General features: G+C 40.3%; 1 protein-coding gene across 1 annotated transcript; it reads right to left on the bottom strand.

The window, feature by feature from the left end:
• Positions 1-14,564: 14,564 nt before the first annotated feature.
• Positions 14,565-43,360, bottom strand: FCRL4 (Fc receptor like 4). Its single transcript, XM_061185873.1, has 12 exons — positions 43,300-43,360; positions 41,567-41,590; positions 37,194-37,448; positions 35,930-36,184; positions 35,214-35,492; positions 34,111-34,398; positions 21,159-21,269; positions 19,986-20,013; positions 19,149-19,231; positions 18,881-18,949; positions 14,779-14,810; positions 14,565-14,681 (listed from the first exon to the last, which is right to left on the bottom strand). The coding sequence occupies exons 1-12, from the start codon at positions 43,358-43,360 to the stop codon at positions 14,565-14,567; spliced, it is 1,602 nt and encodes a 533-aa protein (XP_061041856.1).
• Between the last annotated feature and the right edge of the window lie 11,109 nt (positions 43,361-54,469).

The following is a 54,469-nucleotide window of genomic DNA, read 5'->3' as shown; positions in this document are numbered from 1 at the left end:
CCAAAGCAATCTTGAGAAAGAAGAACAAAGCTAGAGGTATTACACTCCCTGATTTCAAATTATATTGTGGAGCTATAGTAATTAAAACAGTATGGTTTTGAAGTGGGACTTCATCATAATAAAATTTCTGCGCAGCAAAGGAAACCATCAACAAAACGGGAAGGTAATCTACAGAGTGGGAGACAATATTTTCAAATGATATATCTGATAAGAAGCCTATATCCAACATATATAAAGAATTCATACAGCTTAATAGCAAAAAAAAAAAAAAAAAAAATCCAATTTAAAAATGGGCAGAAGATCAGAATAGACATTTTTCCAAAGAAGACACACAAACGGCCAATAGGTATCTGAAAAAGTGCTGAACATCACTGATCATCAGGGAAATGTAAATCAAAACCACAATGAGATATCACCTTACACCTATCAGGATAGGTATTATCAAAAAGACAAGAAAAAACATGTTGGTGAGGATGTTGAGAAAAGGATAGAACTACCATATGATTCAGCAATTCCACTTCTGGGCATTTATTTGAAGGAAATAGAAACACTACCTCAAAAATATATGCACCCATATGTTCACTGCAGTATTATTTACAATAGCCAAGATATGAAAACAACTAAGTGTCCATCGATGGATAAATAGATAAAGGACTTGTGGTACGTACGCATGGTGGAATATTATTCAGCCACAAAAAAAGATGAAATCTTGCCATTTGTGACAACATGTGTAGACCTCAAGGGCATTATACTAAGTGATATAAGTCAGACAGGGAAAGACAAATACCATGTGACCTCTCTTAGGTGTGGAATCTGAAAGAGACAGGGGGTTTGGGGTGGTAGAAATAAGGGAATGAAAAGAAAAAAGGAAAACAATGTACAAGTCTTTTTGTAAGCAGCCTTTGGCAGGAAAGAGCTCTTTGCAGGAGGCCCCTTTTGTCTTGTCACTAAACTGAAACCAGGCACCCCTACGCTGTACTCATCTCTAGCCCTAGCACAATTTTCAAATCTTTTGATCACACAATACCTTGCTTAACCTGTTGGTTCTTTCTGTAGGTCAAAGAAGTAGAAATGAAGAATAAGTAATTAACAGATGACCAGATCTCTTCCTTAGCATCCCCTTCAGTAATCTCATGAACAAACTGTGTGAACAAGACAGTATCAAAAGAAAGATCACAAGAATTTGACAAGCCTGCACACAAACCTGCATGCAGTAGGGGATGGCCACGACTCTGACCCCCTATCTCAATGATTAACTGAGATAACTTCCCCTTTTCCCTTTAAAACTTTCATGGCTGAGCAGAATCTTGGGAGGCGGTTTTTGGGGAACACTGAGTCCACCATCTCCCCAGACGGCCGGCATTCTGATTAAAAGCAACTTTCCTTTCTACCAACATTTGCCTCTCTTGAGTATTGATTTTTGAGTGGTGAGCAGCTGGACCTGATTTGGTAATACTTTAAGAAAATTGTAAAATTTATTGATAAATGGAGAGTTATATCATATTTGTGGATAGCAACACAATAACATAATGACCTTAAATCTTACCACATTAATCAACAAATTCAAGATGAAAAAAAGAAAGAAGAGAAGTAACAGAAGTATAAGGAGGGTGGAAGGGAGTGACCTGGACACCCAATAACCCTTCTCTAGTAACATCCTGATGAGTTAAGTATAAATGAGTGAGAAAGAAATGGATTTTTTTCCCTTGAAATACACATGAGTTTAAATACCAACGAAAAATACGCTTGGAGAAAATGTTTTGTTAAAACTCCTCCTCCCCCAAAAAGTTTCATTGAAGATGGAGTTTTGTTTTTCACTCTTTTAGTCATATGTGGTTTGTCTCAGAAAGTAAAATGTGGTAGATATGCTTTTATTCTGAACTGAAAGTGATGTTTATCCTGATAGCTTACCATATATTGGATGCTTACTGTAATACAACGTCACATCAGGTACTATGTATATATTACTTTATTTAATCGTTGCATCAACAATAAAACAGTTAAACAGTGAAATAACACAGGAAATGTTCTGTCAGGTGGGTATTATTGTCCTCATTTTACAGATGAGGAAAACTGAAGCTCAAAGAAATTAAGTACCTTAATTTCAAGTACCTGGTAAGCCCAAAGACTCACAGACAGTAAGTAGACTCACAGACAGTAAGTAGTAGAGCCAGGTCTGGAACCCAGCTCTGTCTGAGAATGAGCATAACCAATTCAATAAAGAGATTCAACAGTCATTAACATTTGAATAGGAATCTAGGTAAAGCATTGCCCTAAAGCCATCTGTAGCAGCAACAGTTTCCATGGTTAAATGGTTATCTCAAGGGCAATATTAAGGACCTATTCTGGGTTCCTGATGGCAGGAAATGGAAACTTGGTATTCTGAAGTTTATAAGTAAGCACTGTACTATCTATAACAGTACAGATTAGAACCAAAGGCTTTTGGAGGACAAAGGGAGAGACATATTTAAAGTAGGACATGAGGAATTAACCACAGTAATCTCATGATCACTGGATAAGCCTTTCAGTTCAAGGGCTCTGTCAATCAATATGGAAAAGGGTTGGAACCTCTCAGGTGCTCTTGCTATAAGCAGCTGGAGGAAAAGTGTCAGATACAGTGATGAGAGAGGATTGACAGAGATGAAGATGGAGTGTTGGCAGCATAAACAAATCTGGACAAAGGGAGAATTTAAATATTACCATCAGGTCATTTTCCTGAAGGCAAATCTAACCGGCAATGTTCTGTCATGACAGAGAGGTAAAGGAGCACAGGCTCTGTTACTAGAGAGACTCGGAGCTCTGCCACTTACCAGAGGGATGACCTCGAGCAAATTATCAAATTTGATCCCAAGTTTCTTCATCTTTATAAAGGAGACAACACCACCCATCTTATTATGTTGGTGCCAGCCTATTCAAAACCCAGACCTACATGAAACCAAAATCTGCTGTTCTTTCAAACTTCTATTCACTTTCTACACTACAGCCTTTTTACCAAATTGCCTTTATTTGTGGTAATTAATGCTTATTAAAAATCAGGGTGAATGCATATATATTTAATAACTCTATTGAAGTATAATTTTCAAAGATAAAATTCATTTGTTTTATCACTGCAATCTAATTTTTTTAAAATTTCCACTACCCCAAATAGAAACTTGGCACCCATTTGTACTCTCCATTCCCACCCACAGCCCCAGGTAACAGATTACTAATTTACTTTCTTTCTCTATAGATTTGCCTATTCTGAGCATAGAAATTGATTCATACAATATGTGGTCTTTTGTGTCTGGCTTCTTTCACTTAGTATGCTTCCAAGGCTCATCCGTGTTTTAGCATTCATCAGTACTTTGTGAATGTATGCTTTGTTATTTGAATCTTCTTGGCTAGGATAACAAGGTTTGTTAAGAATCTCCTTGAATGTTTCACAGTTTCCTTGAGGGCACTACATCAACCTGAGTTTGATAAACAAGAGCAACAGCCAGAGATAATAAAGAAAGGACATGTCTGATATCCCCCGTTAAACTTTCTAGGGTTCTCAGGTGAGATACCCATGCCTGTGGGTCACGTTGCATACTTGCTACCATTTTCCTGACCATGTCCAGAAGGGATATTAGGTCAGATTAGGCTGCTTTTGACCTCTGTCTTTGAATGCTGGACATTCATTTTGTGTGCTGTGGCTTTGCTACCTTGAATAGGTAGCAAAGAACAAAAGCTCCCCAGCTTTCCAACTTTTTGCTAGTTCTCCAATCTATGTCCATTCCTCCACCTAATTCAACTTCTGAATACCCTCTATTCATTACTTCACATTGATTTTTATTTCTTATTAATTTATCTACCTGGTTACATTTAGAAAAAGTAATCGAAACAGGCACCCATCATTGGGTTTGTCAAGCAAATCTCTCCCCATCTTAAGATACATGCTGGACCTGCCAAAGTGAATCTCTACACAAAGACCCTTCTCCTTTCTGTGGTTTTTTTCCAACTTGGCCATCCCAATACACCAACTGCCTTGTGTTTTCAGACTCTGATCATTGGCCAGGGAGGAAGCTTGTTGTATGGGAAGAACATTGGTATTCGAATTGGATAGACATGAAACTGAATCTTAGCTCTGTCAGTTACCCTCTGGGGGACTTTGGGCAAACAATGCAAGATTTTGAGTCCCAGTTTTCTCATTTATAAAGCAGGTATTAATTATACTTGCCTTCTAGTTGCTCTCAGCATTAAATGTTTGCAAAGTATATGTCACAAGAACATAGTAGATGCTGCATAAATGGCAGTTATGAAGTTTATTAGCCTGACACCCTGAACTCAGCTCTTTTTTCCATTCATGTAACCGAGCAGGACCCTATGGGGCTTTCCCATGACAGACCCCTCCCCCATATCTTTGGCTTTAACTCCTCTCCGAAGTGCCCAGATAACAGTATCTCATGCATATTTCCTGAGTTTTTCAGATGCTAAAAACCACCACCAAAGGGAAGAAATTAACTACTTGGTGGTCATGAGCACATAGCACACAGACCTACTGGTGCCCAAGGACTGGTAAAGTTAAGCGCCCTGTTACTTCAACATCAACCAATCAGAGAATTGTGCACAAGCTGATCACATACCCTGTTACCACCCCCATCCCCCAACTTGGCCTTTAAAAATGCTTTGCTGAAGCTCTTTGGGGAGTTCGGGTTTTGGGGTGGGGCATGAGCCAACCGTCTCCTTGCGTGGCCCTGCAATAAACATTTCACTACTCCAAACTCTGACGTTTCAGTTTGTTTGGCCTCACTGTGTGTTGGGCACATGAACTTGTGTTAGGTAACATTCTCCAAGGCTGCCCTCAGCCCGGGGCTTTCAGATCCAATTGCCTTCTAATCCCAGCACTAGCATAATCACAAATTCCAATGACAGGTTCAAATATTTAGTTAGAAAGCATTTAGAAAAAGAGAGAAATTGTTTTGGGCCTGTTTGATTCTGGAAGGTCCATTGGAGAAGACTTCTGACTAGCCACTTATGACTTGCTGGAAGCATCACAACTACATCTGCTTTCATGAACATATGACCTGTACAGTCACACAGGACCCTACATTTATAAAGACCCTGAGCCTGGCCTAATACTCTGCTGTTGCTGTCTTGAAATTTCTAATAATTTTATCTTTAAATTGTGTTTTGTAAATGAAGTCTGATGGAACAATGAAGTCAGCACATGAGCAGAGAAGATACTTGCTATAGGTGTGTCCACTTTCCTTGCTGCCCAAATGCAAATAGCATTCAAATACCCCAGGAACACAGAATTCCTGTTGGATCCACAATATGTGTGAGTCAGCAAGACTCAAAGGGAGTACAAAGTAAACATATTACATCAATGACTAACAGCCCCGAGAAGCCATGCTTTCCATTTGAACCAGAACTTGCTTTAAACATAGTAAGAAGGCAATCGTGTTCTAAGAAACTTCAACAAGCAAGGAACCCTAATATAAGGTACTTCCCTATATTAGCTAATCAAGTAAGCTGAAAATAACGTAAAAGGAAAAGGAAAGATAAGACAATCTCTATATTTCAGTCTTTCCTTACTTGTCAGTAATCTAAAGATAGAAAGTGTTGGCGTAATGTGCTCATATTAAGAAATGAAATTTTAAAAATTGAGAGGTTTTTTTTTTGCAGAATTTCCACTGTTCTCAAAAGAACAAAATACATATGCGTGAGTGAACTATGAAATACAAATTGTCTAATTTCTGTGGTTCTACATATGAGTGAAATACTCTCACATTTGCAGTTAAAGCTGGCATTGCAAAATATAAAGGTTGAAACATAAAATTCATGCTAATGATTTAAAATTTTGTTTTTTCTTTTCTTATAATGACCTTAAATAGCAAATAAAAAGCATCATGACAAGAAGAGGCAAAGACCATGGGAAAAAGAAAAAAAAAAAAGCTTTATATTTTAGTACCTTTAGCATCACTTTTTTTCTCTTGGTTTTTGAACAAAGGGTCTTGCATTTTCACTTTTCACTGGGCCACAAAAGTTATGTAACATCCTGCATCTAGCTCTGCTCTCTTCTTGGTGGTCCTGAATAACTTCCTGGGGAGAACTTGGGCTACTTGTGCTCTTAGGGAAGGAGGCCCTATGCAAATGAGCTGACTTCTTTTCGTAATGAAAATTCTCATTTTTTTAGCCAGAAAATAATAGAAGCCAACTGGTTTGAGGCTTTCCCCTTACCCCTCCAGCTATGTAAATTTCTGAGGTGTTATTTTTCCATGCCTCTGGGAAGTCCGAAGACACAACACATTTTTTGCATAAACATAAATGATATATTTATCTTGGGGTTCCTCTTTCTGAGACTCTTGAACTGATGTTTGGGTGGGGGCTGTTTTTACATCTTATCTCAAGGTCATGCTTAGCTTTAGAGATTTTATTAAATATAATAAGCAAGAAACTGGGATGGAGCTAATGAGAACTGAAGGCTGATGGTGTGCACAGCAGAATCACCAAATATATAAGATTGAAGTATTGTAGAGATTATCTAGGTAAACATTTTAATGACTCAAGAGTGAAGGCAAGGAATTTCAAATTCTTTAAAAAAAAAAAAAAAGTCTAGGCCACAAAGTGATTGGCCAGGAGGAGAGAAAGCTGAATGTGAATCTCAAATTTTCTTCAAGTTTTTTTGGTAAATAAAATCCTGGCACATAAAATGCAACATTGAGAGGAGTTGGGTGAGACTGCACTTACGCCAAGGAGTTTTTTTTTTTTTTTTTTTTGGGTGTGCTCATGTTCCAATAAAACTTTATTGACAAAAACAGGCAGTGGGCTACATTTGGCCCACAAGCTGTAGTTTGCTATCCCCTGATTTAGAACACCAAAAATAGAGATAGATGTTAGGAGCTTATTGGAGGGAGGACAATTCAGCTGGAAGGAATGTGAGAGCAAAAACATAAGAAAAAATACAGGGAGTAGGGAAGGTTAGGCATTTAATGGTTGGCTAGTATAGGATGGGCCCAAGTCATACAAGAGCTGAACCTAAGCTGAAGTCTATAGATTTTATTGTGTAGCCGAGAGAGAATCCATTCATTTTCATGGGACCATTTTAAGTCTTGGGGACCTAGAATGCTCCCAGGATGACTGCTATCTCTGAGAAATTATGGGGGGATTCCAAATCTAGAAACGCTGATTTTGACCTCATCTCTATGTTTTTCTATTTTCTTGCTAACCTCCATTAGCATCTTATAACTCACTCCATTTTGGCATATCCCGACGCCAGAATTTATCCAGCTGGAAGAAATAGGAGTGAAACAGAAGGGGAAGTTCTACGTTGGCTGCTGCTTCACTGGACTATGAATCTCAGTGCACGTCATGGAGCTCGAGTGAGAGCAGCTGGTCACCCAGATGTGGGAAGTCAGCTGACTCCTTGGCCTAGAGAATAGGCCTCCTTTGGGGTATGCATCTCTGCCAAGGAGTTTTTGAACGATACTTCAGTCTGTCTTCATCTATGGCATCGTCATTCCCTTGGTTGCCTAAGCTAAATTCCTGGGACTTGTCCTAGATGCCTTCCTTCACCTCCAACCAATCACTGCTTTTACTGAGTTTCCTACAAAACAAGGTGTGTGCCCCTCCCCTCTACTACATCTGTGGCTCTGCCCTGCTCATCTAACCTTGATGACAGTAACAGTACCTAACCACTCTCCCTGTCACCAGGCTCTCCCACCATGAAGTTGTCTTTGACACAGCCACTAGAAAGATCTCTCTGGAGGACAAATCTGAGACACATGGTTTGACTAAAACATCTGTGGTTCCCTGTGGTTACAAGATAAAGCTCTTTATGGCACCAAGGCTACTGGGATCTCTCCCTTTCCAGACTGACACAATTTTCCAGTAAACAGAGTTTTATTTTGCAAATGTACTAAACTGCTTGTAAGTTCCTGAACACATTTTTCTGTTTTATGCCTGTGCACATTTTCTATGTCTGCTTAAGTCCTTTTCTTCATTCCCTAGCCCATCCTTTCTGTGTCTAGTTTTCCAACTCAGTTTCCTTTTCCTCTTCTTCTTTCTATTCTTTCTTCTTCCTCCTCCTGACAGCTAACATTTATTAAATGTTTACTGTGTTTAGGCACTATGCTTAAGACTCCACACATTTAATCCTCACAGCAAGTTTATGAACTAGATTCTACAGTTATTCCTATTTTTAATCTCTAAGGAGTTATTTGAGTGATTTAACTAAGGTTACATAGCTATGAACTGTGACCTGGATCTGAACTCAGATCTGGTTGGCTCCCACATGTTAATACTCTCTTAATCACTGTGTACTATCTCTTCCAGAAAAATTTCCCTTGGTTGAGTCGGGCAGTGACTGGCTGGGATGCTCACCAGATCTGTGTCTTCTGCTTCCCAGGCCACAGCTGGATTGCTTTTCCCACCCCTGAGTTAGGCAAGGAAACTGTGGTTAAGTTCTGGTCAATGGACTATGGGAGGAATGAGTGCATGCCACTCTCAGGGCTGGCCCCTAAAGTCTCTCTGGTGACCTTCCACACTCTCTCTCTTTTTGCAAAGAAATTGGAAGCCCAGAAGATGACAGTACCATGAGATGTAAGCAGCCTAGGTTCCTGAATGTCTGGGTGGAGCACAGCCTTGCCCGTCATCCTGAGAGCAAGTGATGCTTTGTTTGGAAAGCTCCTAAGACTTCTGGGATCATCAGTTAGAACTGTTTTTTGTTTTTAATTTTTTTTTTTGGCTGCGTTGGGTCTTCATTGCTGCGTGCCACAACTCTAGTTGTGGTGAGCAGGTCTACTCTTCATTGTGGTGCACGGGCTTCTCATTGCGGTGGCTTCTCTTGTTGTGGAGCACAGGCTCTAGGCTGTGGGCTTCAGTAGTTGCGGCCTGTGGGCTTTAGTAGTTGCAGCATGTGGGCTCAGTAGTTGCAGCATGTGGGCTCAGTAGTTGCGGCTCATGGGCTCTAGGGCATGAGGGCTTCAGTAATCGTGTGCATGGGCTCAGTAGTTGTGGCTCGCAGGCTCTAGAGTGCAGGCTCAGTTGTTGTGATGCATGGGCTTAGTTGCTCTGCGGCATGTGGGATCCTCCTGGACCAGGGATCAAACCCATGTCCCTTGCATTGGCGGGCGGATTCTTAACCACTCCACCACCAGGGAAGTGCTGTTAACACTGTTAATGTTACTTTCCCTAGCACATGGGCTAAGTGCTCCATCTAATGTTACTTTCATATTATATGGGAATTATCTCTTTATGTATCTATCTCTTCCAGTACACTACTTTGGAAACATCTTAAGGGGAAACACTTTTTCTGATCAATCTTTATGTTTTGTATATTAAGTACACAATAAATATTTGTTGACCTAGAAAATATATCAATGGCTTACTAAATACTAATATTGATAATTAATATGTTTTAAATGCTTATATGCAAAAGGCACATTATCAAGCACTTATATGCATTGCTTTATATAATTCTAATAATTCACAAATGTTAATTAAGTGCTTACCATGTATTGTGTATTGGGCTCTGAAAGAGGCACTGGGGATACATTAGTAAACAAAACAAAGTCCCTGTTTGCATAGAGCATAAATTATACTTTGGGTAATCAGATAATAAACAAATAAGAAAAACTCTTAGAATGTCAGATGGTAAAAGTGCTTTGGAGAAATATGAAGTAGCATAAGAAGAAGAGGAATTAATGGGGGTTAGGAGATGTGGCTATCTTAAATGGGTGATAGGGAAGACTTTGTGGGGATTATAACATTTGAGTAAGGTTGAGAGGAAACAAGTTGTGGTTATCAGGAGGAAATCATTACAGAGGGAACAGCAAGGACAAAAGCCTTGAGTAGGAATGTGCTCACAATGGCTGTACAAGGTACATAGTATCTTCATTTTGCATAGAAAGAAATTGAACCCAGAAAATTTAAGTAACTTATCAAAGAACTTATAAGTGGCACATTCAAGGCTTGAACTGAAATCTTTTGGATTTAAAAGCCCATATTCATTCTGATACACTCTCCAGCCTGTGACTTTTACTAGTTACACTAAAAGTACACACACACACACACACACCATTCTAAAAGAACTGTCATGGCAGGTCATGATGAATGGCTTTCCTAATACCAATGCTTTCTATGTGACTTTTATTCAATAGAGACTAGAAGGGTGAAGCTAGGGTTTCTGCATGTAGCCTCTCCTTCACTAAACAGATCACCTGCCAGACTTAGAAGTGGACTTTGGTGTAATGAAATTGCAGCTGTGAGCTCTTCTGGTAACTGCATGATAGAGCTGGATGTTTTGATTTTTCTGAGCTGCAGAAGGAGAGGCTTTCGTGTTGAATGGAAGTTATAGCAGCTTCTCAGTTTAGGAACTTTGCCAGTAGCAGCTGAGACCCTGTGGATCTTGCAGTGGCTGCTCTCTTGCCAGGCCAAATTGGCAGTTTTATTCTGGGAGTTGCTCTTGGAGGCTCAGCCTAGAGCCTCATTCTCCAGCTTGCCCCTTAATACCCTATATTAAATCCCTTTCAGGCGTCCAGTTTGTTTTAAGTTGTACATATATAGCTTGCTCATCTATTTTGGTACCATGATTCAAAGTCCTTTTCAGCCATAGTATTCTAATTACCATTCTGACCTTGCTTCCTATTATAGTAGACACAACTTCCTTGGACTCTGCTACACTGAACTCCATCATTATCAGGGAGCTTATTTCAGAAGTGGTATCTTCTCCTTTGCCTATTTCTATTATGCTTCACAAAGATGCTTGGACTTTTATCACTAATGTATTTTTCACTGCTATGTGTGGAAAGGGGTGTCCTCCAGGCCCTCTTGGGAGATATAGTCAGAGTGTATGTGAGTGGGTCATGTGTGATAAATCCACTTCAGCAATCTCATTTATATTAATCTTTGAATCTTTCCACTATATTATACCAATAAATAGTTGCTATCTCAACCTCATTTAACCCAGGCCACTGTTGAGAATAATTTTTGATCCTCCAAGAGAGCAACTATTTAGGACCACTCCTAGCTGCTTGTGTTCATACACTGAATCCAGAATCTCTACCAATTGAAACTATATCAATTAATTTAGCCCCAAAGAAAATTATCTTCCTCCTTCCCTAGTCTACTATCCTCAGCAAAATATCCAGGTTTTTGTTATTATAAATTCATAAATGTAAAAAATTCTCTTAATATGTTATCCTTCCTTTTCAGGGTTTTGCAGTATTATTGGCCCTCTGCAACATATTGGGATAGTCCTCTCAAAGTAAGATTAGTTATTACTGCATTCTATTAAGAAAGAAGCCCAACCCAGACCTCCGGATATTGGAAGCAACATATATCACATTGGTTGCCCTGTTCTGACTCAATAACTGAACTGCCCATAAAGCTGTTATCTTTGAGAGAGTCCCTGAGGAAGGAAGAGTTCTTCAGCTGGTCTAGGCTAGAGTACAATCAGTTCTGTCCTTGGTTTTTATGACCCAGTATACCCAAAGGGTCCAAAAGTGATGAGGCTGATTAGGATGTTTTGTGGATGCTATAGCAAGCCTAGACAGGAGAATCACAGTCAATGACCCTAGGGTTTTGGAGCAAACCTATGTCCTCTTCAAGTAACTACCATCTTTTTGCAAAAGCTCTTGGGTAACCTTGCTCAGGTAGTCACTGAACACTTGAACATGACACACCAGAGACCTGAGCTGTTCATCATTAGCTGGAAGATGTCTGATCCACTAATCAAGAACTCATACCATCACCAAGCGGAAGTGATTACAGAAGATCTGACACCTGAAGGCATGAGTAAGTTGAATAAATAATGACTGGCTCACATTCCTCTCTCCAACTTCTCTCTCAACCAACAACTATGACCTGGTGGTGAGTTCCCTATGGCCAGTTGACAGAGGAGGAAAAAGTCTATCCTGGCTTAAATATGCCAGCATCAGCTGGAGGTGACTGTTGCAACACTGTAGCCCCATCTGGGGAGTACTTGAAGGACTGTGAAGAAGAGTTTTTCCAGTGGCAGAACTTTTAGTGGCACATCTAGAGGCCCACTTTGACTGGAAGATGAGATATCCAGAGATGGATGTCTACTCTGATTCATGAACAGGGGCCATATGGTCTGGGGGTTGGAAATAAAAAAGTTAGGAGGTTAGGAAAAAGTTACATGGGTGGACCTCTCTGATTGGACCCAGAGCATGAGAGTATTTGTGTCTCATATGAATGCTCACCAAAGGCCTTGCTGCAGAAGAGGATCTCAATAATCTGAGGAACATGATAACTTGCCCTAGGTGAATGTCAGTCAGCTCTTTCCCCGGCTACTCCACTGATTGTTTTAAGGGTTCATGTAAAAAGTGGCATTGGTGGAAGATGCAGAGGTTAAGTATGGACTCAGTTGTATAAGCATCTGCTCACCATGGCCAGTCTGGCCACTCTTAAGTGCCCAGCCTGACAGATACAGAGGCCAGACAGAGTTTGATAAAGTGCCAGATCCATGGGAGGCCAGCTTGTTACATGGTAGTAGAGTGTTTACATTAGATCTCTTCCATTCTGGAGAGGGTGGTTATTCTCCTCAATGAAATAGGTAATTCATTCATTCAAAAGTATTTATTAAGCACCTACAGTGTACCAGGCACAGTTCTAGGTGCTTGGGATATATCAGTGAACAAAAAAGACAAAGGTTGTTGCCCTTAACTTACTTTCTAGAGGGCTGACATACAATAAGCATAATAAATAAGCAAATTGTATAGTATATTTTAAGGTGATAAGTGCTGTGGAGAAAAAAAGTAAAGCAGAGTAAGGGAGATTGGGAGTGCTTAACTTTTTATCATGGAAATTTGAAACATACAAAAACAGAGACCAGTATAAGCCCTCCTTCCTCCTGTAATGTACCTGCCATCCAGCTTCAGAAGCGGTGCTCACATGACCAATCTTGTTTCATCTATACCCCTATCCACTTCCTACCCACCCTCTCATTACTGGATTATTTCAAACAAAAGCATATCATTTAATCTACAAATACTTCAGTATGAAGTAAAAAATGAATTTTTTAAATAAAAACATAACCACAATACTATCATTTATATCCCAAACACATAAATTCTTCAAACACATAAATTATCCAAACATAATTTCTTTATATTAATGTACAAATTTCCTTTAGTATTTCATAAGTAATTCCTTTTTAACTTAATTTGTTTGAGTCCAGCCTCACTTATTCCTTTTGACTGACATGTCTCAAGTCTCATTTAATTTATAGGTCTTCCCTCTTTCTTTCCTTCCTTCCTTCCTTTTTTCCTTCTTTCCTTCAGTCATTTGTTTGTTGAAGAAACCAGGTCATTTGTCCTGTAGAATTTTTCCATAGTTTAGATTTTTCTGATTGCAATCCCATGGTACTATTTAACATAGTCCTTTGTCCCATTTATTTCCTGTAAACTGGTAGTTAGACCTAGAGACTTGAGTGGATTCAGTTTTGATATTTCAGGCATAAATACTTTGTAGGTGGTATTGGATACTTCCGTCAGGAGGCACATAATATTAGGCTGGTTTTTGTATGTCAACTTGATCAGTAACATGAAACATTCACACAAAATAGTCGTTTTCTATTTCTTTCAGTCTTTCTTCATCTATTGGAAGAATTATTCTAACGTCACCTATTTGATAACTCAAAGATACAGCTCCTACAAGAAAGGCAGCTCTGTATCCTTTGAGTAGGGAATAGTATTTAGAGACTACAACATGTGCAATGGGTGCTCATTGTTATTGAGTTGTTAATTATTTCTAGACATTTCCAGTGGACAGACTAGGAAATAAATAATTTTTTTAAAAGGCAGGTTTTGTCATCAATTTGTACTAACATTTCCAATTCAAATTTAGGTTTTTGGGGTTACTTAAAGTTACTTACTTAACTTTTTAATTTTATATTTGTATTTCTTGTCTCCAATGTTAAAAATCTTTGTCCCTAATAACATTAACATAATTAGCTTTTGCTTTTGGAAACTCAGTCTAGAGCCTGCTTCTTCAACTCTTCTAATGATTTTCCGAAGTAGTTAATATAAACTTTTAAAGTCCTTTATCTGTAAACCACTTGGAATGGATTCTTCTGTCTGCAACTGAATCTTGACAGTGTAAACAGTGTAAGCAGGAGGGATGGGGTTATGCATTGCTTGTAAAGTATACATGCAGTCACTCATAGTGAAACTAATTGATGCAGCTGATTCCCCAGTGGGAGAATTGTTGAAGATGCATTAAACAGAGACCTGAGTCACTTGGTCCTTTCTGTCTAGATGCAAATCCCAGTTCTCCAAAATTTGTGCTTCTGTTTTTCAGCAGCAGTCCTTCTCCCTCCTTATTCCTTTCCCCTAAATCACACCCTAGGGAACACATTAGGTTAGGCTCAGAGCAGGTACACAGGCTCTTCTTTTAATCATGGACCCTGGTCATTTCAATGACGTCTTTGAGGGGCTTTCCCATCACGGCATCAGAGTGGGTGAATCAGAAGTCCTGGGAGTGAATGCACATGGGCAAGAAGAACCGGAAAGTTGGAACTAGTTGGTCACTCTAGAGACCTCAAGGACTGCACTGAGCTGGGTCTTGGGATCAGGGACAAGTCACATGAGTAGGACATCCTTGTAATTTTCCATGATATCTTCATCTTTAGAGCTGACCTTTCCAGCTGAATCATCTTGGAGCTGTGTCTTCACCTCAGAGTAGACAATGGAGGCATTCTGGGGTGGAAAGAAGATAGAAGAAGAACTGGAAGGAGAAGGCGTATGGGGCCATAAGCAGTAGTGGGAGAGAAAACAGTCAGGAAACGAAACTCACCTGGTCCTCTAGAGATGTTCTGAAGGTATTTCCTGTGGAAGAAACGGAAACCACTGAACTATGAGTATTTGGATCCACTCAGAACTCAGTCTTATAGCTTATTTCCCAGAATCTGGGAGTCACTGGGCCTTTTGCATTGATTGTCATGTTTTCTCCTCCCTGACCCCCAACATGTCCTACAACACGTGTGACTTTGTTTTACCATTTCTTAACTCAGCCCTCTGCATGTCCTTGTCAGGCTCCCTTGATCTATAATGTTCTCCCTCAATACCACAGAAAGGAACCTCACTCCCTTCCTTTACCAGATGTTAAGAGATAATTTCTCTCTTAGTTACAATTCTTGCCTCTCTTAACTTCCATCTTACCGACCTTGAAGTCTAACCCCTGCTTGTTCTGCACGTTCCCACTAGACCTCTTCAAATGTATGCCCTGTGAGAAAAATTCTCCTACATTAGCATGTTCTGGTTATTGATTTTATTGCCAAAGTTTCTTAGAGATGGAGCCATAGTGAGAGAAAAGTTTAGCAGGTGTGATTTGTCACTTCCTGCATATTAGAAATTAAGAATCTCAGAGAAGCTAGAATCATGAGAGCTTTATATAGTAATTTTATGGAGAGATAGAGCTTGGGAAAAAAGATACATCCTGGAACTCTCTCTTTTTCATTATATTTTTACCATAGACCTTCTGGGTTTACAGATCTTTTTAATGACCTGATAGAAGCTATGTACTCCCTCCCCAGAACAATAGACATATGCACGGAAATTTGCATACAATTTCAGGGGCTTCATGCAAACACTGAGGCACTGGTGAAGAAATCTTGCTACAGATCACCAACACATAAAGTGCTTAAAATATAACTCGTCCACCAACAGAGTGCTCAGCTTCAGTGGTGTTTTGACAAATATGTCAAGGACAGAGTGTGAAGAGCAGCAACTGATCAAGGTGACTCTATAAGATGTACCCAATTAACCCAATCAAATTGGTGGCAGTTCTAATTCTATCATTCAAAAGGTCCTGATTAGTGGGGATGGCTGAGAAATCAAAGTAACAGACAAAGCAGGTGTTCAGATGATGCATGTTAGACAAATATAGCAATAGGCACTTTATGCAGCAAATATTATAGCAAAACAGAAGACTTAGTCTTTTACTGGCTTATGACCTTGTAAAAGTCCTTAACCTCATTTGTCAACCAAGTTCAGGATCATGTTACAACTGAAATTTCTACTAGGCACAAAAATACTGGAGAGGTGCTACAGGTGGAAAAGGCAGCTTACAAAATGGAAGAAAATACTTGCAAACCATATATCAGATAAGGGATTCATATGCAAAATATATAAGGAGTTCGTACGACTCAATAGCTAAAATAACAACAATAACAATAACCCAATTTTATAATGGGCAAAGGCTCTGAATAGATGTTTCTCTAAAGAAGACATACAAATGGCCAACAGTTATTGAAGAGGTGCTCAACATCAGTAATCACACAAATCAAAACCACAGTGAGATATCACCTCACACCTGTTAGGATGGCTATCATTAAAAAGACAAAAGATAACAAGTGTTGGCAAGGATGTGGAGAAAAAGAAATTCTGGTACACTGTTGGTGGGAGTGTAAATTGGTACTGCTACTATGGAAAACTGTATGGAGGTTTCTTAAAAATTTAAAAATAAAACTCTCATGTGATCCAGCAATCCCACTTCTGAGTACATATCCAAGGGAATTAAAATCAGGATCTTGAAGAGATCACAGCACTATTCATAATAACCAAGATATGGAAACAACTTAAATGTTTATTGATGGATGAATGCATAAAGGAAGTATGATACACACACAGACACACACAGAGACACACAGACACACACACACAATGGAATATTGTTCCACCTTAAAAAAGAAGGAAATCCTGTCTTTTGTGACAACACAGATGGACCTGGAGGACATTATTCTAAGAAAGTAAGCCAGTTACAGAAAGACAAATACTGTATGTTCTCAAACTCATAGAAGCAGAGAGTAGAATGGTGGTTCCAAGGGGCTGAGGGAAAGGAGACTAGAGGTATTGCTCAAAAAGTACAAAGTTTGAGTTACAAAGGATGAGTAAATTCTGGAGATCTACTATACAGCATAGTGCCTACAGCTAACTATATTCTATTGTATACTTAAAGTTTGCTAAGAAGGTAAATCTTATGTTAAGTGTTCTTACCACACATCATCATCATCATCATCATTATCATTATCATCATCCTCATCATCAAGTGTGTGGAAGGAAACTTTGGAAGATGATGCATATATCTGTGGCCTTAATAGTGGTGATGGTTTCCTTGGTGTTAATTTATCTCCAAACTCATGAGTTGTATACATTAAATGTGCATAGCTTTTTACATGACAAAAAAAATAGTGAACTACTTATAATATGCTAGAATATGGATGAATTGCAAAACATTATGTTAAGTGAAAGAATCCAGACCTAAAGACTACATTACATAAGATTCCATTTATATGAAATTATAGAAAAGCAAAACTATAGGACAGAAGGCAGATTCGTGGTTGCCAGGGGTGGAGCTGGGGGGAGATTAACTGCAAAGGAGCATGAAAGGATTTTCTGGGCTGTTGGAAATGTTCGACCTCGTGATTGTGGTGGTGGTTCTGTGAATGGATGCATTTATTAAACTAATTTGAACTGTATGTTTAAATGTAGAGAATTATATTGTATGTCGATTATACCTCAATAAAGCTGATTAAACAAATCAATGAGTGGAATAGAAAACAGAGTGCATCACACTAAGTATTGCCTCCTAAAACTTTAGTTCAGTTATGTGTGTGTTTGTGTGTGTGAGTGTGTGCACATTCACACTGCTTAACAGTACAATTTGCATTTCTTACTGCAGATAACAATAAAAAATACTTTAACACCCTTATCAAGAGCGTTGAGAGTTCTGACTCATGACTGGTGGTGGGGTCAGAAGAAAGCTGCTGGGTCAGCAAGGACCTGAAACTCCCAGGTGTCCCCAAGGACAGATGTGGTCCACGTGGGAGACAGAACAAGCAGGAGTATGGTCACTTTGGGTCCTGTTCAATAGGGCCTCCAGGTACCAAGGGAATCCAGCAGCAGGAAGCTGGATGTGATTGACTGGAGGTGAGGCCAGTGAATGAGTCACAAACAACTCCTGGAATTAGAAATGCACCAGCTGTGCCAAAGGAATTTTAGGAAGGAGGGATCCAGCAGGAAACCTCAAAAGACCACACATGGACCTTATACGGGGGAGTGCCTCCTTAACGACCTGCCATCCCAGAGAGGCAGAAGCCAACTTCCAAAATACCAGCTGGAGTAACTCCTTTCCCACTCCTTTCTCCAGGCTAATTAGGGGAAGCCAACCAAAGAAACAGAGAAGCCAACTCTGCCTGGTCCTCCCCCTCATCCCTAGCATTGCCAGCTTCCATTCTGAAATTTGCCTGAACTAGGAGAGGGGAAAGTTTTTCTTAACATCTTCAAACTAGGTGTTCTAGTTACTTAATAGAGACTATGACATAAAGTGTCCACCTACTGTCTATTGTCTAAGATAATGTTTTGTAAAGACTTTGGCTGCCAGAATTTTCATCCTGAGTGCCCGAGAAGATCTCTCACAGAAGAAAGTTTAAAGAGACAGTGGGAGACAGAAGATTTTTGTAATTAAGTCATGAGTCTTGCTTGTTCAGTACACTGGTTACACAAGGTTGTTATATGGATTAACTAAACATATACATACATATGTATATTTATATATATTATAGTGCATATATATCCTTATCACATAATAGGTGCTTTGCAATCATTCATTCATTACTTAAGGGAGATCTTTGTACATACGCCTTCATGATTACAATATCTGTTAGAAGGATGTTTAATTTTTGTTCTGATCATCAGCAAAGATACGTTATGTAGTTTTCTGTGTTTGTCTTCTCTTTTCAGAATCTAAGCATCACACTGTAGGGATTTTTATCTGCCTTGTTCACTGATTTACTCCCTTTACTTAAAGCAGTACCCATCACATAGGAGGTGCTCAGTAAATATGTGTCAAATGAATGAATATAGTTTGCAACAAGAATCTCTCCCCAGTGACTTACCTTCTCCTTCTTCCCCAGGCTGAATAATCTGGACCTCAGAATATACCAGGTCTCTTTCTCTGGGGTGCACTGAGAACAAAAAAAGCAACACTTTCTAAGCTGTCCCAGTCAGTGAGGTATGCTGCAGATGCTTCTTCCTAAGCAATTATTTATTGGGAATGTCTGGGTTTGGGATAGTTAGGGAGACCAGGGGCCTTTGCCAGGCCTCAAAACAAAGTATCTCTCCCTGGCTCAGGCTGGGAGCAGTTTCCTACCAGGAAATCCTTACCATTGCCACACAACTGCTGCAGTTCCACTGGGGCAGGGCACATGGGATGGAAGGACACTCCTGGGCCTAGGGTCAAGGGTCTCCTGTGAGGCACAGAAACACACGATCGTCCTTGGAACATTATAATATGCACAAGAGTGGGATAGACAGAGACAAAAAGGAATGGGGAGAAGTCAGCAGAACAAGGCCAGAAGAGTCTCTAACATCATAGGAATGATGATCTCATAGATAGAATGGTCACTCTCAGTTGGTTAAAAAAATCCAGCCTCATCATAAGGAGGAAGTGTCCTCAAAGCATTCTATCTGGACAATTCAAGAAGAAATTAGACATAATCCATGCTCCAAGTCCCTGACTATAAGACTGAGGCACTGACACAGACAGAAGAAGACCATATTTTCCAAACCAAATTTAAAAACACAAAATCTGGTAAGTATATGAGCACATGTGGGGCAAAAAGAAGATTCCTAGAAGCTGAGCTTCCTCTAGAAAGTCTAGAATTAATAGTCATTTTATACATAGTTATAGTAACACGTTGCCTAACTATAGGACTATTTGCACCAGAAATATTCTGTGGCAACCTAGAAAATCTATAACCTTTGGTATCATCCATTCAGATAAATGGATAAATTTCAAATAAGAAACTGATCTAAATACATGCAAAATCCATTATATAAACTATTAAAAGGATTCTAAGAAGCTGTGATTGTGGCCATTTCAAGGAATGTGAAAATGGGAGTATCTAGACACAGGGACACAGAGAAATCACTTGGCATAAACTTGCAGCCCCACAGTTCTGCACATTTTATTCTTGGGAAACCAGAAGGCTGAGGCTTCACCTGGTTGTGTCTCCCAGAGAACCATCTCCTGCAAAATAAAACGAAGGCAGATTTGTGTCAGCAGAGGGAGCTCGTTCTCAAATATTTCACACACATGCACTGCCTAAGAGAGGTCATCAGAAAGTTATTTTAAACATGGGCCCAGTCCGATATTCTCATGAAAACGATGTGAAAAAGAACTGAACAGAACATATAACTTGCTGGGGACAGGGCTATACATTTCTATGTTGAATATGCAATTATTTGAGACTTGATTAAGGTTCAAGGCTGTGTTGATATACCTCAGGAAATACTAAATATAGCCAAATTGTCTTTCTTGCAGAGTAGTGAGGGACTGTAGATGGATTTCCAGGAGCATCTGTGGTTATGCTCAGAGGAACCTCAGGCTCAAGCTCGTTAAGGAGACTCATGGTCAAAGGTCCAAATCTCCCTACATTCAGCCCAGTGCAGGGCACATAGCAGGTGCTCAGAAGGATCTGGTGAGTTGAGTTGAATTGAATTAAATTAAGAGACAGGGATGAAGGATGGGTAATTATACTAGAGCTGAAAAAGTTTCTGTGCCTGTCTTCTACACCAGGTTTCCTGGCATCTGAAACTAGCCTGACCTGGGTTAAAGCAAGAAGCCTTTGGAAGCACATGGCAGATAGTACCAGGGAAAAACTCTCTCCACCAGGTAGAGGGGGAGGCAGCGGCCTGACCTGTGGAGAGCAGAGCCATTGGAGCACAAGGTGCTGGTTTCAGGCTTTGGCTCTGGGAAGTCTCTGAGGAAGAAGAAGGATAAAGATTAGCCAGCTCCCATTCTCAGTCATTTCTTCATAGGGGCTTTCAGTTTATTTTGATTGTCCACTTATAGGGGATGTAGGATGGGCTGAAGCATCTAGCTGACCAGTCTGTTTGGACCAAAGAAACCACCCAAGGAAACCATTTAAAGTTTTTAAAACTTTACATTAAAATGTTTATTTCCTCCCTACCTTTCACTTGAGGCTTAGTAAATTAGAGTAGATACCTATTAAGGAAACTGCCATTTCAAGAAAGAGTATGAGTGTGTCTGTGAGCGCTGGGGTGGGGAGGTGGAGGACGGTGCTGTGGCTGTTACTGAGGTTGGGGTGAGCTGGGGTGTCTGAGGCAGGGACAGGGCATGGACTCCAGCAAAAGGTAAGAGAGAACACAAACCTAGTTTCCTCTGGTGCCAGCAGTAAAACAGCAGGGCCACAGCCAGGAGAACGCTGAATGTCCCCACAGTTGTTCCCGCCGCAACAAGGCCTCTTCTTTTCCCTAGGGTGCCTGGAGGGGAAAAGCCTGTATGAGCCTCCGGGGGAGGGGTCTAGGGCCTGGAGCCCTGGAACCTTTCCTCGCCTTGGCTGGGGTCCTGAGCCCTGGTAGAGGGAAGAATCTAAAAGATGAGGACTCATGGGGGCCTTTGAGGACTAGGCTGGGACCGGTGTGGCACAGGAAGCAGGTTTCTACTTGTGGGCAGCACAGCCCCGAGCCTGTATGTGACAGGAAGTGACTCACTGTGAAGGGGTAGAAGACAAGAGCCTGGGTGGATTGTGGCAAAGGGGAGAAAGGTAGACAGCTCCCTCCACCGACCCCCAGACATCATTTCAGAAATTAATATTTGGGGGAGAATCTACATCTGCCTCTCTATCTCTCTATCTATTCTGTACTTTGGCCTTTTGGAAATTTCCCCTAGACATCTGGACAGATGTTATGCAACAGCGGCTTGGCAGCACCTAACTTTGGAACAGCAGCCTGCCTGAGAAAGAAAGCAAATATCACCACTGATTAGGGCACTAGCTGAACCAGCAGTAACTCTGAGATTGCTCTCCATTAAGAAAACATATTGGGGGCTTCCCTGGTGGCGCAGTGGTTGAGAATCTGCCTGCCAGTGCAGGGGACACGGGTTCGAGCCCTGGTCTGAGAAGATCCCACATGCCGCGGAGCAACTAGGCCCGTGAGCCACAATTACTGAGCCTGCGCGTCTGGAGCCTGTGCTCCGCAACAAGAGAGGCCGCAATAGTGAAAGGCCTGCACACCGCAATGAAGAGTGGCCCCCACTTGCTGCAACTAGAGAAAGCCCTCACACAGAAACGAAGACCCAACACAGCCAAAAATAAATAAATAAATAAATAAATAAAATTAAAAAAAAAAAAAATATATATATTGGGACACCACAATGAAATGCCACCAGTTTCCTTCCTCATAGAAGCCTGAGTCTTACGTGCTTTGAAGGGGAGGTGGGAAAGAAACTGATGGAAGGAATGAACTAAATTGTTGGGGAATTCTGATTTTTCCATTGGATCCATTCTCCAAGGCAAGGGTGTCCTCTCTCACCAATCCTATTCAACATAGTTCTAGAAGTCCTAACCAGAGCAATCAGGCAAGAAAAAAATAATAGAAGGCCTCCAAATTGGAAAGGAAGAAGAAAAATTGTCTCTGTTTGCAGATGACATGATCTTATATAAAGAAAATCCTAAAGACTCCACAAAAAAATCTGTTAGAGCTAATAAAAAAAATTCACTACAGTTGCAGGATACCAAATCAACATACAAAAATCAGCTGTGGGAGGAGGGGCAAGATGGCGGAAGAGTAAGACGCGGAGATCACCTTCCTCCCCACAGATACATGAGAAATACATCTACACGTGGAACTGCTCCTACAGAACACCCACTGAACGCTGGCAGAAGACATCAGACCTCCCAAAAGGCAAGAAAATCCCCACGTACTTGGGTAGGGCAAAAGAAAAAAGAAATAACAGAGACAAAAGAATAGGGACGGGACCTGCACCAGTGGGAGGGAGCTGTGAAGGAGGAAAGTTTCCACACACTAGGAAGCCCCTTCGTGGGCAGAGACTGCGGGTAGCAGAGGGGGGAAGCTTCAGAGCCACGGAGGAGAGCGCAGCCACAGTGGTGCGGAGGGCAAAGCGGAGAGATTCCCGCACAGAGGATCGGTGCCGACCAGCACTCACCAGCCCGAGAGGCTTGTCTGCTCGGCCGCCGGGGCGGGCGGGGGCTGGGAGCTGAGGCTCGGGCTTCGGTACTGGCGAGAGGGAGTCCGGGAAAAAGACTGCAGCTGCCGAAGAGGCAAGAGACTTTTTCTTGCCTCTTTGTTTCGCGGCGCGCAAGGAGAGGGGATTCAGAGCGCCACCTAAACGAGCTCCAGAGACGGGCGCGAGCCGCGGCTATCAGCGCGGATCCCACAGCAACAGGGACGCAGAGGGAAAAACGGAGAGATTCCCGCACAGAGGCTCGGCGCCGAGCAGCACTCACCAGCCTGAGAGGCTTGTCTGCTCACCTGCCGGGGCGGGCGGGGGCTGGGAGCTGAGGCGCGGGCTTCGGTCGGATCCCAGGGAGAGGACTGGGGTTGGCGGCGTGAACACAGCCTGAAGGGGCTAGCGCACCACAACTAGCCGGGAGGGTGCCCGAGAAAAAGTCTGCAGCTGCCGAAGAGGCAAGAGACTTTTTCTTGCCTCTTTGTTTCGCGGCGTGCAAGGAGAGGGGATTCAGAGCGCCACTTAAACGAACTCCAGAGACAGACGCGAGCCGCGGCTATCAGCGCGGACCCCAGAGACGGGCATGAGACGCTAAGGCTGCTGCTGCCGCCACCAAAAAGCCTGTGGGCGAGCACAGGTCATTCTCCACACCGCCCCTCCCGGGAGCCTGTGCAGCCGGCCACGGCCAGGCTCCCGTAATCTGGGGACAACTTCCCCGGGAGAGCGCAAGGCGCGCCTCAGGCTGCTGCAACGTCACGCCGGCTTCTGCCGCCGCAGGCTCGCCCCGCCTCCTCCGTACCGCTCCCTCCCCCCGGCCTGACTGAGCCAGAGCCCCCGAATCAGCTGCTCCTTTAACCCCGTTCTGTCTGGGCGGGGAACAGACGCCCTCAGGCGACCTACATGCAGAGGCGGGTCCAAATCCAAAACTGAACCCCGGGAGCTGTACGAACAAAGAAGAGAAAGGGAAATCTCTCCCAGCAGCCTCAGAAGCAGCGGATTAAAGCTCCACAAACAACTTGATGTGCCTGCATCTGTTGAATACCTGAATAGACAACGAATTATCCCAAATTTAGGAGGTGGACTTTGGGAGCAGGATATATTAACTTTTCCCCTTTTCCATTTTTTGTGAGCGTATATGTGTATGCTTTTGGGTGAGATTTTGTCTGTATAGCTTTGCTCTCACTGTTAGTCCTAGGGTTAGGTCTGTCCTTTTTTTTTTTTTTTTTTTTTTACTTAAAAATTTTTTTTTCCCTAATAAATGTTTTTTCTTAATACTTTTTTCCTTATTTTCTATTTTTAAAAAATTAAAAAAAAATTTTTAATAAGTTTTTTCATATTTTTTATTTTAAAAAATTAAAAAAATTTTTTTTCTTAATACATTTTTTCTTAATAATTTTTTTTCTTATTTTTTATTATAATTGCTTTATTTTATTTTATTTTATCCTCTTTCTTTCTTTCTTTCCATTTTTTCTCCCTTTTATTCTGAGCCGTGTGGATGAAAGGCTCTTGGTGCTCCAGCCAGGCATCAGGGCTGTGCCTCTGAGGTGGGAGAGCCAACTTCAGGACACTGGTCCACAAGAGACCTCCCAGCTCCATGTAATACCAAATGGCGAAAATCTCTCAGAGATCTCCATCTCAACATCAAGACCCAGCTTCACTCAATGACCAGCAAGCTACAGTGCTGGACACCCTATGCCAAACAACTAGCAAGACAGGAACACAGCCCCATCCATTAACAGAGAGGCTGCCTAAAATCATAATAAGGCCACAGACACCCCAAAACACACCACCAGACGTGGACGAGCCCACCAGAAAGACAACATCCAGCCTCATCCACCAGAACACAGGCACTAGTTCCCTCCACCAGGAAACCTACACAACCCACTGAACCAACCTTAGCCACTGGGGACAGATACCAAAAACAACGGGAACTACGAACCTGCAGCCTGTGAAAAGGAGACCCCAAACACAGTAAGATAAGCAAAATGAGAAGACAGAAAAACACACAGCAGATGAAGGAGCAGGGTCAAAACACACCAGACCTAACAAATGAAGAGGAAATAGGCAGTCTACCTGAAAAAGAATTCAGAATAATGATAGTAAGGATGATCCAAAGTCTTGGAAATAGAATAGACAAAATGCAAGAAACATTTAACAAGGACGTAGAAGAACTAAAGAGGAACCAAGCAACGATGAAAAGCACAATAAATGAAATTAAAAATACTCTAGATGGGATCAATAGCAGAATAACTGAGGCAGAAGAACGGATAAGTGACCTGGAAGATAAAATGGTGGAAATAACTACTGCAGAGCAGAATAAAGAAAAAAGAATGAAAAGAACTGAGGACAGTCTCAGAGACCTCTGGGACAACATTAAACGCACCAACATTCGAATTATAGGAGTCCCAGAAGAAGAAGAGAAAAAGAAAGGGACTGAGAAAATATTTGAAGAGATTATAGTTGAAAACTTCCCTAATATGGGAAAGGAAATAGTTAATCAAGTCCTGGAAGCACAGAGAGTCCCATACAGGATAAATCCAAGGAGAAACACGCCAAGACACATATTAATCAAACTATCAAAAATTAAATATAAAGAAAACATATTAAAAGCAGCAAGGGAAAAACAACAAATAACACACAAGGGCATCCCCATAAGGTTAACAGCTGATCTTTCAGCAGAAACTCTGCAAGCCAGAAGGGAGTGGCAGGATATACTTAAAGTGATGAAGGAGAAAAACCTACAACCAAGATTACTCTACCCAGCAAGGATCTCATTCAGATTTGATGGAGAAATTAAAACCTTTACAGACAAGCAAAAGCTGAGAGAGTTCAGCACCACCAAACCAGCTTTACAACAAATGCTAAAGGAACTGCTCTAGGCAAGAAACACAAGAGAAGGAAAACACCTACAATAACAAACCCAAAACATTTAAGAAAATGGGAATAGGAACATACGTATCGATAATTACCTTAAATGTAAATGGATTAAATGCTCCCACCAAAAGACACAGACTGGCTGAATGGATACAAAAACAAGACCCATATATATGCTGTCTACAAGAGACCCACTTCAGACCTAGAGACACATACAGACTGAAAGTGAGGGGATGGAAAAAGATATTCCATGCAAATGGAAATCAAAAGAAAGCTGGAGTAGCAATTCTCATATCAGACAAAATAGACTTTAAAATAAAGACTATTACAAGAGACAAAGAAGGACACTATATAATGATCAAGGGATCGATCCAAGAGGAAGGTATAACAATTGTAAATATCTATGCACCCAAAATAGGAGCACCTCAATACATAAGGCAAATACTAACAGCCATAAAAGGGGAAATCGACAGTAACACAATCATAGTAGGGGACTTTAACACCCCACTTTCACCAATGGACAGATCATCCAAAATGAAAATAAATAAGGAAACACAAGCTTTAAATGATACATTAAACAAGATGGACTTAATTGATATTTATAGGACATTCCACCCAAAAACAACAGAATACACATTTTTCTCAAGTGCTCATGGAACATTCTCCAGGATAGATCATATCTTGGGTCACAAATCAAGCCTTGGTAAATTTAAAAAAATTGAAATCGTATCAAGTATCTTTTCCGACCACAACGCTACGAGACTAGATATCAATTACAGGAAAAGATCTGTAAAAAATACAAACACATGGAGGCTACACAATACACTACTTAATAACGAAGTGATCACTGAAGAAATCAAAGGGGAAATCAAAAAATACCTAGAAACAAATGACAATGGAGACACGATGATCCAAAACCTATGGGATGCAGCAAAAGCAGTTCTAAGAGGGAAGTTTATAGCAATACAAGCCTACCTCAAGAAACAGGAAACATCTCAAATAAACAACCTAACCTTGCACCTAAAGCAATTAGAGAAAGAAGAACAAAAAAACCCCAAAGCTAGCAGAAGGAAAGAAATCATAAAGATCAGATCAGAAATAAATGAAAAAGAAATGAAGGAAACAATAGCAAAAATCAATGAAACTAAAAGCTGGTTCTTTGAGAAGATAAACAAAATTGATAAACCATTAGCCAGACTCATCAAGAGAAAAAGGGAGAAGACTCAAATTAATAGAATTAGAAAGGAAAAAGGAGAAGTAACCACTGACACTGCAGAAGTACAAAGGATCATGAGAGATTACTACAAGCAACTCTATGCCAATAAAATGGACAACCTGGAAGAAATGGACAGATTCTTAGAAATGCACAACCTGCCAAGACTGAACCAGGAAGAAATAGAAAATATGAACAGACCAATCACAAGCACTGAAATTGAAACTGCGATTAAAAATCTTCCAACACACAAAAGCCCAGGACCAGATGGCTTCACAGGCGAATTCTATCAAACATTTAGAGAAGAGCTAACACCTATCCTTCTCAAACTCTTCCAAAATATTGCAGAGGGAGGAACACTCCCCAACTCATTCTACGAGGCCACCATCACCCTGATACCAAAACCAGACAAAGATGTCACAAAGAAAGAAAACTACAGGCCAATATCACTGATGAACATAGATGCAAAAATCCTCAACAAAATACTAGCAAACAGAATCCAACAGCACATTAAAAGGATTATACACCATGATCAAGTGGGGTTTATTCCAGGAATGCAAGGATTCTTCAATATACGCAAATCAATCAACGTGATACATCATATTAACAAATTGAAGGAGAAAAACCATATGATCATCTCAATAGATGCAGAGAAAGCTTTTGCCAAAATTCAACACCCATTTATGATAAAAGTCCTGCAGAAAGTAGGCATAGAGGGAACTTTCCTCAACATAATAAAGGCCGTATATGACAAACCCACAGCCAATATTGTCCTCAATGGTGAAAAACTGAAACCATTTCCACTAAGATCAGGAACAAGACAAGGTTGCCCACTCTCACCACTATTATTCAACATAGTTTTGGAAGTGTTAGCCACAGCAATCAGAGAAGAAAAAGAAATAAAAGGAATCCAAATCGGAAAAGAAGAAGTAAAGCTGTCACTGTTTGCAGATGACATGATACTATACATAGAGAATCCTAAAGATGCTACCAGAAAACTACTAGAGCTAATCAATGAATTTGGGAAAGTAGCAGGATACAAAATTAATGCACAGAAATCTCTTGCATTCCTGTATACTAATGATGAAAAATCTGAAAGTGAAATTAAGAAAACACTCCCGTTTACCATTGCAACAAAAAGAATAAAATATCTAGGAATAAATCTACCTAAGGAGACAAAAGACCTGTATGCAGAAAATTATAGGACACTGATGAAAGAAATTAAAGAGGATACAAATAGATGGAGAGATATACCATGTTCTTGGATTGGAAGAATCAACATTGTGAAAATGACTCTGCTACCCAAAGCAATCTACAGATTCAATGCAATCCCTATCAAACTACCACTGGCATTTTTCACAGAACTAGAACAAAAAATTTCACAATTTGTATGGAAACACAAAAGACCCCGAATAGCCAAAGCAATCTTGAGAACGAAAAATGGAGCTGGAGGAATCAGGCTCCCTGACTTCAGACTATATTACAAAGCTACAGTAATCAAGACAGTTTGGTACTGGCACAAAAACAGAAATATAGATCAATGGAACAGGATAGAAAGCCCAGAGATAAGCCCACGCACATATGGTCACCTTATCTTTGATAAAGGAGGCAAGCATATACAGTGGAGAAAAGACAGCCTCTTCAATAAGTGGTGCTGGGAAAATTGGACAGGTACATGTAAAAGTATGAAATTAGAACACTCCCTGACACCATACACAAAAATAAACTCAAAATGGATTAAAGACCTAAGTGTAAGGCCAGACACTATCAAACTCTTAGAGGAAAACATAGGCAGAACACTCTATGACATAAATCACAGCAAGATCCTTTTTGACCCACCTCCTAGAGGAATGGAAATAAAAACAAAAATAAACAAATGGGACCTAATGAAACTTAAAAGCTTTTGCACAGCAAAGGAAACCATAAACAAGACCAAAAGACAATCCTCAGAATGGGAGAAAATATTTCCAAATGAAGCAACTGACAAAGGATTAATCTCCAAGATTTACAAGCAGCTCATGCAGCTCAATAACAAAAAAACAAACAACCCAATCCAAAAATGGGCAGAAGACCTAAATAGACATTTCTCCAAAGAAGATATACAGATGGCCAACAGACACATGAAAGAATGCTCAACATCATTAATCATTAGAGAAATGCAAATCAAAACTACAATGAGGTATCATCTCACACCGGTCAGAATGGCCATCATCAAAAAATCTAGAAACAATAAATGCTGCAGAGGGTGTGGAGAAAAGGGAACACACTTGCACTGTTGGTGGGAATGTAAATTGATACAGCCACTATGGAGAACAGTATGGAGGTTCCTTAAAAAACTACAAATAGAACTACCATATGACCCAGCAATCCCACTACTGGGCATATACCCTGAGAAAACCATAATTCAGAAAGAGTCATGTACCAAAATATTCATTGCAGCTCTGTTTACAATAGCCAGGACATGGAAGCAACCTAGGTGTCCATCATCGGATGAATGGATAAAGAAGATGTGGCACATATATACAATGGAATATTACTCAGCCATAAAAAGAAATGAAATGGAGGTGTTTGTAGTGAGGTGGATGGACCTAGAGTCTGTCATACAGAGTGAAGTAAGTCAGAAAGAGGAAAAGAAATACAGTATGCTAACACATATATATGGACTCTAAGGAAAAAAAAAAAAGGTCATGAAGAACCTAGTGGCAAGATGGGAATAAAGACACAGACCTACTAGAGAATGGACTTGAGGATATGGGGAGGGGGAGGGGTGAGATGTGACAGGGTGAGAGAGTGTCATGGACATATATACACTACCAAATGTAAAATAGATAGCTAGTGGGAAGCAGCCGCATAGCACAGGGAGATCAGCTCGGTGCTTTGTGACCACCTAGAGGGGTGGGATAGGGAGGGTGGGAGGGAGGGAGATGCAAGAGGGAAGAGATATGGGAACATATGTATATGTATAACTGATTCACTTTGTTATAAAGCAGAAGCTAACACACCATTGTAAAGCAATTATACTTCAATAAAGATGTTTAAAAAAAAAAAAAATCAGCTGTGTTTCTATCTATGTAACAATGAATTACCCAAAGAAGAAATAAAGAAAACAATCCCATTTTCAATAACACCAAAAATAATACAATACTTACTAGTAAATTTAACCAAGGAGGTGAAAGATCTGTATATTGAAAACTATAAGATATTGTTGAAAAAAATTGAAGAAGACACAAATATAGAAAGACATCCCATGTTTGTGGATTGAAAGAATTAATATTGTTAAAATGTCCGTACCATCCAAAGTCATCTACAGATCCACTGCAATCCCTATCAAGATTCCAATGGCATTTTTTACAGAAATTTAAAAAAAATAATTGTATGGAACCACAAAAGACAACAAATAGCCAAAGCAATCCTGCAACAAAAGAACAAAGTTGGAGGCTTCACACTTCTTGATTTCAAACTATATAACAAAACTAGAGTAACCAAAACAAATTGGTGTTAGCATAAAAACAGATATATAAATCAGTGGAACAGAATCAAGAGTCCAGACATAAACCCATGCATATACCGTCAACTAATAGTGGATAAGAGAGCCAAGAATACTCAGTGGAGAAGATAATCTCTTAATAAATGGTGCTGGGGAAACTTGATATTCACATGCAAAAGAATGAAACTGGACCTCCATCTTATACCACTCACAAAAATTAACTTGAAATGTATTAAAGACTTAAATGTAAGACCTGAAACCATAAAACTCCTAGAAGAAAACATAGGGAAAAAGTTCCTTGACATTAGCCTTGGCAATGACTTTTTGGATACGATACCGTAAGCACAAGCAACAAAAGTGAAAATACACAAATAGTACTACATCAAATTAAAAAGCTTCTGCACAGCAAAAGAAATAATCAGCAAAATGAAAAAGCTATCTATAGAATGGGAGAAAATACATGGAAATCATGTATCTGATAAGGGGTTAATATATAATAATATAAGGAAGTCATACAACTCCATAGCAAAAAAACCCTCAAATAATCCAATTTAAAAATGGACAAAGGATTTGAATAGACATTTTTACAAAGAAGACATGCAAAAGCCAACAGGTTCATGAAAAGGTGTTCAACCTCACTAATCATTGGGGAAATGCAAATCAAAACCACAGTGAGGTAGCACCTCACACCTGTTACAATGGCTTTTTTATAAAGTTTGTTTAGAATCAGAGCGTAAGCAAAAACAGTAAAATTAAATTTCAGCATTTCAGTTTAATAAAGCAGTCTATGTTATGGTGATTTAGCAGGACATAGGAAAGCAAGAAAATGTGTCACACTTACACTAAATTAAGGACGTTGAGTTATATTACTAATGTATGCAATTTTAATTTTGTTTAACACTCTCTGCCAAAATAAACTTTATTCCCTATAACTTAAAAAAAATAAAGACTAGAAATAACAAGTGTTGGTAAGGATGTGGAGAGAAGAAAACCCTTGTACACTGTTGGTCAGAATGTAAACCTGTGCAACCACAATGGAAAACAGTATGTAGGAGCCTCAAAATTTTTTTAAAAATAGAACTACTATATGATCTAGCAATCCCACTTCTACATATATATCCAAAGGAAATGGAATTACTGTCTTGAAGACATATCTGCATCCCCATGTTTATTGCAGCATTTACAATAACCAAGACATGTGCAACCTAAGTGTCCATTGATGTATGAATGGACAAAGAAAATCTAGTATATATATATAATATTCCATCATGATGGAATGTGAATATGATGGAATATTATACAGCCATAAGAAGGAAAATTCTGCCATTTGCAACAACATGAATGAAGCTTGAGGGCATTATGCTAAGTATGACGAGTCAGACAGAGGGAAAGGTCTCTGTCTCTTTGAGCTAAAAGATTGTGTCGAGGTTCAGATCTGGGCTACCAGGTATAAGCTTTGTGACCAGAGGCAAATTACCAAACCTTTCTGAGTTTCACACTCCTTTTCTGTAGAATGGAGATGATAATATCTTTATTTTCTAGGATTATTACCACGATAAGCAAAAATGATATGTGTAAAACTTATTCATTCAGCAAATATTTACTGAATGCCTAATATGAGCTAATCAGTAGAATAGGCACCTGGGATAAAATATGGTCAAAATAGAGATTTACTTTTATGAGGCTACTATGGGAGGTGTGGAAAGAGACAGAAAAAGACTGCATGGCATGGCAGTTGGTGACACGTGCTGTTAGGAAGAATCAAGCAAGACTTGGAGAGGGAGGGCCTTGGTGAAGAGCTGCTATGTTGTATAGGGTGGCTGGGAAGGTCTCATTGAGAAGGTGAGTAAGGTCCTGGAGGAAGTGAGGGGATGAGCATGAAGATACTGGGGAAGAGCAGTGCAAAGGCCCTGAGGTTGGAGTGTGACTGGAAGTTTTGAAGAAGAGACAGGGGGCCATGGTGGCTAGAGTGGAGAAGGTGAGGAGAGAGTGGTGGGCCATCAGGTCAGAATAGCAGGACAGCCAGATCATCAGGACCTGGTGGGACGTTGAGAGGACGTTGGCTCTCCCTCTGAAGGAGATGGGAAGCCATGGGAGGATATTGAGCAGAAGAGTAACATGATCTGATTTATGATTTAGAGAGTTCCTTCTGATACTGTGTTGAGAATAGGTTGTGTGGAGCAACAGGTGAAGCAGAAAATCAGAGTGTTATTGCAGTCATCCAGGTGGCTTGGATCAGGTGGTAGCAGTGGAAGTGGTGGGAATTAGTCATATTCTGGTGATACTTTGAAGGTAGAGTTATCTGGACTTGCAGGTGTATTAGAGTTGGAGGATCTAGAGAATCCGCCTGCCAATGCAGTGGACATGGGTTCGAGCCCTGGTCCGGGAAGATCCCACGTGCCACAGAGCAATCAAGTCCGTGCACCACAACTACTGAGCCTGCGCTCCAGAGCCCGCGAGCCACAACTACTGAGCCCGCGCGCCACAACTACTGAAGCCCTCGCACCTAGATCCCGTGCTCTGCAACAAGAGAAGCCACTGCAATGAGAAGCCCCCACACCGCAACCAAGTGTAGCCCCTCCTCACCACAGCTAGAGAAAGCCCGCACGCAGCAACAAAGACCCAACGCAGTCAAAATTAAAATAAATAAATTTATTTAAAAAAAATATGATGGGGATCCAGTAAAAAAAAAAAACAGAAAACCTTAAAAGAGGTATCTGATGAATAGATATAGAAGTACCATTGGAGTGAGGCAAGCCTCAGGGTGATGGGTTTGAGAGAAAATAGAAGTGAAGAGAGTGAGTAGAGATAACTCTTTTAAGGGGTTTTACTGTAAAGGAAAGCAGGGAAATCTAGCTTTCCAGTAGTTCCTCCATAAAAGCTAGCTTTATTGGATAGCCTGGGATGCAACTGAACCTGAGATAGAGGATGAACTGAAGCCCCATAGAAACCATTTCTTTAGTGCCAGGGGAGCTGAGTGGGAACCTGGCTTGACCTAGTATGACTCCTTGGAGACAGAGGAAGGTAAAGATATAAGCTATGACTGTGCTATCTCAAAGCAAGGGTTATCTCCTCTGTGGACATAATGGGGCTCTGTATTCGCTCTTGGTACTTGTAAGTTTCCTGACCTGCATACAAGTTGGTACTGAGACACTCTTAGACCTACAGTAATGGAGTAAAGGGATGTTTTATGTCTTTGGTCCTGTGGAGGATTACCAAAAGGAGAGTACAGTTGACGCTTAGGATGAACGAGCTATACCCTACCCTAAAACACTGCTGATGACATAAGACTGCTCTTTGAGAGTGACACACAATAGATCAGCGTACAGGCACACAGAATCATCCCCAAGAGATGAAATGGTCCCTGGCCAGCATTACCTCACTGTAGTACCTCTTTATAACCTGAATTATTGACATTTAATGGAAAAAAGTGAACGTCGCAGTGGAAAATGGCAAAATGGAAATAGAAAAATGAGAATCATAAAGATAGTGTTGGCTATGCCCACCCCTAATTTGAGAAATCTGAGAATAAATAAGGTCAATGGGGGTTAAAACTTACTTCTCACAGAGATGTTCACCGCCTCGCTCTGGATGAGGCCATAGCCGTTGTCAGCTGTGCAGTAGTAGCCCCCCGCGTGGCCCTCCCTGATAACAGGGATCTCCAGCTCTGCTCTCTGGGAACGCTGACTTTTCTGCCCCAGACTCTCCCTCGTGTCCTGTCTGTGCCAGGAGAATGTGGTGTTCCCCGTGCCTTCAGCCACAGAGCAGACAAGGACCAGTATCTCCCCTTCAAGCACTGGGTCCCCCTGGGGCTGGGTCTCCAGGAACACTCCAGACACAGGGATTCCTGTATGAACACAGACAACAGGTGAGGGCATGATGAGAGGAGGACAGGGGTGGGATGTTGGACAGGGTCACTTTTTATGAGACTTTAAGATATACTCTTCTGCAGGTGTTAGCACTGTAGCTCGTAGACTGTGGATTTGGGACCTAGAGTATCATTAAATGTAGTAACCTTTCCATCCTGATGCACAGGCTCCAGGAGAGATAAATTGGGTCTCCCTGATAAAGCATTTGGGTTTTATGTCATGTCTTAGTTGTCAGTGTGAATTATTTTGACCTGGGAGAAGTAATAACAATAGTGGCTATCGTCACACTGACCTAGACCACATCCGTTTCCAGAAGTCCTGCTTTGGTACCTAAGACAAGCTGATATTTATTGTATTTATCTTTGTGTGTATGTACGTCCTTCTCTTCTGCTTTACACATCACACTGTTATTGTTTCTGGTTAGGGTCCAGCTCTGTGGATATGTGTCTTCTAAATAGTTTGCCCCAAGATCTGACATCCTAGAATCTGTCGATTCAGTAGCCGAGAATTTTGTTCCTTGTTTTCATTTTGTTTTGCCCAACTCTTGTATCTGCCTCCATGAATCACCTCTGTCATTTCAAGGTGCTAGAATTTCAAAGAAAGACTAAGATTTTAGAGAAATAGAGGTGGAAACGAAATCCTGTATTTCCTTTATTATCCACCTCACTTCTCAGTCTAAGCCTGGTGCCTCTGTCAGGATGACAAAATCCATCTGTACTGGGCAGTCCCTACCCTCACTGGGCCAGAAGGAGCGGTCAGGGGAGACGTCACAGCCCGGCTCTCCAGCACTCACTCTGCACATCAATCTGAAGCGGGAGGCTGCGTTTGTGGATGCCGCTGGTCACGGCCCCACACCAGTATGATCCTGAGTCTTCTCTCCAGATGGCTGTGACCTGGAGTTCCGGGGACGCACTCCAGTTTGAGAGGATGACCCCATGGTCTCTGAAGAAGACAAAGTGAAGCCGAGCGTCTGGCCGCTCTAGAGGAAGCTGTGTTTTACAGCTCAGGTTTACAGAATTCCCCTCTGTAGGCTGGGAGTCTGTGACTTTCAGCTTTGGACGTGAAAATAGCTCTGATTGGAGAAAAGAGGTGAATCAAGTTCTCAGTATGAGGCAGGCTTGGATTCTCGGTTCTGGAAAACTTCAGACACCCAGCAAGACAAATTATTGACCCCTCTATCACATTTTTCTTTCCCAGGATTATTTAAGTCAAATTGCTCCACTTTCTCTGCCTCTTAGAGGACGTAGGTCTCAAATATTTCCAGAGTTTGTTATGATATCAACTTATATAGGGAATTCTCTGGAGGTCCAGTGGTTAGGACACTGTGATTTCACCGCCGAGGACCCTGGTTCGATCTTGGTCAGGGAACTAAGAAGATCTCACAAGCCGAGTGGCACAGCCAAAAAAAACAAAAACCAAAAAACACCACTTACATAGATCCCCGCGGATGTGCCCAATTTACCCTGCCCTGACATTGCTAAGCAAATTTGTATGAAATGAAGTGTTTACCTTGAATTCGAATATTTGTGAGACTTGTTCTCAATACATGATTGTTTTCCAAGGAGCCAATGCATTGGTAACAGCCACTGTTGTTTAATCTTGCTTGTGATATCAGAAGACCCAAGCTTTTATTAGAATCAGAAATAACTTTTCCATTCCAAAAGTACCTCACAGCAGTCAGTTTCTCTTTCCCCCTTTTCCGGCATCTCAGAACCAACTCATCACCTTCAAACACAGAATGTGGGGCCTGGAGGATGAAGGAGGCTGGAAACCACACACAGATAAGACATTGTCATTGAGGCACTCCTTCCTCTGTGCATCCTGAATTACAGAGATTTTTTTTCTTCCCCAGGATTTAGTCTCCTGACTCAAGTTCACTCATTTCCTTCCAAATCAGTTGACCTGCTTCAGATACAATTCCTAAATAAATCCTAAACACATCTATTTAACCATTCAGGGACAGATTCAAAAATATAAGGATTCTAATGTGGAGAGGAAAAGCTGAGAGGAGGTGTGACCGAAATCTCTGATGTCATTGATTACAGAGAAGATCAACACCAACTTGCTCACCAAATAACAGAACAAGAGTCATCAAAGACGTAGTTCTTGGAGAAATACACTAGGAATTGTTACAGTGCATTGGAGTGCGCTCTGCAGAGGGCTTATGGTCACAGATACAAATTCAGGGTCAAGGGACAGTGAATGTGGTCCACTCATGAAACTGTCATGCTCTTCAGATTCTGATTAGAGGCTATTTCCATCCTTTCTCTCTGAGATGATGCAGTGAATGCCTGCTCCTATAGACCAATGCCTGAGGAGTAATCTAAATTTTCTGAAATAGAGAAGGGACAGATCCTAAGACAGGTGAAGACCCAAGCCCTGAGGCTGGAGATTTCCCACCTCTGAATTCTTATTTTATGGAACTTTTCACTTTCTATTTTGTGCTTAGTACCTTCATGTATACATAAGTTCTCCCCAAGGAGGCTGTAAAGCCCTTGAAGGCAGGACCTAAGACAGCTTCACTTTTGAATCCCCTAAAACTAAAACTTCTTTCTTTAATTGTGTGTGTAAGAATGTCTGTTGATTAATATTAGACATTTAAACTCTAATGTCAATAGTAGTTTGAAAAACACTTATAGACAGTGAGAGAGGACATGAACCTGAAAGATCAAAGTTAGAGTAGAATGAAGGGCCTCAGTTCTTGGACAATCCAGGGAGCTAAGATGTACTGCAACCACTTCCAATGTTTTAACTAATTCACCTTCTTTCTCACCTGTAGAAAAGAGCAAGCGTACAGGTCTACTCGGGAGTGAGCCTGGGGCCTGGCAACCGTACTGTCCAGAATCACGAACCTCGAGGGTGTTTCCTGGGGTTTCACTTGGATGTTGTTTCCCAGAGTACCAACGGTACCATTTTATTTTCTCTGGTGCATAGAAGTGAAATCCGTTGCAAGTCAGATTCACTCTCTCTCCATGGAAGACAGTGGTCCACGGAGGCTGGAGGGAAATCATGGATCTGGGTACAGCAGCTGGGGAGAAGAGAAATGAGTCTGAGGTGGAGGTGTCTGCAGTCCCCACTGCAGTGGTTTGTGTGGAATGGACTGAAGCACCCAGCTTTGGAGAGTCTCTGAAAGGCCCCCTGGCGAGGCTGCTGTTTCCCCAGGTTTCAAGTTTTCCAGCTGTGTTCACCTTACCCAGGAGTGCAGCAACTGCTCTGTGGTCTACGGGAACAGACTAACCTTTCGGAGGGCAACCCCAGCAGGACCTACTCACCACAGAAGATCAGTGATGGGAGGCTCGCAAACCCCCTTACCTTTTCCAACAGGCCAGGTCCTCAAGTAGATTCCTCCTGAACTCCCTCCCACCAGGGGTTCTTCATGTTACACACACCTCTCTAGGATGAGCATTTGTGTGGCGTGGCCATATGGTGGGGTGAGGGATTGTAGAGGGAGGGAGTATAGGAATTTGGGGTCAATTACGCAGTTATGGAAAAGGGTCCATAGTATTTTTTTCCAGCAAGAAGTAGGTAGGGGAGGGGTGAGCAGGCTGTTGTCTAAAGTGAAAATTATATTGAAATAACTACAAAGAGTGTAAGTGCTGGGAACTAGGTGCTTCTAACTCTCCACACCCCAAAGATACTCTTTCATGAAAATAAAATGTGGGCACTGCATAAAATCAGGCCTTAAGATCTTTGAATTATTGATGGACAGAAGCTGGAGAATGTAAGGGTAAATATCAATACAAATTAAAGGTAAGAGGTTTAATTCTCCCGGTTGAAAATAAGGGAAACAACTTCTCCCTCTCTTTTTTTCTTTCAGAATTTCTTTCAAATGTACGTGAATATGTACAATGGCTAAAAAGCCTCTTGCCAGTCTCATAACTCAGGAACATCTTTCTCAAGAAGGAGCCATCTTTTTGAAATGCAGACATCTAGGGGGATAGCTCCCCTGGACCCTGTCTCCCCATTCCTGCGGAAGGGTAAGCATTTACCTTTGGTAGGTACCTTGTTGCAGTATGCAAGACTACCTCCAGTCCTAAAGATATGAGATGTTTATTCCTCCTCTGGATAAAAACCAATAACCATGATAAATTTAGGATAAACTATGTGTGACAAAAGGTGCTGTCAAGTCCTCCTACTTGAGAACTAGTTACTGTTTAATCTTGAAAACATGTATGTAATGGGCTGAATCCCCTTGGCAATATAAGAGTGGGAGATCCTTTTCTGTCTTTGCAATCTCTTGGTGGATTGCCTGTGATGGGCATGCTTATTATTAAGCATATGGTTTAATGCTTATTCAATACTAAAAGTGTTTGCTTTCTTTATTACCTTTGTGGAGAGGATTTCTCGGTTGGGAGATTTTGTTTCTAACTTTATTTCCTGCAGCCGTTACTGTGGCTCTTTCTTATCTGAGTGTTTATTTCCTAAGTTTTGTAGCTTCAAGGTGTGAGAGTTAGTAACTGAAGGGTGAATCCACCACTGTGGCATAAAAATTATTTTGAGCTGAAGGCATTTGAGAATAGATTTTATTTTTTTAATTCTGAATTCCCTTATCTGCCTAAAAGCAAAGCCTCTGAAGAGTTCAATTGTCATAAATCACCTCTCCAGGAGCAAATGAATGATCAGCTCTTATCACCAGACACTGGAAGTTGGCATCACACCTAAAGCAGAAGTTGTCACAAAACTAGCATAGCTCCCATCTATTCTCTTAAGGGCCAATTTATCTTTCCTAAAAATCATTTGTTTTCCAGTAAGTGGCCTTCTCACCTGCCCCTTTCCCTATCCAGATGTTATATAAGTCCCAAATTCTAACTGCCTCCTTAGTTTATATTTTTCTGTGTATTCCCGTAAGTTTTGAATAAAAAATTTGTCTTTTCTCTTGCTAGTCTGCCTTTTGTCAGTTTAATTTGCAGGCCCTCATTAGAAAAGCTAAGAGGATAGAAAAAAAAAGTTTTCTTCCTTGACATAATAAAAGTAATCACAGACCAAATTATTCACTATTGGAAACACCCACTCAAACATTCTTACCCCTTTAACACTACTATTTTCTAGCCTGCACAAAGATCAATGCTTTGATAGGCTAATCCTTCATTGTGTATACAATGAAAATTGATTGTAAAGTGATACTTCAGATTCTGCCAAAGATGCAGTAATTCATGAAGGTGGTAAAAGTGTTGTGGGACCACTGCTCTGATGGCTCCCAAAGTCACTGACAAGTGTAGTAGAGCAAGATCTGTTAACAGTTGAAGAGGAGCAAACAATGATAGAGAAAATATTTGTTTGGCTCCTGAAAGTTAGTCCCAATGCCCTTCTATTGAGTCTGTTGCCCACCAGTGGGTTTGAAAAACTGAAGCACTAACTTGCCCAGCCATGTGACACAGTTCTGAGTAAGGAGATGTCAGAGGAATAAAGCTAGGAGTGAACTAAGGGGTGAGGATTCTGGGGGAAGATTTTTCCTTTATGATGAAAGGAGAGAAGCATAGCAGGGGAGCTCTTTTGCAGTTTTAGTTTCCTACAGCTATCACATACAAAAAAACAAAACAAAACAAAAAAGAACACACAAAAAACAACATTTGATTCATGCTTTGTTCTACAAATTGCCTTGGTAATCTAAATTCTGTGATGTAGAAAATAAAACACATTATTTCCATTTGTATTGTCTTTTTTCCAAAAATAAAATCTCACTGTTGGGGATATGCAATTTACCATAAAATCATAAGTGGAATCAATTAAGTGTGTTTTTATCTTAGTACTTTTTATACTCAGGTAAGGAGGACTGTCTGTATTCAAGGGTGTACAAGCAATTGTTTTTTTAAAGCTTGAGACTTTAAATATTCTTACCTTTTTCTGTAAGAACTGCCCCAAATACGCCTTAGAATTGTGCCCAAATGTAATGGAAATACTCTGTTTGGGGGCAAAAACTGTAGAGTAACCTGAACGCTTGTTTTAAGTAAATTAAATGTTCTGTTTGGTTATAGAAACATTCATGTGTCTCTGCAGACTTTTTTCCTTTCTCTTTCTCTAGAGGTTTATACAGATATACTACATCCCAGTGAGTATGGGGTTTTGTTTCTCTTGAAGAGAATAGAAATCTGCGCTGTCTATGTTCCTGGGAAGCATCTGGGGTTAGGGAAATGGAGACTGGGCAGTAAGTCTTGCACTGGAGGGAAGGGAGAACTTCTTTGGTGTATGCAGCTTTATTCCTCGCTGGTCCAAGTAAGTTGCCCCTGCTATGTGCAGGTGGCCCGGTGGTCAGGGGGAGACACATCTTGCCAGCATCTTTATGAGGTTGGGACTGAGTCAATGGGTTCTGAGATTAGCCACATCTACTAGCTGACACTCTCTGTATTTTATTTCTCCATCCTAGAATGTTTAACAAAACCTAGTCAAGTTAAGATCTCCTCCCAGTTAGGCAGAGATTTGTGGGAAATGGGCTGTAGCCACAGCACTGATGGGGAGAATCACAGGCCCAGAAGCTGCAGGGGACGGTGTGCATCAAGGGGCAGTGGCTCCCACTGGCTGGAGCTGGCTGACCATAAGCAGCTCCCTGGATGGGGGGGTGGGAGGTGGGCTGGACAAATCCGCAGGGATTGCCAAAACTCGTGGAGACAGCTCCCAATAGAAGGCTGGACTTTCTGCTGACCCGTAGGATGGGGGCTCAAAGTTATCATGATCTGAGCTTATTAATAGAGAAATGTCTACACAGAATGCTGACGTTTGGGATGAGTTGGTTGCACGTGGCTCTGTCAAGCTGGGGGAGACGTGGGGAAGCCGGCAAGTTGGTTGCACCTCAGCCTCCCCTAATGAGGTAATGGCTTATTTCTATCCTTCCCCTCTCAGGATTCTATGCATTCTGTCAAGTTGGCTAGAATCCCACATCAGGTGGGGACACCCCCTTTCCTTGAATTCTGTGACATGTATCCCAGCCCCGCCTCCAAGATCATCCAGCACGATGCCAGGTTTCATCCAGGAGTGTGACTCCCAAACTCTTAGGGTCAGAGTCCTAAGACATGTTTTCACCTGCCCGTAGTCCTCAAGAAAATGATGCGGGCACAACAAGGCTTCTTTTTTACAAGAATTTGAGATACAGGATGGTTATTAAGAGATCCAGAAACATAAAAGAGAAAGGGAAGGAAAAGAGGGACTTACCAAGTGGTCCACTGACTGGAGCTGCTGCAAGAGAGTCAAGAGCCAGGCATCAGCACAAGGCAAACCACAAGTCCCAAACCATTCTACTGTGAGAGTCCACCCGCCCATTTTCGACTTCCAGCCAAACGGAGGAGAAACATGCCCAGTTCCACCCACCCTGGAGAAACAAGGTAACGCCATGGCCAAAAGCTCAGGCTGCAGACTCAGGCAGAAACAGGTTTGAATTTTAGCTGTGTGGCCCTGGGCAAACTACACAAAACCTCCAAGGCTCAGTTTTCTCATCTGTAAGATGGGGGCCATGAAACTGACCTCATGGCCGTATTTTAATGAGTTAAATTAGTAAGTCGTCAATTAAGCGTTGCTGTAATTATTTTTTTGACATGACTGTGGCTGCTGCTGAGGCTTGGCTTCACTATCTTCTTGCCTGGAGTGTTATTCTCCTCCTTCATTATGAAGTAAAAGCAAGTTACACCCATGCATCAAAACCCAGATGAAATCCCACCTCCTCCACGAAGCCCTCTGAGATGCCTCTAGGCTGCAGCACCCTCACTTTTCTATTGATTCAGAACCCCTCCCATTCCAGCTTAGTTGAAACTCATAACTGGACATGCAGTACGGGGCAGTGGTTAAAAGCACAGCTCCAGTGTCAGATTACGGGTTTGAATCCTGACTCTGCCACTTTACTACTGCATGAAACTTAAGGCAAGAGACCGTCTCTATGCCTTAGATTCCTTATCTGTAAAACAGGATTTATAGAAGTTCCAGCTCATCGATTGTTAGAGGATTGGATACATTAATACAATGGGATATTCTTAGAAGACTGTCTGACATAGGGCTCAGCAAGAATTAATTATTATCAGCAAGAATTAATTATCATTATCCTATGATCCATTGTGTAATATTTTTCTTGTATTGCCAAGTCAAATGCTCTTTCATTTGTCCTTTGATTTCCTTATCAGAATGTCAGTTCTTGAGGGCAGAGGCCATGTCCTCCATGTCCCTGCATCCTCTGCATTGCCCAGCACCATGCTATGCCCCATATAGCCATTCATTCACTATTTACTGAGTTCCCATAATGTGCCAGTCACACTAATAACTCTTCCTTTCTTAATTGGAGTCTGGAGATATAGCTGAGAACAAGGCAAACACATTTAACAAAATTCTGTGTACAAATGACTTTATTTCCCTAAGCTTGAGCTACTAGAAAATCAGTGTCTCATTTGGACAAATGTTGGCAAGCAGGGAAGAAAAATCAAAGGGAAATTGTCTTAGTTCTCCTCTTCTCAGGCTCTTTGCAAACATCAGAGCAGGTTTGATCTTAGAATACAAGAAAGAAATAACTATTCTCAGCAGAAAATCATTCTACATCAGCTCACGGTCAGAACATGGTCCTTTCACAAGGGACTCAGTTCATCTTTCACTCTTGGTTTTCATGATCTGTGATTAGAAAGGTAACCAAATTTAATTGTAGTTTTCTGCATGGAAAAATAAGCCCACTTTTGGGGGGGGTAAGAGGAATTTTTCATAGGCAATTAAAAGCAAACAAGGAACACATTATTAGAAATATTTTTGTTCCCTCTCATTCCATTATATCAATATCTTTCCCCTTTGTTCATTTTCTGCTGTTCTAAATGGGATTAAAATCCATTTTTTCAGCAGCACAGAGGAGAGGTCTTTTGCCTGTGGAGAGGCTCAATTTTCCCAGCAAACAGAGGCTTCCCCCCACTACTTACCGAGGACCAGCAAGGATGCCCACAGTAGCATGGAAATCTGCTCTGGGATCCTGAGGAGCATCTCATAGGAGACAGGCCAGTTCCCAGTGCTGGAGAGTGAGTTCAGCAAGTTGTTCCTCTGAGTATAGCTGGTTGAGTTAATGAAGTTAATGAAGTGAAAGGGGGAAGTAGGGGAATCTTTCTTAAAATACCGAACAGTTACGTTACCTGGTGTAAGAAAATCTCAATGACGGAAGTCAACATTTGATAAAAAAATATTTAAGTACTGCTCTGATATATTGGTATGAATAGTTCCTCAAGGCTTTAGTTGTCTTATTTTCAGAAAGCTCCAGTCTCTGCCTTCCAAGGAAACTGCAACTTATTCTCTCTGCTACCAGATATCAGGCAAGACTGCAGTTCTGTTGAGATTCACATAATCCAAGGATGTGTCTAAATCACTCCTGAGCTGGAAATCTTCTCATTCAATACAGAAATGCCCTTCTCTGACCCCTGACAGACTCTGCTGGACCACCTCCAGATGACCATCTGTATATGATGAAGTATCTGAATCATAAGACAACTTGCACCTTGTCTGACATATATGAAAATATCCTGACTCATTTGTCTCAGAGGAAGCCACAAACTTTGATCTGAGTAGGCAGCAATGAACAAATTATAGTCCCATCACGTTCTTCCTGGAGAATGGACTGTGAAATTTTTAGCTTAAGGTCCTAGAATCCAAAATTTGCTACAGGAATGTCTCAACAAATACATATTGATTATATAACTGTATGTTAGGCATGGTGCCAGGTGATGGGAACACAGTGGTAAGCAAGACTCTATAAGCTTTCATTCTAGTGGGGAGACAGAAAAGCCAACAGGGAGTTAAATACAGAGTGAAAAGTGCTCCTAGAGTTCAGTAGGAGGGAAATCTGACCCAGTTCTGGGGAATCAGGAGAGGCATCCCTGTGGAAGAGACACCCAAGTTGACTGAGAGATGAGCAAGGACAAAGGTGAATGCTGTCACATCACTGTCATCATCATACTCATGATATCTGTGAATAAATGACCCTTGGCCTTCCTAGGAGGGGAAAATAACAGACATAGGATGAATTATGTAGAATGGTCTGTATTCTTCTCTTACAGCAACATTTTTCTATATATCTATAATAGTTTCTTTCTCTAATTAGGGGTTTGTATTGAACATCAATTCCAGGCAATGTCCATGAACTTAGAAGTATCATAAAATAAATAAAATGCATCTCCTTTAAAGACTTTGTAAAATGTGGTAAGGGCCAAAGTAGACATAGACATGAGGCACAATGGGAACATAAAGAGTGTCAAGGTGGCACTTATGTCCTTTGTCACCTAGCCCTGGGACCTTTCTATCATCTTTCAGCTCCAGAGGGGTGAGACATGATGAACCTGGATTCATATCTTGGCCCCAACTTTTATTAGTTGTGTGACTTTGGTCAAGTACTTAGCCTCTTTAGGCCTCAACTTCAACCCTGGTATAAAGAAGATAAAAATAATATCCACGAGGGCTTCCCTGGTGGCGCAGTGGTTGAGAGTCTGCCTGCCGATGCAGGGGACACGGGTTCGAGCCCTGGTCTGGGAGGATCCCACGTGCCGCGGAGCAGCTAGGCCCGTGAGCCACAGCTACTGAGCCTGCGCGTCTGGAGCCTGTGCTCCGCAACAGGAGAGGCCGCGATAGTGAGAGGTCCGCGCACCGCAATGAAGAGTGGCCCCCTCTTGCCACAACTAGAGAAAGCCCTCGTACAGAAACGAAGATCCAACACAGCCAAAAAAAAAAAATAATAATAATAAATAAATAAATAATAAAAATAAGTAAATTAAAAAAAAAAAAAATAATATCCACTTTAAGGCGATGTTGCTATTGATGTGTGTATGAATGCAGTAATGATGTAGAACTCGTGGCCCAGTGCCTGGCACCATGTAAACACTCAATAAATCACTATTATTATTTTAGGACCATGGGCTGGAGAGCACTTTATAATTGATGCAGTATTCTACAAAGAGTATTTTAGACTAAGCACTAATAATATTGATTGAGTAAAGGTTGAGAGGAAGTTGAAATTACATCTTCTGTTTTCTCGTTTCTGGCATAAATTTTGTTGAATGAAAGATTTTCAATTAGCAAATAAAATTTTATATTTATGACGTTATATAAGATGTCCAAACACAAAAATCATATTGGCAACCACTGTGTAAAATTTTAAATAGTTTAAGTCAGGTACTATTTTTGTTGTTGCGTTTAAGTCACTGATATAAATGCCTCAGTTATTGGTATCAAAACTGTAGTTTCATTTCAGAACACCAGCATATACCACAATTTATTAGGCAATTGCTTAACTAATCAGGGACAAATTTTAGATTTTATATTAACGAGGGGAAGTAATACTTGTATTTAGTGACAGCGTAAGAAACTGTGAAAAGTCCGACCTTTTTCATATATGAAAAAAGAAGCATTTAAAACTCTACATTTTAAAAATAAATTTTTAATTTTGGAATAATTTTAGATTTACAGAAAAGTTGCAAATACAGTACAGAGGGTTCCTATGTATTCCTCACCCCATTTCAGTTTCCTGTAATGGTATCGTGTCATGTTATAGTGGTATATTTGTCAACTACTAACTCCATGCTTTACTCAGATTTCACCAATTTTCCCTTTAATATCCTTTTTCTCTTATAGTATCCCATCTAAAATACCACATTACATTTAGATATTTCTGCTTAGTCTACCCTGGTCTGTGACAGCTTCTCAGTCTTTCTTTGTTTTTCATGACTTTGACAGCTTTAAGGATCATTGGCCAGATATTCTGTAATGCCCTTCAATTTGGGTTCGTCTGATGTTTTTCTCACGACTCAACTGGGGTTATGGGTTTGCAGAGAGAATGCCACAGAGGTGGAGTGCATTTCTCATCTCATCATGTCAAGGGATACGTGATATCAACATGCCTTACTGCAAGTACTATTTATCTCAATCACTGGGTTATGGTAGTGTTTGTCAGCTTTCTTCAATGTAAAGTTACTATCTATCCCTTTCCATACTCTAATGTCTGGAAGCAAGTCCCTAATTCCAGCCCACACTCAGGAAGTGGGGCTGGGACGAGATTAAGTTCCTTTGTAATGAAGATTTGTCTTTTCTCCCCCATTTATTTACTGTTTGTCTGTTTGTGTGTGTTCATTTGTTCATTCATTCATTCATTCATTCAATCTTTGTTTATATCCCTACGGGCTCATGTGCATTTATTTTATACTTTAGGTAATAATCCAGTGCTACTTCATTGCTTAAACTGTTTCAGCTTTGGCCATTGGGAGCTCTTTCAATTGAGCCTCTATTTCCCTTTGACATGGATTGTGCTGTGGGATGGAGCTGGGTGTGGGGAGAGAAGGAGGAAGCTGCAGGCTTGGGACCTGCAACCAGAGCTTGCATTTCTTATGGTTCTATGTTCCAGTATGGAATTCCAAAGATCCAAGAATTTTATATTTGAACCTAGACTACCAGATCATTATAAAGGTATATTTGTCACGTTGTAGGATAAAAATATTTTATTAGTTCACTAGATTGATTGATAACTTTTAAACCTCTGGATATATACAATGAAGGCCTCCATTTCTACTCTTGTCTTGGACCACACATGTTAGGGGTTCTCTAACATGTATTTGGAAGGGAAAGTGAGATGCTGCTTTTCCAATGATTTTGTTTATATGTAGAAATTGATTTTCTTACTACTTCACTTCCATTGGCCAAAACGTTTTGAAAAAGAATAAACAAAATAAAAAGTTTAAAGCCATAACTTTCAGTTAGATTTTGTAATTTTCCAAGCCAGGCAACTCATTAGGAGGCTGTATATTAAAGAATTTAAAATTTAGGTACCAAAGTAAAATCACCCATCACTGGTAAACAACATTAAACTATGCATCTGGTTCTAAATTTTGTCTGTAACTACCCATTTTTAGCTGCAACTGCACATCACAAAAACCTTGATAGAGAGAAGGCTGCTTTTTCAAGAGGCATAGTCTTAAAAAATTACATGGGAGGGTGCTCTCTACTTTATGGGAGTGGGGCAAGTTTACATTTTACCAATTTACTCTGTTTTAATTGCTTTTCATAGATTGGTGCCTTTGGCATGTTTTAATCTGACTCAGCCTATTTCAAGGGGTGTGAATTCAAAGCCTATGGGAGTCAGGCAGGCAGTGTAGAGTGAAGAAAGTCAGGTGTGAGAAAAATCAATTACCATAATGCAATAAAAGTTTAATTATCTTACCAAACTATTGGATATGTGTGTAACATAATATAAGCATGTGTGAAACTAGAGATTATATTATAAATCCAAACTTGAAAACTACAAATTGGAATGCAGACATAATTCATTATTTTTCTCTTACATTATTTATTATTTCTCCATTGGGAACTGGAAACTTGACATCTTTTCTTCTGCACCAAGAAATCAGTATCAGAATTTACATTTCACATTGTATATGCAACATAAGATTCAGTTTTGTAAACCTTGTAACCTTTAAATGGTATGGAGAGTCCTTAAAAAAATTAAAAATAGAACTACCATATGATCCAGCAATTCTATTCCTGGATATTATCAGAAGAAAATGAAAATACTAATTCAAAAAAACATATGCAGCCTTATGGTCATTGCACTATTATTTTCAGTAGCCAAGATATGGATACTACCTAAGTGCCCATCAATAGATGAATGGATAAAGAAGATGTGAGATGTATATATACATACATATATATATATATATATATATATATATATATATATATATACATACACACACAATGAAGTATTATGTATATATGTATATGTATACATATAAATACACAGTGAAATATTACTCAGCCATAAAGAAGAACGAAATCTTGCCATTTGTGACAACATGTATGGACCCAGAGGTATTATGCTAAGTGCAGCAAGTCAGACAAAGACAAGTACTGTATAATTCACTTATATATGGAATCTAAAAACAAAACAAATGAACAAACATAAGTAAACATAAATAGTCATAGATATACAGAACAAAAATGTGGTTGCCAGAGGGAAAGGGGGTGGGGCGAGGAGAGAAATAGATGAGGGAGATTAAGAGGTACAAACTTCCAGTTTCAAAATAAGTGAGTCTGGTTTCTAAGTCGGACCTAGGCCAACTCCAGTTGGTTTTGGGACCCAGTTTGGGAAAAAAAAAATGCTCAGAGTCTGAAAACTCATGAAGCAAAGCTGCTGAACAAGGACCAGATTCCGAGGGGACATCCCCACACCTCCAGAGGCAGCAGGCAGGCAACAGCTCCAGGGGGCTCGGCAGTTTAAATATTTCATCTATTCTCTTCATGCCTGTATGGTTTCTGAGGAGAAGCTGAACGTCATTCTTCTCTTTGTTCTTCTATAGCTGTGTGGCTGACAGGGTCTTGGTGTTCTGGCCGGGTGTTAGGCCTGAGCCTCTGGGGTGGGAGAGCTGAGTTCAGGACATTGGTCCACCAAAGACCTCCCAGCTCCATGTAACATCAAATGGTGAAAGCTCTCCCAGAGATCTCCATCTCAATGCTAAGACCCAGCTCCACTCAATGACCAGCAAGGTACAGTGCTGGAAACCCCATGCCAAACAACTAGCAAGACAGGAACACAACAGCACCCATTAGCAGAGAGGCTGCCTAAAATCATAATAAACTCACAGACACCCCAAAACATACCACCAGACATGGTCCTGCCCACCAGAAAGAAAAGATCCAGCCTCATCCACCAGAACACAGGCACCAGTCCCCTCCACGAGGAAGCCTACACAACCCACGGAACCAACCTTACCCACTGGGGGCAGACAACAAAAACAACAGGAACTATGAACCAGCAGCCTGCAAAAAGGAGACCCCAAACACAGCAAGTTAAGCACAATGAGATGAAGGAGCAAGGTAAAAACCCACCAGACCAAACAAATGAAGAGGAAATAAGCAGTCTACCTGAAAAAGGATTCAGAGTAATGATAGTAAAGATGATCCCAAATCTTGGAAATAGAATGGAGAAAATACAAGAAATGTTTAACAAGGATTTAGAAGAACTAAACGGCAAACAATGATGAACAACACAATAAATGAAATTCTCTAGAAGGAACAAATAGCAGAATAACTGAGGCAGAAGAACGGATAAGTGACCCAGAAGACAAAATAGTGGAAATAACTACCACAGAGCAGAATAAAGAAAAAAGAATGAAAAGAATTGAGGACATTGAGAATTGAGGACAGTCTCAGAGACCTCTGGGAAAACATTAAACGCACCAAAATTCGAATTATAGGGGTCCCAAAGGAGAAGAGAAAAAAAAAGAGACTGAGAAAATATTTGAAGAGATTATAGTTGAAAACTTCCCTTATATGGGAAAGGAAATAGTTAATCAAGTCCAGGAAGTGCAGAAAGTCCCATACAGGATAAATCCAAGGAGAAACACGCCAAGACACATATTAATCAAACTATCAAAAATTAAATACAAAGAAAAAATATTAAAATCAGCAAGGGAAAAACATCAAATAACATACAAGGGCATCCCCATAAGGTTAACAGCTGATCTTTCAGCAGAACCTCTGCAAGCCAGAAGGGAGTAGCAGGACATATTTAAAGTGATGAAAGGGAAAAACCTACAACCAAGATTACTCTACCCAGCAAGGATCTCATTCAGATTTGACAGAGAAATTAACACCTTTACAGATGAGCAAAAGCTAAGAGAATTCAGCACCACCAAACCAGCTTTACAACAAATGCTAAAGGAACTTCTCTAGGCAGGAAACACAAGAGAAGGAAAAGAGCTACAATAACAAACCCAAAGCAATTAAGAAAATGGTAATAGGAAAATACATATCTATAACTATCTTAAATGTAAACGGATTAAATGCTCCAACCAAAAGATATAGCCTGGCTGAATGGATACAAAAACAAGACCCGTATATATGCTGTCTACAAGAGACCCACTTCAGACCTAGGGACACATACAGACTGAAAGTGAGGGGATGGAAAAAGATATTCCATGCAAATGGAAATCAAAAGAAAGATGGAGTAGCAATTCTCATATCAGACAAAATAGACTTTCAAATAAAGACTATTAAAACAGACAAAGAAGAGCACTACATAATGATCAAAGAATCAATCCAAGAAGAAGATATAACAATTGCAAGTATTTATACACCCAACAAAGGAGCACCTCAATACATAAGGCAAATGCTAACAGCCATAAAAGGGGAAATTGACAGTAACACAATCATAGTAGGGGACTTTAACATCCCACTTTCACCAATGGACAGATCATTCAAAATGAAAATAAATAAGGAAACACAAGCTTTAAATGATACATTAAACAAGATGGACTTAATTGATAGTTATAGGACATTACATCCAAAAACAACAGAATACACTTTCTTCTCAAGTGCTCATGGAACATTCTCCAGGACTGATCATATCTTGGGTCACAAATCAAGCCTTGGTAAATTTAAGAAAATTGAAATTGTATCAAGTACCTTTTCCAACCACAACACTATGAGACTAGACATCAATTACAGGAAAAAAGTCTGTTAAAAATACAAACACATGGAGGCTAAACAATACACTACTAAATAACCAAGAGATCACTGAAGAAATCAAAGAGGAAATAAAAAAATACCTAGAAACAAATGACAATGAAAACACGATGACCCAAAATCTATGGGATGCAGCAAAAGCAGTTCTAAGACGGAAGTTCACAGCAATACAATCCTACCTCAAGAAACAAGGAACATCTCAAATAAACAACCTAACCTTACACCTAAAGCAATTAGAGGAAGAAGAACAAAAAACCCCAAAGTTAGCAGAAGGAAAGAAATCATAAAGATCAGATCAGAAATAAATTAAAAAGAAATGGAATGATAGCAAAGAACAATAAAACTAAAAGCTGGTTCTTTGAGAAGATTAAAAAAAATGATAAACTTTAGCCAGACTCATCAAGAAAAAAAGGGAGAAGACTCAAATCAATAGAATTAGAAAGGAAAATGGAGAAGTAATAACTGACACTGCAGAAATACAAAGGATCATGAGAGATTACTACAAGCAACTATATGCCAATAAAATGGACAACCTGGAAGAAATGGACAAATTCTTAGAAAACTACAACCTTCCAAGACTGGACCAGGAAGAAATAAAATATGAACAGACAAATCAGAAACACTGAAAATGAAACTGTGATTAAAAATCTTCCAACAAACAAAAGCCCAGGACCAGATGGCTTCACAGGTGAATTCTATCAAACATTTAGAGAACAGCTAACACCTATCCTTCTCAAACTCTTCCAAAATATAGCAGAGGGAGGAACACTCCCAAACTCATTCTATAGTGGTGATGGAGCCACCATCAGCCTGATACCAAAACCAGACAAAGATGTCACAAAAAAAGAAAACTACAGGCCAATATCACTGATGAACATAGATGCAAAAATCCTCAACAAAATACTAGCAAACAGAATCCAACAGCACATTAAAAGGATCATACACCATGATCAAGTGGGGTTTAACCCAGGAATGCAAGGATTCTTCAATATACACAAATCAATCAATGTGATAAACCATATTAACAAAATTGAAGGAGAAAAACCATATGATCATCTCAATAGATGTAGAAAAAGCTTTCAACAAAATTCAACACCCATTTATGATAAAAACCCTCCAGAAAGTAGGCATAGAGGGAACTTATCTCAGCATAATAAGGCCATATATGACAAACCCATAGCCAACATCATTCTCAATGATGAAAAACTGAAACCATTTCCACTAAGATCAGGAACAAAACAAGGTTGCCCACTCTCACCACTATTATTCAACATAGTTTTGGAAGTTTTAGCCACAGCAATCAGAGAAGAAAAAGAAATAAAAGGAATTCAAATTGGAAAAGAAGTAAAACTATCACTGTTTGCAGATGACATGATACTATACATAGAGAATCCTAAAGATGCCACCAGAAAACTATTAGAGCTAATCAATGAATTTGGTAAAGTAGCAGGATACAAAATTAATGCACAGAAATCACTTGCATTCCTATACACTATAGATGAAAAATCTGAAAGAGAAATTAAGGAAACACTCCCATTTACCATTGCAACAAATAGAATAAAATACCTAGGAATAAACCTACTTAAGGAGACAAAAGACCTGTATGCAGAAAACTATAAGACACTGATGAAAGAAATTAAAGATGATACAAACAGTTGGAGAGATATACCATGTTCTTGGATTGGAAGAATCAACATTGTGAAAATGGCTATACTACCCAAAGCAATCTGCAGATTCAATGCAATCCCTATCAAACTACCACTGGTATTTTTCACAGAACTAGAACAAAAAATTTCACAATTTGTATGGAAACACAAAAGACCCCGAATAACCAAAGCAATCTTGAGAAAGAAAAGCAGAGCTGGAGGAATCAGGCTCCCTGAATTCAGACTATACTACAAAGCTACAGTAATCAAGACATTATGGTACTGGCACAAAAACAGAAATATAGATCAATGGAACAAGATAGAAAGCTCAGAGATAAACCCACACACATATAGTCACCTTATCTTTGATAAAGGAGGCAAGAATATACAATGGAGAAAAGACAGACTCTTCAATAAGTGATGCTGGGAAAACTGGACAGCTACACGTAAAAGAATGAAATTAGAACACTTGCTAACACCATACACAAAAATAAACTCAAAATGGATTAAAGACCTAAATGTAAGGCCTGACACTATAAAACTCTTAGAGGAAAACATAGGAAGAACACTCTATGACATAAATCACAGCAAGATCCTTTTTGACCCACCTCCTAGAGAAATGGAAATAAAAACAAAAATAAACAAATGGGACCTAATGAAACTTAAAAGCTTTTGCACAGCAAAGGAAACCATAAACAAGACCAAAAGACAATCCTCAGAATGGGAGAAAGTATTCATAAATGAAGCAACGGACAAAGGATTAATCTCCAAAATATACAAGCAGCTCATGCAGTTCAATATCAAAGAAACAAACAACCCAATCCAAAAATGGGCAGAAGACCTAAACAGACATTTCTCCAAAGAAGATATACAGATTGCCAACAAACACATGAAAGGATGCTCAACATCACTAATCATTAGAGAAATGCAAATCAAAACTACAATGAGGTATCACCTCACACCAGTCAGAATGGCCATCATCAAAAAATCTAGAAACAATAAATGCTGGAGAGGGTGTGGAGCAACGGGAACCCTCTTGCACTGTTGGTGGGAAGGTAAATTGATACCACCATTATGGAGAACAGTATGGTAGTTCCTTAGAAAACTAAAAATAGAACTACCATACGACCCAGCACTCCCGCTACTGTGCATATACCCTGAGAAAACCTTAATTCAAAAAGAGTGATGTACCACAATGTTCATTGCAGCTCTATTCACAATAGCCAGGACATGGAAGCAACCTAAGTGTCCATCGACAGATGAATGGATAAAGAAGATGTGGCACATATATACAATGAAATATTACTCAGCCATAAAAAGAAATGAAATTGAGTTATTTGTAGTGAGTTGGATGGACCTAGAGATTGTCATACCGAGTGAAGTAAGTCAGAAAGAGAAAAACAAATACCGTATACTAACACATATATATGGAATCTTAAAAAAAAGAAAAAAATGGTTCTGAAGAACCTAGGAGCAGGACAGGAATAAAGACGCAGATGTAGAGAATGGACTTAAGGACACAAGGAGGAGGAAGGGTAAGCTGGGACGAAGTGAGAGAGTGGCATGGACGTATATACATTACCAAATGTAAAATAGATAACTAGTGGGAAGCAACCGCATAGCACAGGGAGATCAGCTTGGTGCTTTGTGACCACCTAGAGGGGTGGGATAAGGAGGATAGGAAGGAGATGAAAGAGGGAGGAGATATGGGGATATATGTACACGTATAGCTGATTCACTTTGTTACACAGCAGAAACTAACACACTATTGTAAAGCAATTATACTCCAATAAAGATGTTAAAAAAAAAATAAGTGAGTCATGGGTATGAAATGTACAGTGTGGGGATATAGTCAATAATTATGTAATATCTTTGTATGGTGACAGATGGTAATTAGATTTTTCATGGTGATCATTTTGAAATGTATGGAAATATCAAATCACTATGTTCT

The sequence above is a fragment of the Eubalaena glacialis genome, chromosome 3, assembly GCF_028564815.1.
Source record: "Eubalaena glacialis isolate mEubGla1 chromosome 3, mEubGla1.1.hap2.+ XY, whole genome shotgun sequence".
In the NCBI taxonomy this organism is placed as follows: Eukaryota; Metazoa; Chordata; class Mammalia; order Artiodactyla; family Balaenidae; genus Eubalaena; species Eubalaena glacialis.
This window is presented reverse-complemented; position numbering and strand designations above follow the sequence as displayed.

Bases quoted from the DNA above. Each gene is read 5' to 3' on its own strand.
- FCRL4 (XM_061185873.1), bottom strand. From the start codon at position 43,360: ATGCTCCTCAGGATCCCAGAGCAGATTTCCATGCTACTGTGGGCATCC. The intron at 37,449-41,566 runs GTAAGTCCCTCT...TCTTCTCCCCAG, and splicing joins TCCAGTCAGTGGACCACTTG to CTGCTGTACCCAGATCCATG. The intron at 21,270-34,110 runs GTAAGTTTTAAC...TTTCCCCTCCAG, and splicing joins GGTGAACATCTCTGTGAGAA to GCACCCTAGGGAAAAGAAGA.